The 72,089-nt window shown below is 37.9% G+C and overlaps 3 protein-coding genes and 1 long non-coding RNA gene across 14 annotated transcripts; 2 read left to right on the plus strand and 2 right to left on the minus strand.

Moving 5' to 3' along the window:
- Positions 1–13,081: 13,081 nt before the first annotated feature.
- On the minus strand, positions 13,082–19,281 carry LOC110865549. 11 transcript variants are annotated; one of them, XR_004861362.1, is made up of 13 exons: positions 19,112–19,281; positions 18,962–19,021; positions 18,626–18,677; positions 18,313–18,536; positions 17,986–18,089; positions 17,689–17,733; positions 17,477–17,547; positions 16,724–17,361; positions 15,818–16,617; positions 15,370–15,436; positions 14,798–15,112; positions 13,920–14,262; positions 13,082–13,414 (listed from the first exon to the last, which is right to left on the minus strand). It is a non-coding gene; the product is annotated as an uncharacterized LOC110865549 (long non-coding RNA). The 11 variants fall into 11 exon arrangements; XR_004861358.1 differs by having other exon boundaries at positions 13,920–15,112; positions 15,370–15,965; positions 16,519–16,617; XR_002550795.2 differs by having other exon boundaries at positions 13,920–14,059; positions 14,931–15,112; positions 15,370–16,617.
- Positions 19,282–23,251: 3,970 nt separating this feature from the next.
- On the plus strand, positions 23,252–25,733 carry LOC110865548 (laccase-4). Its single transcript, XM_022114829.2, has 6 exons — positions 23,252–23,398; positions 23,485–23,636; positions 23,746–23,990; positions 24,081–24,209; positions 24,329–25,249; positions 25,363–25,733. Exons 1-6 carry the CDS (start codon positions 23,291–23,293, stop codon positions 25,491–25,493), a joined length of 1,686 nt encoding a protein of 561 aa, XP_021970521.1. The 5' UTR covers positions 23,252–23,290; the 3' UTR covers positions 25,494–25,733.
- A 20,972-nt stretch (positions 25,734–46,705) lies between these two features.
- LOC110944806 lies at positions 46,706–47,633 on the plus strand. Its single transcript, XM_022186452.1, has 2 exons — positions 46,706–47,150; positions 47,227–47,633. Exons 1-2 carry the CDS (start codon positions 46,706–46,708, stop codon positions 47,631–47,633), a joined length of 852 nt encoding a protein of 283 aa, XP_022042144.1.
- A 2,715-nt stretch (positions 47,634–50,348) lies between these two features.
- On the minus strand, positions 50,349–58,059 carry LOC110865547 (ATP-dependent zinc metalloprotease FTSH 9, chloroplastic). Its single transcript, XM_022114828.2, has 13 exons — positions 56,995–58,059; positions 54,711–54,776; positions 54,483–54,617; positions 53,755–53,820; positions 53,418–53,603; positions 53,253–53,339; positions 53,062–53,175; positions 52,805–52,929; positions 52,594–52,702; positions 52,275–52,400; positions 51,803–52,123; positions 51,589–51,712; positions 50,349–50,758 (listed from the first exon to the last, which is right to left on the minus strand). Exons 1-13 carry the CDS (start codon positions 57,820–57,822, stop codon positions 50,610–50,612), a joined length of 2,436 nt encoding a protein of 811 aa, XP_021970520.1. The 5' UTR covers positions 57,823–58,059; the 3' UTR covers positions 50,349–50,609.
- Between the last annotated feature and the right edge of the window lie 14,030 nt (positions 58,060–72,089).

The following is a 72,089-nucleotide window of genomic DNA, read 5'->3' on the forward strand; positions in this document are numbered from 1 at the left end:
ATTGGTTGTTGATCTTAATCTTAACAACCTGGGTATAAATGTTCCAGTTCCAGATAATCCAGAAACAAGGATTCATAATACCCATCCTCAACAAAACATCATTGGAAATGTGCAAAGTGGCGTACAAACAAGAAACATGTTGCGAAACAACAACAATGCAGGCTTGTATGCAGCTATTCGAGAATCCGGGCAACAAAACGATTGGTCCTTCGCGTGTTATGTCTCACAAGAAGAACCAAGAACGTGGAAAGAAGCCTTGAAAGATAACGCTTGGGTTGAAGCAATGCAGGAAGAACTGCAACAATTCCAGAAGCTGGGTGTCTGGAAACTCGTAGAGAAACCTGCTGGATATAAGAAGATTGGTACCCGTTGGGTTTTCAAATGCAAAAAGGATGACCGCGGAGTTGTTATCCGAAACAAAGCTCGTTTAGTCGTTCAAGGTTTTCGTCAGATTGAAGGGATCGACTACAACGAAGTCTATGCACCAGTGGCACGTCTCGAAGCAATTCGAATCTTTCTAGCCTATGCATCCTTCAAAGGATTCAAGGTTTATCAGATGGACGTGAAAAGTGCATTTTTACACGGTGTGGTTGAAGAAGAGGTGTACGTCGAACAGCCTCCAGGTTTTGAAGATCCTATCCATCCCGATCGGGTTTGGTTGCTCAACAAAGCTCTTTATGGTCTTCATCAAGCACCACGAGCTTGGTATGCAACCTTATCTCACTATCTGCTGGAGAACGGTTTTCGTAGAGGTCTTATCGACTGTACTCTTTTCATCAAGGAACAAGATGGAGATCTTCTTCTGGTACAGGTATACGTTGATGACATTATTTTTGGTTCTACTAATGATGTCTTGTGTAGGGAATTCGAGCGCATTATACAGGATAAATTCGAGATGAGTGCTATGGGGGAAATGACCTTCTTCTTGGGCCTACAAGTACAACAAACGGAGTCTGGGATATTCATCCATCAGACTAAATATGTTGGTGACATCTTGAGCCGGTTCCAGATGTCTGATGCAACGCCCATTGGTACCCCATTGCCAACTAATCACGGAATTACTCCAGATTTGAAGGGAGAAGCTGTTAGTCCCTCAAACTATCGCGCTATGATCGGATCTCTTATGTACCTCACAGCATCAAGGCCAGACATCATGTACCCAACGTGCCTGCTTGCCAGATATCAAGTTAACCCGAAGGCCTCACATCTTGCTGCTGTTAAAAGGATTTTTCGTTATTTGAAGGCGTACCCTGACACCGGTCTGTGGTACCCTAGGGATAATAACTTTGAATTGGTAGCTTTCAGTGATTCTGATTTTGGCGGATGCAAAATCGACGGTAAATCCACAACGGCTGGATGTCAGTTCTTAGGAAATCGCCTAGTTACATGGCAGTGCAAGAAGCAGACGTGTGTAGCTACATCAACATGCGAAGCTGAATACATTGCTGCCTCAAGTTGTTGCTCCCAAGTTCTTTGGATTCAACAACAAATGCGGGACTACGGTTTTGAATTCCTAACTACTCCTATTTACGTTGATAATTCTGCTGCCTTAGATATCACTAGAAATCCTGTGCAACATTCAAAGACCAAACACATCGAAATCAAATATCACTTCATACGTGATTGCTTTGAGAAAAGGCTAATCGATGTTGTTAAGGTCCACACCGATGACCAACGTGCCGACTTATTTACCAAAGCATTTGACAAATCTAGATTTGACTTCTTAATTTTGGTAAACGGCATTAAGGTCAAGCAAGAGTAAAACCAACATCGGAAAATCATTTTTGTAAATATCCTTGTGTGTTTTAAATTTATCTTAGTTTATTGATTTTAGGGGGAGTAAATCCAAAAATCTGAAAATCCAAAAACATCGAAAAATTTCAAAAACACAAAAACAATAGAAAAACAAAAATGAGTTTCCTGGCGAGCAAAAGAGAAAATGATAGTACATCAGTGGTCTATTCAAGCCTCTTTAAACCTTAAATGAAAAACGGTAAGCAGCTCTATATAAGATGTATCGGTAGGCTCACAATCATTTTAAAGTGTGCAGGGTGATATAAATCTTAATCGACTGAAGACCAGGTGGGAACCATTCATTGGCATATGGTCTTAGTACCGAAATTTCGTTTGATAGATTGCCGAGGTTCTGAGATATTCGGTCTTTATGCTGCTTATCATCTGGGTATCATGGTTGTATCTTTTACCGAAAAATAACGGGGACGCAAGTCTAGATCTTCCATGATACTATACATACGTGTACATATTACATACTGCATTCGACCTCAATAAGTGATAAACAATCACATGTCCATATCAAATAAGTGATAAAAATATCACATTTATCCGGGTGTCAAGTTCGTCTCTCTGCTGTACGGAAGTACTGACCTGTTCACGGACTTGCACCTGTGCCCTCATGCATACGAAAATCAAGTTCCTCATCAATAAGTGATTATATCACATAGGGCTTGTTTTCAAATCAAAATAAGTGAGTATCTCACAATTTATACGGTCAAACAGATGATAATCGGTATACTCACCGGTAAGATGAACTCTCGTGCATACCTTGATACGGGAATGTGTCGTGATGTGGATGAACACCGGTCGGTAAGTATAAATCATACATTAACGTATCCTCTAAACATGATTACATCTGATAAGTTGAGCTTAAGTGGACAACAATACCGATAATTGTTATAGGATGTTTATCTTAATGTTAACTAACTGAACAACAAGAGTGTTTTGGCATGACCGTACACTGATATGATTCTCTTACCCTCGAAACTCGCAAAAAGAATGTTTGTATATATTTATTTATTTACTGCTTAACTTTTATTGTTTTTCTTTTAAACAGTTTCGTCGTTTGGTGCATATCAGCACGACATTAGCGGTGATGTCGTTTGATAACACTCAAAGGATTTTAAATTGTTGTCTTTTACTTTCAAAAATACCAAAAAAAAAAATTTTAGGAGTGTTTTAATATAAACTTTATAAAAGCCAAAAAGATTTTCTTTTTACTTTATTTTCGATCGTACGATGTTGGAGCTCAAGTCTTCGTTACCTGAAACCTGACTGAAAACCGAACTGACTAAAACTTCATAAACGGTCAAAAATTTGCAGATTTTGAAAGTTAGAATTTAAAATTGATAAATTTATTAAACTTTCAAACTGTCGGACGGTGTTTGATTGTGACATGGTCATTCGTGTGTCATTTGTTTATACTATATTCCAAGCAGTTGTTCTCATTATGCGTTTAGATTTCTTGCATGTGCAGATTCTAAAGGCTAGGAGAACATGGTCGATGACAAGCATTGGAATGAAAACACGACGAGAAGGCGCTCAAAAGATGAAGATGTTCGAGTTGCCGCTGGCCATCATCAACACCACAAGGATCTCACTTCATAAAGATAAAGTCTTTTCACGAGCATAACTCAAGGGGGAGCTTATGTTAAGGGGGAGTTTGTCAACACACTTCCTACATGATACGGGTAGTTTGTTGATACACTTTCTACTTTCGAGACGTGAAGACTTTGAAGATCCTCCGACATTGAAGACTTGTAAGGACGTCAGAGTTTTGGGAACTCGAAGACCAAAGACCGTCGAAGTCCAAGACGAGTCTACATTTATTGGAAGACAAAGACAAAGCTACAGCCAAGGGGGAGTTTGTTGGTGCACTTGTGTCTGTACTTTGTCTGTATTCGGTCTGATATAAACGATGTCCTGATTTGTGTTGTCAGTTGACCAAGTCAATCATCCTCCGGTTTGACTTGGACAACAGTTTAAAGATGTTCTGATCGAAGGATAGCCTCGAAGGATACACCTGATCCTTCGAGGTGATCGAAAGATATGGTTCGACCATGGTTCGACCATTAGACCTCGAAGGATGATCCTTCGAGGTCCATGCTGATCTTTCGTGTGAACTATGATCGATAGATGATCCTTCGGACCATCTATCAGATCCTTCGATCCAGACCTGCTGAGCTGGGTATATATATACCCATGCATGTGTTGAGTGTGAGGAAGTTCTGCCATTTGCACATCCGAGAGATAGAGAGCCTTGAGAGCATTCTGTCCAGAACTCACACTCACACACTTAGAGAGTTTATAGAGCATTTCTGTAAACATTGAGCTTGTAACCGAACCCTCATTGCATTAATACAAGTTGTGTTAATCGGTGAACTTGTGTGTTTGTTTCTCTACTTGCTACTAACTCGGTTTGCTTGCTAGCTTGGATTCCGCACTCGCTAGTAGGTTTGTATAACAAGGTTTAGGTTCGTAATCCTCCGCGAAACAGGGACCTACAGCATGTATTTTCCGCTGTGTCTTTTCATTTAAAGCGTGTTAGGGTGTAACAAGTTGGTATCAGAGCCCTGGTTTGAGGGAAATCAAGTATGAGGAGGTAAATACTTGAACTTAAACCTGTGTGCTCTTGTGATAAGGACTCGTACAATCCAAGACTCGATCAAGATCTAAGGGTAGAAGCCAAGGTAAGTATATGCTTAAGTATGCATTTGAGGATAACTAATAGTATGTTATGTGTAAGGTCAGCATGATTGCTGGGAAGGGATGATCTGTAAATGCAGTCTAGCGCCGGCACCAAGGTATGTAATATGACATATTGACCGAGGTACGTAGATTTAGCTTATGGGTGCAAGAAATGGTATATAATTAAGCAAGTGAAAGAAAATTTTAAATGAAATATAATAATGGTATGGTAAGGAAGTTTTAGAAGTGTACACGTGCCGAAACTTAATTCTGCGGACATAAGGTGGTGATTACACGAAGACACGAAACTAGTATGTGGATTGTGTACCCGGCCAGTACACAAGAAACATATGACGTTCGTGAGACCGTGATAGTTGTCACAGGTATGTCCGTTAGAATTAGGTAGCTGGTGGGCGTGTGGGTGAAATGAGTAATAAGACTCTCGGGAGATTGAGAGTACTATGTAACAATGAAAAGTGTGAATGATAAGAATGAAGAATGTTGAATCTGTAAGACGATACGGATCAATAATGTATGAATGCAATGCTTGAATCAGCTAGACGGACTCATAGAATGAAGGATGTGCATGCAATGCTTGAATCCGCAAGACGGATTCAAGGAATGAAATGTATGAATGCAATGCTTGAATCCGCAAGACGGATTCAAGAAATGAAATGTATGAATGCAAAATTTGGATCTGCGAGACGGATTCAAGGAATGAAGGATATGAATGCAACATTTGAATCTGCGAGACGGATTCAAACATAAAAGCAATTAAGTGTACGAATGATAAGTATGAATCCGCGAGACGGATTTAAGGACGAAAGAATGACCGTAAATGATATGCGAACTTAAAATTTGAGTTAAGAAAAAAAAATTTCGATTAAGCCACATATTAGATACGTTGTTAATTGACTCGTGTGAGTCGGAAGGAATGACGGGATACAACCCGAACGATAACTTAAGTATGGCCGGGAAGGGGAAGTTTTGCAAAAAGGTTAATGAAATAATTTTAAGAATAAAAGAATTAGGAGCATTTAAAACCCCAAATAAAATAAGTATGGAGAAAAAGTAATAATGACGAGTATCGATTGAAAGTGCTAATTTTGATGTTGGGCTTGTTGGCCATGTTCATTTGAACAACGCGTTGTTGAAAGAATGCGCATAGGCGGGTGCTCAACAAATCAATGGAAGCAATCAATGTAAGTATTACATGAACCCATGAAGAAACGGGCCGACTCGGGCCACAAACCGTTGGCATACACGACGAAGTCAAGGTTAGTAAGATGTTTAGCTTGTGATTATGAGTAAGTATTGATATAAATAAATGATTATAGTATGCCTATGATGATATGTTGACCTCTCGTATAAACATTAAGATAATTAGAAGTAACATTAGTAATGGGATGCTAAGGATGTCTCAAAGCAAATAAAATGAAAGATTGTACATGATGTATGAGTAGAATGAAATAAATTGATTTATTTCGATATATGAAGGTAATATGCTTAAATAGGAAGCTAGAGACAAGCCGTAAACTTAAAAATCAATACGAGTAAGGATTGTATACTTTTGGATTAAGTTCAATGAATGAAATGCAAGGGATGATATGTGCTAGAAACTAGCAATACGAAATGAAGGACACTAATAAGAGCTCTGGAATAGAGTCTTACATAAGTATTGTGAATGAACAACTTGAAAGGGGTAAGAGTAGAATTGGTTTGATTCGAATAAGGAAGGTATCGGGGACGAAACCTCATTTAAGGGGGGTAGATTTGTAACGCCCCAAAACTCGAATTATTAAAATTGTTAGTAAGACCCCATGTCTAATAAAATAGAATGTAATAACTAGGTTATTATACCTAGTCAAATGTTTAGCAAAACAAGCAAAGGTATAAACTTGAGGGACCAAAGATGAACAAGGGGAAAGTTATGTTTTAAATTAATAAAAACACACACAAACACACACATCTCGTGTGTGTTCTGGAACGATCAGAAGGGCTCCATAGGAGCCAAGCCCTAATTCTTCAAAAGCTTCAAATCAAGGGATGATTCAAGGCTCAAATTCGCAAATAAACATGGAATAATGATCACCGTCACAAGGGGATCGTAAGGTATGTCTTAGAAGTTAGATTGGTGATCTTTCACGAAGTGGGTTTTGATGTAAATCGCGAATTTGTATGAAATTGAGAATGGGTGTGTGTTAGAATCATCATATTGGACATGGGTTATGCATGATTTAGGTTAATTCGATGTTTTTGGATGAAACCCATCTGTTATGATGAAGATGATGACATGGGTGAATTATCCATGTCCAATTTTGCTTAATATTGATGTATTTTGATTTGCATGATGAGTTCTTGTTAGAGAAATTAAAAGAAATGTAATACTAGTATGTTTGATGTTTATGCATGAATGATTCGTGTTGATTAGGAAGTGGAATTTGATGAATTGTGTATGAGATTAGGAGATTATGCATGAACTAGTTGTACTTTATGTTTAGGAGGTAGTACATACGCCAAAGGCATGATGATATTATGAAGAACTTAAGTTTAGATCACTAGTAAGTGATTAATAATGTAGTAGTAGAGTGGGTTTTAGATAATGTGATGTAAATTGATGATTTACTTATGTTAATGATGTTTAGAATCAAACATGTGTTTAGTGATGATTTTGATTATGTTGATGCATGTGTTATGTATTAGGTTTTGATAGTAATATGATGTAGGTGATAATGTAATCTTGTTTGAATGAAAGGATTCATGAGGTGAATATGGGGAGAATATGCTTAAATTGCTTGTACAATGTGCTTAAATGTTAGTACGCATGCCAAGTATTTGACAAAATGACTAGGTGAAGTAGAAAGTGAAATTGTATGCAAGTTGTAAGTTTACATGTATAGAAAGCGATTGTGGTGAAAGTAGTAGTTACTAACTTGAAAAAAAAATGTGCTTTAGATGGAACTTGTATATGAATTCGGGTTGAAGGTATATGTTGGTCAAATTATGCATTAGGAGCTTGTACATTGTGTTCGAACGGGTAAGGTTTGCTATGTGGTCTACTAATCCCTTAATTACGGTCAAAAGTGAACATGTACTAAATATATATATAGCATATGACCTCACTAGCAAAGGATGATGTTACGATTATGTTAAGTTGATTCTTATAGGAAGAGGTTGTCAAATGTAGAATTATGAAAGTATAAGTATGTGAGAATTGATTATGTGTTATGTGTGGTAATGAATTTAGAACTCGAAGATATTGAACAATGTGGTTGACAAATCATGTCGTATGCGTGTTAGTGAAAGTCAATATAGATAAGAGTTGGAAAATGTGTGTTAATATGAATGAGCATGAATACTAACATTGTCATGCATGACGACATGAAAGAATAGGAAACACACAAGCGTGGACTAAGCATGGAAGGCTAACGGGTCAAGATAAGGCAAGGAAAGCGGTCACGAACACGGATGCACAAGGTAAGTGACTTCCGACTCACTTCTTAGTATGCATGTAGAATTTTCATGTTCATGATTGTGGGGATAATTATGTAAGGTTATGTAATGATGAAAGTATTAAGGTAAATTGATGGGTTTAAACGAGTCGAATAATTATGTATAAGTAAGGTAGCGGTAATGAAATTCGTAAAGATTACGGACCCGGGGCAAGGATTCTTAGTCTAAAATGCAGGGAAAGCTTTTACGGACAATTAGAAACAAGTTATGTTGAGATATGCATGAAAGGGTCAAAATTTGGTAAAAGGGAAGTAAGCCGAAGGCATAAGAGTCATAAATTTAGGTAGTCCAAATATTGGATTTTCACTCCATGTGATGGAGAATTAAATTACGGTCGCGTAGGAAAAAGAATCGGGTAAAACGGATCAAAAACGAGTAAGTTATGCAAGTTTTAGTATTAAAAGCAAAGGCTGAACTGGGCATCACCGTAGCTTACGGTGCCCACCGTAAGCTACGGTGGGTGCTGGACATTTAATTCTGCCGTAAGGCAGACTATTTCTACCGTAAGCTTTTGGGGCCACCGTAAGCTACGGTAGCCACCGTAGCTTACGGTGGAGGTCAGGTGTAAAAGTATTGTCTATGTAATTTCTTTGTTTTTCTTCGAATTCGAACCTCGTGAACCCATTCCAAGCCTCGTTAATTTTTTATAATGTTCCTTAACCCTACCAAATGGCTTGGTAAGTTACGGATGAGTATGAAACTCATTTTTAAGATCCGAAACATACCCGATAGATATTTTGTAAGCGTTTAAGATGTGCGAATAAGAACGGGGTATGTAAGCGAGTATCCGGGGTAATGAATTAAGTACCTGGGTATGTATGTATGTATGTATGTATGTATGTATGTATGTATGTATGTATGTATGTATGTATGTATGTATGTATGTATGTATGTATGTATGTATGTATGTATGTATGTATGTATGTATGTATGTATGTATGTATGTATGTATGTATGTATGTATGTATGTATGTATGTATGTATGTATGTATGTATGTATGTATGTATGTATGTATGTATGTATGTATGTATGTATGTATGTATGTATGTATGTAATGTATGTATGTATGTAATGTATGTATGTATGTATGTATGTATGTATGTATGTATGTATGTATGTATGTATGTATGTATGTATGTATGTAGTATGTAATGTATGTATGTATGTATGTATGTATGTATGTATGTATGTATGTATGTATGTATGTAATGTATGTATGTATGTATGTATGTATGTATGTATGTATGTATGTATGTATGTATGTATGTATGTATGTATGTATGTATGTATGTATGTATGTATGTATGTATGTATGTATGTATGTATGTATGTATGTATGTATGTATGTATGTATGTATGTATGTATGTATGTATGTATGTATGTATGTATGTATGTATGTATGTATGTATGTATGTATGTATGTATGTATGTATGTATGTATGTATGTATGTATGTATGTATGTATGTATGTATGTATGTATGTATGTATGTATGTATGTATGTATGTATGTATGTATGTATGTATGTATGTATGTATGTATGTATGTATGTATGTATGTATGTATGTATGTATGTATGTATGTATGTATGTATGTATGTATGTATGTATGTATGTATTTCACTAGTGAATGTATGCACGTGTAAAGTTATGTTTTGTTATGAGCAATGTTGTAGAAGGCGCTAGGCGCTAGTCGGGCGGTGAGGTACAGCCTAGGGATTAATCGGAATGGGATTTTTGTATGTATTTTTTCAAAATTATATATATATACCCAATAAGTATGTAGGTAGGTATATATGTAGGTAATGGTGTAGGTGCGTACGCGAGTAGATATGTATGGGCGTAAGTATTATGTATTTAAGTGTGGAGATGCATACGAGTGTAGGTGTGAACGTATATATATGTGGATGCCAGTATGCATGTATAACCGTATGCCAGTAGGTAATTAGTATGCTCATATGTTTTCAATACGATTGAGTATTGATGCTAATAATAGTGTACCTTGAGAATGAAGAATAATGCAGGTACAATATTGAAGTCTCACCGGGAAATGGATACTCAGACGGAAATGCCTAAGTGCAAAGGAATAACGGAATAGAAAGTAAAAGTGTATGAATCTTGCTACGTTCATAATGTGTACTAACGTTTGAATTTTGTATGGTAAGTGTAGGTTGTACGAGTCTCGGAGGATCACTGAGGTGTGGAGATCGAAGACCGAGTCACAAGTTAGATTGTACGGGAATGTTTGAATAACTAATTTAGTAAACATAGTTTATGTTTCTATTTCGTAAATGAGTTCAATTGATGTATTCATTGTAAATGTGTCACCTTAAAATGAACCTCAAGTAAGTTAAGACGTTCATTATGAAAGAAATTTTATGGCATGTATTTTCCGCTGCGTCTTTTCAGTTAAAGCGTGTTAGGGTGTAACAAAATTGGAACTAAGATTTTCACCAGGATTCAGACTACTCGTGGGTTGGACAGTCAACAACAAGGAGTTATCACGGTACTCAGAATTGGGATTCGGCATATTACCTGGGTTTGCGTCTGAGGATGTAGAACAGGGGAATCCATTCCCTGAATTAATCGCTGAGTTCCTTTTCCTTCTTTCGTCACATACAAGCCCTCAGATTGTTGGTTTCCTTTAGACATACGTTTCACCCAGGACCCAAGGACCGCGACGAAGTTGGAGCTGGCCAGTTCATGGTCCGATTTGTGCAGGGCAAAGGTATCTTCCCCCAAATTCAAGTTGAAATCCTCCATATTGAGGTTAACAACCATTCGATTGTTGGATTTCGATTGCTGATTGGATCCAATTTCAAGTGTATCATTGTTTTGCAAAGGGTTTGACGAGTTATCAGGGTTTTGAGTGCGACTGGAGGTTTCAAGATGAGGAGATTTAGCCGGGTTTGGGAGATGAGGGGAATCAGGAGGCTTAGATGGTGGGGTGAGCTCTATTTTCTTGTGGAACTGTAATTTGAAATGAATTAGGGTTAGGGTTTTGGGTGTTCTTGTTGAAGAAGATGAGATCATAATAGAGTCCTTTATATAAATTGATTATTTTAAGTAAGAAAATTAAAATGACTATTTTGCCCCTGAGGAAAAAGACAAAATAGCAGGATTTTATAAGACAAATTTGATCTGATTTCACTTTTGGACCAAAATGGCAATAAAACTGAAACCACAGGGACCCAGGTGCAAAAGGTTTAAATTTTAGACTAAAGTAGCAAAAATGACCAAACCTCAGGGACCAAAATGACAGTTTACTCAAAATAAAATATCAAACACTATTTTATAAAATTAAACCTTTTTACATGGAATATAAATTAATCTATCAACGTGACTAGAAAGATGCTTATGAATAAATTATATTATATTGATATGTTGTAATCATCACCAACTAGTTTTACGAACATAAGATCGCGTTACGACAGCTGTATAAAACAGTGAAAAAACGTAACGCCATCACAAATATATCCGTTAAAGGGGCCGTTGATAACTATATGAATGTACTTGAATTTATGTCTACTACGCACATCCATATCATAAACAATAAACTTGCATTTGGGGGTATTTTTTGAAGCACGCGACACATTCATTAATCAGATTTACAATGTTAGCACTTTTTATTCTTGAAATTTGGCATTGTCAATATGAAATTTTCAGAGAAATCTAGAAACAACTAAAAATGAATAGATAATCTAACTCCTATGTGTATGGTTCTTTCAGTCGGTAGGTGGTGAAATTCGATGACTTTTTTGTGGCATTTTCCGTTTGCAGATGGCATATGTAAAGAAGAGAAAAGTTGAGTGAAGATTTTATGGTATTTGATGTCGGCAGCAAGTAGTGGCAGATCTTGAACTTGTAATTTGGGGGGGGGGGGGGAGGGGGCTCAATATATATAATTTTCTAGAAATTTTCGGTAAAATTTACACTTCTAAGCGACCCCCACCATGTTATAAACAATAAACTTGCGTTTTGGGGTATTTGTCGAAGCAGGTGACACATTCATTAATCAGATTTACAATTTTCGGTACATGCACTAATCGGGGTCTCACTTGAAGCAACCTCTCTATTCCTACAAGATAGAGATAAGGCTGTCTACATCTTACCCTCCTCAGACCCTACCTTCGCTTTGCTATTGGTGTGATTTACTGAGTATGATGATGATGATGATTCTTGAAATCTGGCATTGTTAATATGAAATCCATTGTTTTACAAAATTAGAGAAATCTCGAAACAACTAAAAATGAATAGGTAGCTTAACTCCTGCGCATATGGTTCTTTCAGTCAATCGGTGGTGAAATCCAGTGACTTTTGTTCCATTTTCCGTTTGCTTAGGGCATGTGTAAATAAGAGAAAAGTTGAGTGAGGATTTTGTCGTATTCGATGTTGGCAACAACCAGTGACAGATCTTGAACTTTTAAGTAAAAGGGGAGGGGTTTAAAGAAACAAATAGGAAGGGGCGGGTGACTCGATACATATAATTTTTCAGAAATTTCAGTAAAATATACACATGAAGCCAAACCCCCCTTGACAACTAAGATCCCTCCCCCACCCCCACCCCTATAGTAACTAATAATAAAAAAGGAAAATAATTTGATTTAAAAGTTGCATATAAACCCTTGCACCCTATACTTGTTCACTTGTAAAGAATGTACAGTAAACATAGTTCGTTGCACCGACATTAGAAAATATGTGTGTATATAATACTAGTGCTAATACCCGTGAATTTCGCGGTATTGAGAAATGATATGTTTTCTATTGTTTGAAAAAAAAATTACGTTTATACTTAGGGGCTGTTTGGTAGCCTCTTAATCCATTCAGAGGTTGTCTCTTAATGAAATCATTTGTGGCCCTTATGTCTGAATGAATAAGAGGTAACCTTATGTCTGAGTGGATAAGAGGTAACATCTGAATGGTAAACCATCACATGTCACATTCTTCTACATTATCTTTGTTAAACTCTTAAATGATTTCATTAAAAGGTAACCTCTTAATGTCATTCAGATGCTACCAAACAACCTCTTAGTCTTGAAACATAAAGAGTAGATAACAAATTCGCCTTATGATGCTGCTAGAACAGTTAGGTTAGTTGACTTTTAGCTTATTGCATGTGTGCTCCGCAAATGACTTTTTATAATAATATGTACCTTAGTTCTATCACTTATATAGCAAGAAATCCAATCGGAACTCTTGATCACTAAATCCTTAGTTCTATACAAATCACCACGCTTCATGGCCCTTTTGAGAAATGTGTCATGTATACCATAAAGGTTCGTAAATATGTGGTATGTGGTCTTCATCTTTCAAACCACCAAACTGAGTTTTCTTTAAGAAGGGGAAGTGGTGGAGGTTGTGCAGTATTAGCCTCAACACAGCAGCCCATTGCAGGGAAAAGAATCCTCTTCATGGGTACCTAACACAAAGTAGCAGGGTAAAGCTAATGAATTCGGTTTTGGGTAAATCAAATAAATTCAGTTGAACATATTATGATATCACTTCACAAAAAAAAGAAGCGCTTTAATATTACATTGCAACCATGAATTGAGGGGGGTATTATACATTTACATATTAATGCACCAACTTTCCTTTTAATAGATAAATAACCAAGAATACATATAGAATGATACGGATGATTCATATAATAATCTAAACCTTTTAAAACGATTACTGTTTTGACCTGATATGTAATTGCTAATAGTGATTTTTGCTACAAACTACATTAAAGCCTAATTGTGTTATTTAGAAACTTATGAGATAGTATAAGTGTTAATTTTGATCAATCAATGTTAAACCTAAAACAGACTCATCCATGGTGTTTGCGATCAGAGTTCACATGTTAGTTACTTAAGGAAAAAACAAACAAATAGTGAATCGGGTCAACTAAATCTGACCCGTCCGAAAAAATATATAATTTTTACCTGAACTCGTGTTGACAGTTGACACGTTAGCCAACCCATCCGACTTGTATTGTTTGCACTCTTTCAAGTAGTATACTGTGGAAAAACAACATAGCATTCCTAGCTCTTTTTTTTCACATGACTCGGCTCGAGCACACTCTCTAGCCAGCAAGGCCAACAAACAATTAGTACCAGGTTACCATCAATTGAACTATAACTAAAAGGTCATATGGGGGCTGCTTGTGTCTGGTTGGTGGCTAACATGCAACAAAGGCCATGTTAATAACTACCCCTTGAATCTTTGATAGCAATTGCCTTTTGTTTCTCCCGTAATGTTACTGTTGCAACTTGATTTTCAAGTTAACTGGACCATTTTTGAACCTCACATTAATATATCCTTATAATGTCTATAAAACTAAATGACACAAAAATATAATCTAAAATAAAACAAATTAATCAAAGCGAAAAGCAGACACTTTTTTTTATCTCGACAAAATGGGAGAACCCCTCATAATCTAAAATAATTATTTTAATTTTAATATATTAATTTTTGGAAAAAAAAATTAATAATACAATAAAACTCGGGGTGAACGGGTCGTGCTCGAGGCACCAAGTGAATATTCGGGTCGTGTTCAGGTTCGTGTATATTTTTCAAGTTCGGTCTTTAAGGTCATTGACTGATTCCTTTGACATAATTTTGGTCCGCCTTAACACATCATAAAATGTTGAATATGGGATTGATAATCCATAGAAAAATGAAATCGATTCACACAGACCACTCCATGTCCCCTAAATCAATACAAAGCTTATAGAAAACAAAATCAGAATCACGATCACATAAAATTACTGTTGCAATGAAAAAACAAAGAAAAGACCAAAGATCAAAGAAGGAAATGTACGTTGCTAGACGAAACAATAAAAATCGCCATGAATGGAGGCCATGTCTCAACGTCGACGCGATGTCGCCAATTATACCGCACTTGAACCATTAGACTATAAATGCGGAATTTAACCGTCAAGAATTTAACTTACTTTTTGCTTGCCTATTCCAACCCAAATTCAATATTTTTCAGGCCATTTCAACTTAGATTATCAGCTTTGGGTCAAGATTGTTGGCATGGCTCTACTTGATACAAAGTGAACTTATTCATCTACTCACCAAATCCACTGCTAGAATGTCGGCCTGGGATGGATCCCCTAGATCTGAAACACCCCTACAAAAAAGAAAAGAATTTGATGTATTGAATCATGCTTGAAAACGATGCTAATAATTTAACAAAAAGGCGGGAAGCATTCAGACCTAATAATCAGCTGGTTTAACAAAACACGCCAACTATTTAATACAAAATTTAATTCTTTTTTTAACAAAATGTGTTTTGAGTCAACCCAAGCCGTCCTAAAAAAATGCTTAGCCAGCCCATTTTATCAACTAAAAATTATATAGATAGCAACCAAAGGTGTGGCGACTAACCCTTATGATAGGAACAAAGAGTCTTTTATCGGTACGTGCAGCCATGTTGATGTGCACTTCATGAAACCTATGAAATCAACCATATCATACATGATGTCGACTTACTTTGTAGTAATTTATATAATCTAACATGAATTGACTACAGGATGACAGCGGGTCAACAAACATATAGTCTCTCATACAACAACACCTAAATAATAATATTGGAACCCATTTTGACCCAAACAAAACTGATACTTCATTAATACAGCCCACTTCGACCTAACCCCATTTTGGCCAGAATGTGTTTCCACCCAAACATGTGAATCGTTACCTAGCCCTACCTGGCCCATTTCATTTGCCAAACAGAATCAAGATTCAAGATTCTACATACTACTCGGGTCAAAAAATCTAACGGGTTGTCATGGACAATTACTATGATTATAATACAAATTGTGTCAACCCGTACCAAAAATCACCCACTTAACCACTTTCTAAACCCCTTTTGACCAAATTACCAAACTGCTTTGCGGCGTATGTTCAACACCAATTTAAGAAAGCTTTATTACTTGATGACAGTACACGACATATGCAAGTCCAAAGAACACATTGTGTAGCTGCAACAACATATTCAAACATACGGTTAAACGGGTAAAATCAAAATATTTGTCCAATGATAATAACAATAATGTCAGTTATATATTAATGGGGAGGGGGGGTTCGTAGTTCTTTTCTCACCATGCACTCACTGACATCATCTCTTACGGAGATTACTAAGATATATATAAACAAAACGAACTTAAAAATACAACTCTTGCGAAGACTGAACTTACACGAACAGTTTTTTATGTTGCGGAGTAAAATAATTTAAACGATTACCCGTTTTGACCCATTACATAACCTGTCCATTTAGCCACTTGTGTTTAGGTTGAAACAAATAATTGTTGGATAAGTTTTAATTTTGACTTTGATCATTTTGACTTTCAACCAAGTAAAACAACTTTTACCCATTGTGACTCATTACCCAAACCATCCAATTTGCCTCTTGTGTTCAGGTTGAAACTGGCAATTATTAGATAAACTTTGACCTGAGATTGATTTTAACTTTGACATGGTTATTTTCAACCAAGGTTAATTAGAGAAAGTGTATAAAACCAGGAGCACACCAACCCTTTCATCGATCCACACTAATGAGATTAGTTGATTGTTAAGGACCCGAGCAACAACATCCTGTGGGAACATACCATTAGTTGCTTCAAGTTCTCCACCCTAAATATGACGCATACATACCAACATCAACCCAAATACGATAATAATAATCATATTAAAGTCAAATTACCATACTAACCGCTGAGAATCCCACTGAACATCATACCTCAGTTCACCTTTGCTGGAGGAGTGTCCTTCACACTTGTTGTCTCCACTGGTTGACCATTAAACATGATTTCGACTGTAAGTGTTTTCACCGCAAAGTCAATGCATTGGTCTGTCCAGTTATCATCTTCTGGAATGTTAAAAGTTAGATTGCCATCATCAGGTTGTTTTTCCAAATTTACCCATGTTTCCTGCTTCTCAGCGGGAACACCGCTTGTAGGGGCAGTCTCGTAATCTTTCCCTTTTTGCCTTTTTGAAGATCGAGATGGCGAATCAGTCGCGGGACTGCTATTCTTTGTCACCCTGTGGTTTATGTCAATAGCGGTTTTTGGATCAGGGGTGTGATTCTCTTCAGGAACTTCAGTCGCCACGTCATCTCCAGTAGTGGGTTTTTGTGCATTGTTTGTATATACATAATGTCAAGAAAAAACATTCAGGTCAACTAAAGTCAATATGACAGTTTGGTAATTCCATAACGATGCCTAAAAACTGCAAATCTTAAGGACTTACAGCTTCCTTTCCATCTTTATCCTTAACTTTTGGTCTAATACCACATGAGTTCACATCTCTGGTCTCTATATAACGCAGAGCATCAGCTTTGGACCGAAAGATGTATCCAGTCTCAGGGTCTGTATAGAACTGCATGACACACAACGATAAATTTGCAAAAATAGAAAAAAGTAGGTCACTAAAAAGTAAATACTGGGTTTTAAAATTCCCCACACATAAAAAATGAAAAAGAAAACGAAAGTACCAGATTATTTCTTTTGTGGGTTGCATATATCTTAGTTCTGGTTTCTTTAATCCATCCTTATGGCAACCCATCTGCAGCGGATGTCGTGATAACCGAGACATCGTTTCAAATGTCAGGTGCTCATATTAAACATTGGAAATAAAAAAACCAAGAGTAAAATTCCATTTTCGTCCCAAAGGTTTGGCTAAATTAAAACCTCAATAGAAGATCACCTGATTGGCATTAAGTTTCTGAATTAGAGATCAACCTGCTCATACCTAGAAATTAGAGGGGAAAATAGGAAATTCAGTAGTGAGTTCATACAGTTTGGTTCTGTAAAACACACACATGTATTTAGATTTCTAACAAAGTCTAACTATTGTTCCCACTTCATATACTTAAAAAACCTAACAGTTCATGTTCGATAAAAAGAAATTCAATAGGTGAGCTGTTGATTCCTTTTTGTTTCAACTGTTATAAATTTCTCAGTGTTCTCTTTTATAAAAGTTGTTTGTTTTTTAGATACTTACATTGCATCTCTAGTTGAAGCTGCTTCATCATCAAGAAGCACACCATGCTCGTCTTTATATATTCGCTGAGCTTCTTCTTCCACCCTTTGTAACGACTTGTCAACCTAAAAAGTTTATCAAGTAACAACTATGTTAGTATCCTGATTCACAAATAGTAAAACAAAACTCTAAAATGTGAATGAAGTAACCACTATAATTTACCCTAAGATAAGACGCCTAATTTACCCAGGGTTAATAACAAAATTAAGCTTCTTTAAAGAGTCTGACCCATTCAACTTATAACTTATTTTTCCACCAGTACATGCCATAATTTATTTTTTTATTAACCTCTCTTTCAGTTTGAGATCTTCAACAACAGCCAACTCCTCTTTCTCCACTTTTGACCTTTTCTTTGTGAACCCTTTTACTCTTGCCACACCATTCTTTAGAGTAACTTTCACTTTCTCGGCTTTTGCTCATTTTTAGCTGAATGTTACTGTGAACTTAAAAATTATAAACCCTAATATTATGTGGAAGAAAACGGTGCAGATCAATTGACCACGGTGGAGGAGCTGCAGAGGAATCAGCGATATGATAAGATTAGTAGTAGAAATGAGAGTTTAATTAGAAAGCTTGTATGAAATGGGTTATATATCGTAACTGGTCAACTCTAACAATGATCTAAAACCTCTGTTAGTCATGGCATCACAAATCTGTAAATAAAACAATTTAGTTAGTAATAAATCAATATGGTAATGTAAATTCAACTTTTAATACTCATGAAACATTAGATCAGTAAGCGCGAAAAACAATTTTAGGGTTTCCATGAAGATTGATTCAAGATCTCATATTCGAAACTTGAAATAAAAGAGGTCATAGAAGATAATCAAATCAAATGAATCACAATACAAAACCTAATATCAACGAAACCAAAGAGATTTGGCTCGCACACGACTAAACTTGATAAATCGAAACTAACTGAATAGTAAAGACTTACCAGAATTGATTGATACACATGATTCAGAGAAAGAGATGGTTATACCCATTCGATTTGCGACTTTATTAAGGACACAAATAAATCTTGATTAGAATAATGAATTAGGTCAGAAGCAACACTTGAAATATGAAAATAGAATGAAGAGCAAACCTTCAACCATTAATTTTAGGGTTTTCATATGAGAAATGGAGTGGGTAAGGATTAGCGTGTATAGAAAGATGGAGGCTGGATTGAATAAGGGAAGAAGAATAAGAATCAAAGAAGAGAAACCCTAGTTTCTTGTGTGTTTATATATACGCTGTAATAATTCGACCCGAAAGATTGTAAATGGATCCCGCGTGCGTTCATCATAGGGAAAATCAAGGATGCTAATTTTGGCGGGAAAATGAGAAATAGAACCTCTAGATTGTGGACATGTGTCCCCTAATTAAGGCTTTTATTAGGTTGTATAGATAATTGTGTATAGACCTGCACTAGGTATTGATATTACCAAATAGAATGTGAATTTTTGAAAAAAAAAAAAAAAAACATCCATGTTGTTTAACCATCACCAACGCAAAATTAATATCCTTGCAAATTATTTTGCCACATCACTCGAGTATTCATTTTCTTTCCTCTTTTCTTTCTTCAGTTAATACCTCACTATTTATAAACCTCATTCTCTATCAATAAATACATGCATTTAGCCAATGACTTTTTCTACTCTCTCCTTAAACTCATCATCCATGTCACTAATACACCTTAAATCCATTACATTCGGTTTGATCTTATCGTTGTAATCATATGATTCATATTATTTTAGACTATCATCTTTACGAATATTACTTTTGTTTTTATATTAGTATTAATTTCATTATATTATTATTTTTATTATTATTTAAAAAATTCAGATGCCACCTAAATCTATAGAGGTATATTAAGTACGCGTATTAATCATGTAGGCTTGGCGCCTTGGTGGATTGATTTGTTCAATTTGAATACGACCCATATTTTTATTCGTATAAAATATCAACCCAAACTCGCACACACTTAAATCTTGTAACCCAATCATGACTCGTTTAACCCGTATATCTAGGCGTGTCTAATGGGTTGGTGGATTATAATCAAGTTGTAAATGTGTTTAGCTAGTTGGTGGGATGTAAAAGTGGGTTAAATGGGTTAGAAGGTCGACATGTTCAATTAAGAAGGTCAAACATGTCAACCCAAACACGACCCGCTTAAATAAAACCAAACTCAACTCATTTATTAAGCGGGTTATATATGCCAATCCATAGCCTGCTTATTTTCTATTGAATCGCGTTAGAAATTACCACTTCTTGTTAAAACTATAGTTTAACATATTAGATAATCTTCGAGTTCAAGGCTTGGGTAGAGATGAAAAAGAAAATCCTAGCTTGATGTTGAACCGTTTCTCCGAGTAAAAATTTGAGTCATTCATGTCTTCAATTACCGAAATTATATGCGGACGTTCTAGTAATGTACTCATAACCCACACACAACACTCTTTCAACAATGTGGGGAGTCAGGAGTCTCCATTTGATTAAAAAAAATAAAGTCATGAGTCCTAGTGGGTAAAACGGACATTATCGAAAGATATTAGAGGATATTAGGTAGAGTGGCGGACCCCAGATTTTTTTTTTTTTTTTTTTTTTTTTTGAGGGAGTGGGGGAGGGAATCGGAGGGCTTAACCGAACGTTTAAGGGGGCGATCGGGATTTTTTGCCTAAAAGTTACACTGGGGTAGCCACCCCTAGGGTTGTTCAAATTGCTTGGCGCTTGACGCTCGTTCGAGCTCGCTCGAAAAATGCTCGGATTTTACTCGTTAGATTCAGCTCGATTGAAAAAACGTTCGGTTCAGATCGGTTCGGTTCGGTTTGTAAGCAAACCGAGCACGAGCAAAGGTCTGCTCAGTTCGGTTTGGCTCGGTTGGCTCGATTTATTTTTTAATATTTATATCATTTTTAATGAAGTGACTAGAGTCAATCATTAACAATGTTTGGTTCAAGATCCAAATGGAGATCACTAAGTAATTAAAATTAAAGTCCAATACTTAAATGTCAATTTGAGTAATTGAGTTAAAGTTTCAAATACTGAAATGTGAAGCGTCGATCAATACTCAAGTCTCTGCCCGCCATTCGATTCAGAAGTACAAGATCCTACTTAACCCCCCCCCCCCAATTGGCTATCATTATTTGGTTTCTCCATCGCCACTCACCAAGACGCCAACTAGCTAGGGTTTTGCTTCCATTAGTTCATTCAATTTGAAACTTCCGATAGAACAAGGTACGTTTCAATCCGTCAACTTATTATCTTCCTCCTCAGTTAATCTCCATAGAACTAGTTGGGTGTTTTTGTATTCCTTGTTATTTGTTAATTTTTTACTTGTATTCTATTTGGACGCAGCCTCAGGGACAGAAACTGCACTTTATTCTGATAACTAGTACCCCCATCGTCACTTTCCTTTTTTGTTCTGTGACACTCGATACTCGTTTGACGTTCGTTTGAAAAAATGCTTGGATCGAAAGACGCTCGCTCGACTTTGGCTCGGTTGAAAAAACACTCGGTTCGGTTCAGCTCGTGAACAGCCCTAACCACCCCCACTCTATAGTGTAGGTCCGCCACTTATTGGGTATAAAAGTCACTCGTATACTGTTTAGGATGGTGGGGCAAATCTTTATGAGTATGATGAGTCCTAAATAAACGTGGGATGATTTTTTCTGTTTAATTCTTTATTGGGCATAAGAGATGTTGAGTTATCAAGATTTTTAACCTCAAATATCATTTATCCTATTAGACGCTTTAGTTATGTATAAAATGAAAAATCCTCGACTAAACATATTTGGTAAGAGAAATTTTATGATGATTCACTTTACTTATGTATAAAATGAAAACTCCTCGACTGAACATATTTGGTAAGAGAAATTTTATGATGATTCACTCAAATATAAATAAAAAGAAAAGAAAAGAAAGAATATGGATAATATTTGTCTCCACTCACTTAATTTACAAGATTTTTTATTTTTATTTGTTAATTTGTAGTTTGATGATCGTTTTCATTCCAGAATCAAGATTATGGTTGCTGTTTGGTCAAGGGTAGCTTTGACTTTCGCTTCAATCAAACCTTGCAATTTGTTGGACCAATATCTATCTGTTCATCCAATCTCAGCAACTCTTAACCCCCTTTACCTTTTTTGACTTTTTCAGTTATAATATCAAACATACTATTTAAATACTTATTTTTAATTAAAACAAACTAGGAAAAACTATATTAGTAATTCAGATTTCAACTAGTAATTCGAACGCGCGCGTTCCAGTGTGGATACATTGCAAACACAGAATTGATTACTCGAACGGTTATATGATGCGTTATCGATATGAAAACACGCGTTTTGATGTATCCGATTTAACTCAATCGTATTGCGATTGGATCAAAACCTAAAGTAAAAAAACATAAAACGTGTATAAAGGGAAAACTGACACAGGTTGAAGTTTTACTCATAGTGCGTTGTCATGGGGCCGAAACTTAGAGTAATTATAATTAATATCGTCGAACGGAAACGTATTATATTTGACCAACTCGACACGTAAACCAACTCAAATCTATACGGGCCGTACATAAAAAGACAGACATTAAAAATAGTTTTAGGGGTAAATACGCAAATAGAATGTTTAAAACTTGAGGGTATACAGTGAATTGATAGTGAAAGGGGCAAAAGAAATTGGCATGTAGTGAAAATTTGAAGGGTGCCAATGGAAAATGCACCAACATGACATTTTAAGATAGATAAAATAAGTATAATTTAAGTTTTCACCAAAAAGAAATTGAAAATGAAAAAAAAAAAGAAAATTACAGCATAAAAGTTGACAACCAAAATTTGTTGATTTGGTTAATCGAAAGTTCATTTATAACCAATTAAAACTAGTGGTTCTATACGTTTTTTTTTTTTAACAAGTTGATTTATTTTACTTAGAGTAGAAACTTAAATAAAAAAATAAATAAAACATTTTAAGGTATTAGCAAACATATAAAAAAATATTATGGTGTTAGAATGTTCAAACTTAGTTGAAAGTTGATACATGACGACTTTATGTACATCCCAAGGAAGATCTTAAATTAATAACTAAAACTATGTCGAATTAGTTATTTATTTATTTTATCAAACAAAAGTTAATATCATTTTTATTATTGGTCTACCATCTCTCCTAAGTATCCACCAACCAGGCTAAAAACGACATTTGAGCAAATGCTCCCCTAACCTTTCCTTTATAAGGTTTGTAGTCCATTTGCCACACCACAAAAAAAAACACATAGCACTTGCATCTAATACAAATGGCAGCCTCGTGGTTTCGAGCGGTAGCGGTAGCGGTAATGGTGGTGTTGGTGGCCTGTGCTTTCCCGACAATAGTCGAGTGTCGTATTCGTAATTACAAATTTAATGTATGTGTTTCATATAACATATTAGTTTATCATGTTCAAGATATACTCATTATATATTCCATAACATGTTTTGATGATGCATGCAGGTGGTAATGACCAATACTACGAAACTATGTAAAAGTAAGCAAATCGTAACGGTTAATGGTCGTTTCCCGGGTCCCACAATAGTTGCTAGGGAGGATGACATCGTGACAGTCAAAGTGGTCAACCATGTTAAATATAATGTTAGCATTCACTGGTTAGTAATCATATGAGTCATTTGTATTCAAGTTTGAGATGAATTAACAAAACTCATGAGCTTTTTTTTAAGTTTAATAACATTCAATTGACGCGTATTTAATCGACAGGCATGGGGTACGACAACTACGAACCGGGTGGGCCGATGGTCCTGCATACATAACACAATGCCCAATCCAACCAGGAGGTATCTACGTGTACAATTTCACATTGACGGGTCAAAGAGGTACACTTTGGTGGCATGCACATGTCTTATGGTTAAGGGCCACGGTTCATGGTGCCATTGTCATCTTGCCAAAGCTTAGAGTTCCATATCCTTTCCCAAAACCCAATAAAGAAGTTGTGGTTGTCCTAGGTAATATTTAGCTTTTTTTTTGTTTGTCTTACTCATATAACGGGTTTTTATAATATTTATGTTACACTCAACAATGAAAAAAATTTGCAGGAGAATGGTGGAAGTCGGATACCGAAGCCGTAATAAATCAAGCACAAAAATTAGGGCAAGCCCCTAATGTTTCAGACGCTCATACCATCAATGGGAATCCCGGGCCTATCGCGAGTTGCTTAGCAAATGGTTAACATTTTACATCCCTTTTTATTTTTTTTTTCTTTCTTAGCATGAGTACTACATATAACTTTATATAATGTGATTCTTGAGTAATTAGTGACAAACCTGAACTTTTAAAAAATCAGGAGGGTTCAAGTTACACGTGGATCAAGGAAAGACGTACATGTTAAGAATAGTCAATGCTGCACTCAATGAAGAGCTTTTCTTTAGGATTGCAGACCATAAACTCAAAGTGGTGGAGGTTGACGCGCTTTATGTCAAACCATTCACAACTGACACCATTCTTATAGCACCTGGTCAAACCACAAATGCCATTGTAACCGCCACTCAAAAAGCCGGCAAGTACCTGGTGGCGGTCGCTCCGTTCATGGATGCGCCGATTGCCGTTGACAATTTTACCGCCACTGCCTCCCTCCATTACTCTGGTACTGTCACCTCTACCGTCACTAAACTTGTTGCTCCGCCACCTCAAAATTCAACTCCGGTGGCCAACACTTTCATAAACTCTCTTAGAAGCTTGAATTCCGCAACATATCCGGCTAAAGTTCCGTTGACAGTTGACCATTCATTGTTTTTCACAATTGGACTTGGAATCAATCCATGCAAAACATGTGTCAACGGTAGTAGGGTGGTAGCAGACATCAATAATATCACATTTGTCATGCCTACAACAGCCCTTTTACAAGCACATTACTTTAACATAAGCGGGGTTTTTACAGACGATTTTCCAAGTAAGCCATTAATGCCTTATAACTATACTGGCACACAACCAACAAATTTTGCCACAAACAAAGGTACAAAGCTCTACCGACTTCCATATAATTCCACGGTACAACTAGTTTTGCAAGACACTGGGATGATCGCCCCTGAAAGTCATCCGATTCATTTACACGGGTTCAACTTTTTTGTCGTGGGAAGAGGTATAGGGAACTTTAATCCAAACAAAGATCCGAAAAACTTTAATCTTGTTGATCCAGTTGAAAGAAATACTGTTGGTGTCCCAACGGGTGGGTGGACTGCTATCAGATTCAGAGCAGATAATCCAGGTATTGAATCTTGACCTTTTAGGTTCATCTAAATCTTGTGAGTTATATTTTACTTTTTTATACATTTATCATTGATGTAAAACTGATTATTATTATTATTTTAAATTTACTAGGAGTATGGTTTATGCACTGTCATCTTGAAGTACACACAACATGGGGACTCAAAATGGCTTTTGTTGTTGACAATGGAAAAGGGCCTAATGAATCTGTTATCCCACCTCCAAGTGATCTGCCCAAGTGTTGAGCCCGTCTTATAAACTCGGCCTTCTTTTAGGTAAATGGGCTGCTTAGAGAGGAATAAATCAAGTCCATATACTCTTGTTTCTTTGGTTATTAAAGCCCATTAATCTTTTTTTTTTTTTTTTGGTTTTTGAAATATATGTGTTGATTTGTTTGATTGTAATTATTTATAAATACGAGAGTAAATCTCAAGAGGGTCTGTCAATTACTAATCCATTCTTTAATAAATGCTGCACTTTTGTTACTTTATGATTTTATACATGATTTGTATCAAATTAAAATTATGGTTGATATCATAACTCTCCCACTAGAAGTTGTCTGAAATCAACCAAAAAGATTTTCTTTCCCTTGTGAAATTCTCACCGACGGTTGTGAAGGTAAATGGAGAGTTCAAAATCTTAGTTGAAATCAGAGAATGGTGAGAATAAGTTCATAAATTGAATATCTCCCTAAACATATATACTCTTACTTTTATACCGTACTGGTGGACCCATGATTGTTTTTCACTGAGTTGGTTTAAAAGTGAAGTCCGCTTAAATGATCATTTCAGATAACTTGACGATCGAATTTTCGGGTCGGGTCATGTAAACAACCATCACAGGGGCGGAGCTAGAAGTATCCCAGGAGTAGCCCGGGATACCCCTCAAATTTCATGACGAATGGCGAAGTATGATTTTTTTTCTTGGTTATGTGTAGGGCTGTAAACGAACTGAACGTTCAGCGAACAATTCGTGAACCGTTCGGCGGGAAGTTCGTTTATGTTCGTTCGTTTAATAAACGAACGAACATGAACAAGAAATTCCGTTCGATTAGTTAAATGAACGAACATGAACAAAGATCTTGTTCGTTCAATTGTGTTCGTGAACGTTCGGTAAGGTGTTCGTGAACATTCGTTCATTTGCGTTCGTTTACGTTCTTCGTGTTTTAATTAAAGATTTTTATACTTTCATATATTTTATCTATACTTTTTATACTATTAAACTTTTATTTATATCATTACCTTAACAATTAAACTAGGAAACCCTCTTTCACCTTGTTTATGCACTATTTCCCTTTCTTTTCTCATTATTTACATCGACGAATATGATCTACCTCCGTTCCACAATAAGGGATTCAAGTTCTAGTGATACTCTCTGGGCTATCCACCTTTATCCTTCATCGCGTTCGCCAAATTTATTTGTGTTCGCTTGTGTTCGTGAACCGTTCGTGAACACACTCATTTCCTTAATGAACGAACATGAACATAAAATCTCGTTCGGTAAGTGTTCATGAACCGTTCGTGAACACATTTATTTCTTTAACGAACGAACACGAACAAGGCCTCGTTCGTGTTCGTTCGGTTCGTTTACAGCCCTAGTTATATGTATAGGATGCTACTGAGCAAATAATAGGATACCCCTGAGCCAAGCATTCTAGCCAGAGAGAAGAAGAGATGAGTGTATAAACTGCAATTTTTTTCCGGACGGCGATGTCTCTGTAAATTATGAAGTGAAGAAGATGATGAATTAAAGAGAAATATTAATAATAAAATTTTAAGTAAACTTTTATTGAAAATGAAATGAGGAGAGGATCTGACACCTTGTAAAAACTTTAGTACTTTATTATTATTTATATTATTTATTATTATTAATAATTTGTGTTTGATTGGTTATTTAGTTTTAAATTGCATTGATATATTGTTTATAGAGAAACCACTATGTCCTAAAGGCTTTTTTAGGTGCTTAAATGTTGTATATTATTTTATTACATATATAGTTATTTAAGTTAGAACTTATTAATCTAAATATTCATCTATTATTTTTAAGAAATATAACTAAAGACACATCGTTAAAAATAAAAGAAAGAAATAAAAAACGGTTTCATTAAAGCCAATAAATATTAATATAAATACAGATGTTTGGAAGCTACACTGTGATTATGAGAATTTCGATATGGGTAGGTCTTAATCTAGCACAAGCTGGATAAAATTGAATTTTAGGTTAGCGTTTAGTGTCTAATATTAGTTGTTATCGTGTATTTGATTGTATGAGTTTACGGTAAAAAAAATTACATTGTATGAATATACCGTAAAAAAATTGGGATACCCCTGAATTTTTCTTCTAGATCCGCCACTGAACCATCACAAGTCATTACAACCACTAAAATGAAATGTTACAATGAGGCAATAACGATCACAAAAGGTAATACGCCGTTTAATAATCATTTAAAAGAAATAACTTCGAATCTAATTCACATATTTTTTTTGCTTTATCACTTTCTTTTTTGAAAGTTGATCCTTTTTAGGGGGGGGGGGGGGGGGGGGGGGGCATTCAAAAATCTTTTGATTTTATTCACTAATCGGTGATCTTTTAGTTTGCAAAACATTTCAACACCTATTAGAAACTTTATGAGGGGGGTTCCATATTTATTGGGTTTTCTCCTGAATTGGTGTATAGGCATTATAGCCTAGTGGAGATGGATATGATCGAGTGATTCTGCTGGTGGCACTATGATACTCCAATGGTCCGTCAGTAATGCTAATTTCTCGTTCAAAAAATAGATCATAGGTGATACTATCCATTTATAAATTGAAAAATCTTTCACAAAAACAAACCACATGTTAAAAAATAAAAATGACCCAATTTCAAGAAGAATCCGTGATATGCGACCATAAGATATGTTAGGAAGATCAATATAATATTATATAGACTTAGAAAAATCAGAAAATAATCTTGATTTTTTTAGCTTGTTGAAAAATCCATTTAAAGATGAGGGTTTGCACGTGGCATTATAGTCTAGTGGCTTAATATTCAAAAATAAAAACCTTTTGAATCTAGGTCTTTATTGTTTTAATTTTGTTACTATTTTCATCCAAAATCAAAATCTTGTCAGATTTTCCAATTAACATTCAGTTTTTTTTTTCTTCTCTTTCAATGAAGGGCAAAATCTTGACCTACTCAACTTAAATAAAAGGTTTTACTGTATTTATTTAAAAACTTTAGAGGAGGAGTGAATTCAGTAAAACAGGGTGCATTTAACAACATCCTTCTTGCAAACATACCAAATCTTGACCTACTACTTAAATTATACATGAATATGTTTTGGGAATTTCCCACCTTTACTCCCTCAAGTTTCTTTCTTTTTAGAGTAAAGTACAGTTTCAGTCCTTGGGTTTACACCCAATCGCATGTTCAGTCCCTATTTCAAAAAAAATCAACACTTCGGTCCATTGACGTTGTTAATTTGATTCAATTAAACCCCTTTATCAAAGGGGGTGTTTGGGATTCCTTTTTGATGAAAAGTCCTTTTGAGAAGGAACAAGTAAGAAATACTTACTTATTCACTTCTCCTTTTTTGAAGGCATAATCAACCATAAGGCATTTTCAGATGATTGTTTGGGATTCCTTTTAGCTCAAAAGTTCTTTCAGATGATTGTTTGGGATTCCTTTTTAACTTTTAAGCTCCAAAAAGTCATTTTCACCTCCAAAAGTCCTTTTGAGAAAGAATCCCAAACACCCCCAAACTTCTGTTAGTCAACAGTTTGGATTATGGTTAAAAGACCATACTAAGGGAACGAAACTGCGATACGAATAAGTCAAATCCCCTTTTAGTCCCCTCTACACACAACCACCACAATCACCGCCGCAGACCAATAAAGAAACATGTCTAAAATCAAAATAAACAAGAATATATGTCCGAGATTAAGACTGATTGTAAGCAAAATAGAGAGGGTTTTTAAATTCTTAAAACTGGTTGCCGGAAAAATCAACCTGTTGTAGAGTAGTGCAAACATTTCCACCTCTAAAAAAATTACTCACGTCTCCTGTGCATCTCGATAATTTTTGCATTCCCAGAAGAGAACTTGTTGGATCTGAGTTTGATTCTGATTGTATTTTGTGTTTGTAATTAAAGTGAGAATGAATGAGTGTGCAGCGGAATTAAGATGAAAACAAACTTTGCATACAAATACTTTGATCAAACATCTTTACACAATGAATCGGAAGATTGAATTTATTTCAATAACGATTACAATGATTGATGAATGAATGCAAACTCCCCCTCAGCCAGAGCTCAGTTGTTTGTTCGTGCAAAGAAGACGATTGTGCAAAAGAGCTAATAGAACAGTACAAAGTACTGATCTATTTATAGGCACTTGCAAACTACTGAGCATCTTAGCTGACGTCACTGTAACGCCCTGCTTTTTCATACTTTCCATAATTAGAAAGCTCGCCTTGTAATGCTATTTTTGGAAATCTTGTATTATTGTAGTCTTCTTTTCGTTGTAAAATCCGAGACTTGGATCATAAATAAAATTCGTATTTCTTTAAATTCACCATCTACATATTCATACATGTTCATACGTTCGAATTCATTGTACATCGAATCCTTATTTGTAATTCATACTTATACGATACTTATTCACGATGCATGTCCATACTTATCCTTAAATTGTTGATACCTAAAAACCCCTAATAATATGCTTATTTATACAATGATTAATCATCTAAAATGTGACATATACTTGTCACTTACAAACATGTTACATACTTGTACATTACACTTTTTACCTAGTTAAATCATGTTTTATTTCATATTTCACCTTGTTACAAGTTAGGGGAAACATTGTTGCATATTATTACACAACTTAATTAACAAAATTACTCATTATAATGTTTTAAAAAGATAAAAAAATAAAGAAATATGGCAGCCCCAATTCAGCAAATTCAGCCCCATATAGTTGGGTTTTGTGGGCTAGTTTCAAGGTGTAACCCCTTCTAAACACTTACAAAGACCAACCCATTGAAACCCTAATCCTTCCCCCTATAAATACCACTTATAACCAGCCTCTCTACCACTTTTGCAACACTAAAAACTCTCAAAAGTTCCTCCAAACCGTAGCTGAAAGCAAGGGTTCGAGCAGATTGACACCCCTTCACGAAAATGAGCATAACTCACTCAATTCTTATCCGATTCACTTGATTCTTTTTCCTACTTGCTTGGATAATCATGGGGTTCGATTCCTAGACTTCTCCTTGGAGAAATCAGACCTGGAAATGCCCCGAAATAGTCCATAAACTTTCTGTTTGATTTTTATGTTCTTCAAAACTTGTTTAAACCTATGCAACTTGTGTCTAACACATCTCATGCCTATGTCCTAATGCTTACAACTTATCCCATGGTTGGTTAAGCTTAAAAACAAGGTTGAGACATTTGAAATCAGAGGATTAAACCTCATAAACTTGGTGTTTTGTCTAGGGTTTCAACCCACAAATGTCAAACATAGTCTTTGATACATGAGTGATTATGGAACAACTTGGGTTGTCCAAACATACAATCCTCACATGATTTGATGATTTCTATTAGTTAGTTTACTTTACATACATGTAATGACCTTAGTTTATGACCCTCCTTGGTTGTTTTTACATCAAGTGTAGTGGTGAACATCAAAGGGGTACCTAAATGGAAGCCTTGTCTTCCTACCCCATCCATGACACCCATGACTCAACTTGAGGTACCTAAATGAAGATGTAATCTTCTACCTCTTACTTGAATACTTGAACATTTGGACTTAATAATATGTGTATATTATACAACCTAAATACTATCTATGTACAATCGAATCTTTGATGTTGAAATCATATTCATTTGTCAAAGTAGTAGGTTATCATCTAAGGACCTAAACCTTGTTATGATTCTTATGGGTGTTCAACTCATGAAATCATTATAACCCTTGTGGTTACCAAGTGTCATACAAGTGTTATGTGTGAAGATGAATATTTTGATATAATATTTTCATGTCACTTTCATTTCGAATCTCGACTCTAAACATGCTTGAACTTAAACCTTTACGCATTCCACCTTCCAACCTCGTCAACTTTGTCACATTGGATAGTCGGAAAACATATGTAAACTTTGTGAGTATACTCGTATTTCCCCTTTTTACTTTTATCACTTTTGGGGTGTAACATGTTTATCTATCAACAAACTTACACATGAACATTTTGCTTAAACACATGAACATTCCTATAACATGCTTGTATACGTGATGGCTTGATGCTTTAAACTTGGATTTATCTTATGTGTTGAATTTATCATTAACTTCGTACGAGCCAAACCGTGACATATGTAGCGCTATAGGATTAACGACCCGCCCCTTTATCTTGGTAATGTCATGAGCATATTGCGTTTTCTTGGTTTGATATGTTAGACACATACCATGTTTAAATGTTTATCTTGAATCACATGCTTGCTATGAGGAATTGTTCACAACTTATCTTTTGCTATGTATGTATCAAACTTGTATACTCGCCTTTGCTTTTGCATTGAATTGTATTTTAAACATGTTACAGGTTGATGATGATGATGCTATGAAAAGAAGTAGCGTTGATGCCTAGATACACATTTAGACGTTTAGGTTTAATGTGTTGTATCAGTTTTGCTTGTGTTGTCATGTACTTCTTTTGAACTTGTTGTATTTGAATTTCTTGTAATGTTGACAATTTACTTTATGAAATGAAATCGGATTATTAAAATATTGTCACAAATAGCGTTATGATGTCTCTAGCAATCTTCACACTTCGTCTCATCCCGATGTTTCCGCCATTGGTTGGGGTGTGACAGTCACCATGAAAGTGACATCTAACCTCCTAACAAACTCTAACCTCTGATCTATACAAACACTGCTGTGTTAACTACTGCCATTACATTATAAAACAAAACAGACTATTGATCAGCTGCTGCAACCTTCTACTGCTGTGAACCCAGCAGCACTTGTCCGGATCAGCAGAGCTTGACTCAAAGCAGTAGATTGAATCATCAGGGCTTTAGTCTTTCATCAGGCCTTTATTTGAGCAGCAGTTGTAGGTCAGCATTTAGCAAGATCAGCAGATAGGAGGTCAGCAGTTGTTGAAATCACTTCCAAGGGGAGAGATTTGTATGTAAACATCTGCTTATTTAGGATCCACTGCTCTGATCCAGTTTTGGCTTTAATTATCTGTTCCTCTGATAGGGTTCAATCCCAACAATCTCCCCATGGAACAGATAATGCCAAAACTCTTCATTATTGTGGACATTTATTGCCTCATCAACAGCTCCCTTATCTGTCCTTTAAATTGTAATTCAAAGTCAAGGGCATCTGTGTCTTCATCATCCCTGCTAAGTGGAAGATCAAGGAGATCCTGCAAATCTTCAAGACTCAGGCCAAGAGCTTGTTCCCTTGATATTTTCTCCACTTCTCCACCAGACCTGAGCAAAGTCAATACGCAGGTCTGTTTGTCAGTTTCCCACTTTTGTATTTTTGAGCCTGGTGGGTTTCTTGGGAGATGTTTATTTGCAGAGGTATTTGGTGAGGCTGGCCTATTCATAACTGGCTGACCAGTATTTGCAGTTTGACACAAACCAAGAGTTTCTATGATCATTTTCTTTATGCCTTCTTTCACAAGGTCATCTCCTTTTATCAACTCTTGGATGGTTTCAGCTCCCAACTGTTTGTGAGACCTTCTTTTATAGATGGCAGCACCAGTTGGAGCAGTGGTTCTCCTGATTTGTAGCTTTGATGGTCTTTTTGAAACCTCAGCTTCAGGATAGTCAGGCTTTTGAGGAACTTTTGGATCTTTCTTTCTCAATTCCTCCAACCTTTTGTAGGTGATCCTGACCACATCTTCTTTCCATCTAGCAATTTGTCTTTTGTTTCCATATTCAGCAGCAACCAGTTCTTCTCTCATTCTTTTCAGTTCTACCTGTTTGTCAGGTACATTCTTTCTAAACTTTGCCCAGTCAGGAGGAGTGTGAGTGACTTTCCTTTTTATCATGTCTTGAATTCTTGCTGCTTCATTCTCAAGCTCGGGAACAGTCCACTCTTTGTACATGTATCTCTCTCCTTTGTACTTCTTGTGAGCCATGATGCTTTCAATGTAGTCTTTCTTCAAAGTTTCAGCTGCTCTTTCTGAAATTTGTTGACTGGCATTTTTTGCAAATCGTTCTAGGGAGCTGACTTGTGTGAGCAGATATTGATAGTATCTAGAAATTTCTTTGTCAGATTTCTCTTGTGTGTTTCTCTTTGAGATATCCTCTGCTTGCTTGGCCTTGATCTTCAAATATTCATCAACATTTTTAGGCCAGGGATATCCTTTTATTGATGGCAACCTACTTTTGGCAGGGTCATCCTCATAGTAAAAAGATTTTATTTCTTCTCTAACAGCTTCTAGTTCAAGAGGAAATTGAACACCTACAGGAGGTAAGGGCTTGTGCATTTGAACTGAAGAGAGAGTAACTGGTTTTGGTATTGTGACAAGAGCTAAAGATTTTGAAGATGGTGAAGTGTCATCATCTTTAAGAATTAGCCTTCTCCTCTTTGGTTGAGGAGGGACTGATGATGTTTTGAATGGAACAGTGGTGGTGAATGTAGTGGCAGTGATTTGTGATTGACAAACAGTTGTTGAAACAACTGGTGTTCCAACTACTGTTGTCTTTACAACAGATGTTATAACAACTGTTGTCTTCTGCCTTTTGGCAGGAGTGATTTTGTTTTTGGTGGTGATGGTGGTAAGGCAGTGGATGTAGTGTGTGTTGAAGTGGGAGCAGATGTTGAAGCCACTGAAGTACCAACAGTAGTGGGTACAGCAGGAGTTACAACAGCTGTTTTAGGTGGTGGTTTTGGGACAGACTTTGAACGTCTGGTTGGAATGGATTTGGGTAGCCTTACTCTTCTTGTAGGCTTTTCTTTTCATCAACAAGATTTTCATCATCTTTTGACCCTGAAGTACCCTGATCCGGATAATCCACCCTGGCTTTCCTTTTGGCCTCTCTATCCCTTTTTACACTTGCAACTGCTTCTGCCAGTGCATTTGTGGTCACATCAATTTTCTTGCTTCCATCTGGCAGAGGGATCTGTTTGGTCATGTTTGCATTTTCTGGTGCAATGTAGAGACCATCCTCTATTCCCTTCTTTTTCCACTCCTGAATTTTCTCCCCCTTTTTGGCATTATCTGGGGGAAGTTGATCAATGAAGAGAACTAGTGGAGGAGCAGTGCCAGTAGTGTGCAGGATCTGAGTTTTGAGTGCCTTGAGATCAACCTGAGTGTTCTTGAACCTTGACTCCATTTCATTTCTCAGCTGTTGAACATGTTTTTCATGTTACTGATCTGCGAGTTGTGCTTGATGATGGAGAAAAGGTTGAAATAGATTCCAGAGCTCATTTGTAGCAAGTGCCTGTTGTGGAGCAGGTGCTTGAGGTGGAACAGCAGTGGATTGTATCTTTTGAGTTCTCAACACCTGCTGCAGCATGGTTTTAAGGTCTGCAACAGATGTATCCAACTTTTCAATTCGGTCCGTCAAATCCTGATATTTTAAATCATCACCCAATTTAATGGGATCATCTGATTTCCCACTAACAGTGGTTTTATCAGTGGTAGAGGTAGGGAGTTTACTCCAAACATTAACCACTGATGCCCCTTTTTCTTGGTACTGGGGTCTTCTTCCTTCAACACTTGACAACCTTTTGATGTTGCCAGTAGGATAAATAAATCCACTGGTGGTTGGCAGAGGTGCTATAAAAGGAATTGCCTCCAAGGAAGACTTATTGATGTAACCACTGTCCAACTGTAAACCAGTGGGTTCAACAGTTGTAGTGGCTGCTTCACTTGGATTACCACCAAGAGTTACTTGTAACTCAAGGGGTGTAACCTCCTCAGGTTGTGTTGGTGGGTTAGCAAGGAATGATACATCAGGCTCAGTCAGTGGTTGAGGTATATTCTCATTAACAGGTGATTGAGAAGGACTGAGTAATGCCTGGTTCAAATCGATTGCATCTAACAAAAGTTGTGTTTTTGGTGGAATTGTGGATGTGAAGTTGGGTGTAGAAAGAGGATTTGCCCCGGCCATTGGGCTGTGGATGATGGAAACGAGAGTTTCCAGAGCATCATAATGTGGTGGCCCTTTGTGTACAACCTGTTCTTTTGTGAAGAAGCAGGAGGAGTTTTGGTTATGGGTTGAGATATTTGTACCAACTGCTGTGAGGAAGTAGCAGCAGTGGTTTCTTGTGACATTTGTGTTGTCACAGGCAGTAGCTCTGGTATCTCATCCTCCAGAGTTGCCGTTTTGATTTGTTTGAGGGGTTTTGGATTTTTCTTATTGTTTGGCTTTTTGGGATTTGTAGGTGTGGGTTTCAAAACAGTTGGGCTGCTGCTTTGATCACCTAGAGTAGTGGGCTCAGCAGCAGATACCTGAGGAGCAGTGGTAGCTGCTAAATTCTGCTCAGGCACCTCTACTTGTGTTTTGCAAGGTGCTAACATTCTTGAAAAAGTTTCAGATGTTAGGCTGTTTATTTGAGTAATCTCACCTTGATTTATTGCAGCTAAATCATCCTTACTGAATTTCTTTTCAAAATAGTAACTTAAAAACCTTGGAAACAGTAAGAATGATTTTGTTTCAACATTATTAACCAAATCTTTAAAGATTTCCCGAGAATAGTTAAAATTTTCTTCTTGAAGAATTGCATATCCCAGATTTTGAATCTTTAAAGGGATTTCATTGAAAGAAGTGGTTTTGTTTGAAACACATAGTAGGAGGGTATGAACTAAAAATCTGGTTGCAGAAGGAAAATAACCTTTTTGCAAGGTAAGTTTCTTCATCATTGTGGCTTCATACCCTCTTTCAATGAAGTCAGTTTGTAACTCGTTTTTAGTGAAAGAAGTTTTACCTTTCTGATCATCGAGTTGAAAGACCTCTGAAATGGATTGTGGCGTGATTTGGACAGTTTTACCCTTTATGGAAGAGTGTATGGTGGTTGCAATGTCTCCTTGTTTTTCAAGGGTTGCATTCTTCCAGAACTCCCTTTGGGTCTCCAAATAAATTGGTGCATTGACGGTGAACAAAGTTTTGTACTTTGATTTTGTCATGATGTTAATGATGGAATCGAAAACATCGGTGGTTCCTGGTTTTGTGAGAAGACCCAGGAGATTGTGAGATGATTTATATGGTATTTCAGTGGAGATTGCCTTTTGAGAGGCTGTTTTCGATGATGATTTGGTTGTGGGTTTTGCAGATGACTTCGATTTTGTCATTTTTGAAGAGAATGATCGAAGAAATTTGTGAAAGGTGAGATGAAAAACTGCTTTGAGAAGAGAATTTTTGAAGAATTCAATTCGACAGTAAAACCCTGTTTTAGTGGTGAGTGGGGGATTTTATAAGGAAGAAAGTGAATGCTGACGTGGCAGCCGTTACAAAAGGTCTGACCACTATGTACTGCCCACGTGACAACCCCTGGTGAAAATGAAGGACAGTACTTTGATGAAAGTGAGAGATGAAGGCAGTGGTAAGGAAGCAGTGGATGATTTTCACTATCAGTGGATAGCATATCAGTGGATAAGACACTGCTTTTGAACAACAGAGGTTATCAAAGGAATGAGAGAACAGGGGTTGACTTTCAGCAGTGGACAGACTTTTGAAGTAGAGCAGACTTTTGAACAATCAGTGGTTATGGCAGACTTTTAAGGATTTTAATGAAAATTTCATTTTTAGCTATTTTTAAGGATGAATTTTTGATTTTCTGAAAACATTTTGTTGCTTTTATTCATAGAAAAACAAGATGTTGCTTGTTATTCCATGTTCAGCATCCCAATCCTAGAGACCAAGCTTTCAAAAGTGGCTGTATCAAGTGCTTTTGTGAGCACATCTGCCAGCTGGTCTTTAGTTGGGACATGATGCAGAGAAATCAAACCTTTTTCATAGCAATCCCTCACAAAGTGATGTCTGATGTCGATGTGTTTGGTGGTAGAGTGGGAAACTGGATTTTTGATGATATTTTCTGCTGCCTGGCTGTCCAACATGTGTGGTGTTTTTAAGGCAGTGATACCAAAATCCAGTAACTGATTTTGAAGCCACAAGAGTTGGGCTGTACAGCTTGCAGCAGCAATGTATTCAGCCTCAGCAGTGGATGTTGAAACTGCTGCTTGCCTTTTGCTTTGCCAAGAAACTAAGCAATCACCTAGAAGCTGGCACCCTCCTGAAGTGGACTTCCTTGTGGTGTGACATCCAGCAAAGTCACTGTCTGAAAAACCTGAAAGCTTGATATTCCCATTAGCTGGATACCAGATACCAAGTGTGGGAGCACCTTTTATGTATCTGAAGATCCTTTTTACAGCAATGAGATTTGATTTTCTGGGAGCTGATTGACTTCTTGCATAGACACATGTTGCAAACATGATGTCTGGTCTAGATGCAGTTAGGTACAATAAAGACCCAATCATGCTTCTATAGAGTGTTTGGTCAATCAGCTCATCCTTTTCATCAGACATGACCAGCTTATTTGTTGCCATGGGTGTGCTGCATGGTTTACAATCATTCATATCAAATTTGGTCAAAAGTTCTTTAGCATATTTGCTTTGATGAAATGAAAGTTCCATTTTGCATTTGCTGTACTTGGAGACCAAGAAAGCATTGCAGCTCACCCATTGCACTCATTTCAAACTCAGCTGTCATGAGTTCTCTAAACTCTTCACACATTTTGTTACATGTGCTTCCAAAAATAATGTCATCCACATAAATTTGGACAATCATTAAATCCTTCCCTCTCCATTTAAGAAACAGTGTTTTATCAATGGTACCTCTTTTGAAACCATTTGAGAGTAGGAAGTTGGAAAGAGTTTCATACCAGGCCCTTGGTGCTTGTTTCAGGCCATACAAGGCTTTGTTTAGCCTGTAGACATGATCAGGATAAAATGGATCCTCAAAACCTGGAGGTTGACATACATACACCTCTTCTTGAATTGTACCATAGAGGAAAGCACTTTTGATATCCATTTGAAACACCTTCATGTTGTGGTTGACAGCAAAGGCCAGGAACAGTCTAATGGCTTCCAATCTTGCAACAGGGGCGAATGTCTCATCATAATCAATCCCCTCTTCCTGTCTGTAACCTTGAACCACAAGCCTGGCTTTATTCTTGACAACAATGCCCCCTTTCATCAGTTTTGTTCTTGAAGACCCACTTTGTGCCAATGGGACTGACCTCTTCTGGCAGTGGTACAAGCTCCCATACTTGTTGTCTTTTAAACTGTTGGAGCTCCTCTTGCATGGCTTCTACCCAGCTGTTGTCTTTCAGTGCCTCTTGGTACTTGACTGGCTGATGGAGTGATAGAAAACCAGCAAAAAGACAAATGTTTTGGGTTTGGCTCCTTATGAGCACCCCTTCATTGATGTTGCCAATGATTTGATCAGGTGGATGAGATCTCAAGAAGATTAAATCTCCTTGGTATGGTATGATGGCATTTGTTGGTGAAGGCTGCAAATGTGTATCATCTGAGCTAACCACTGTTGGTGACTTCGATGACCCAGCAGTGGCTTCAAAAGGTGGTGGAATAGGAGGTAATGAGGTGGACAACTGCTGACTTTTATCCATTGTTTGAGGACTTTTGTCAGCAGTGTTTGAGGATGTGGAAGCAGTGGTGGATGGGCTACTTTGGTCAACAACTGTTGAGGTAGCAGTGGTTGAGCTTTGACAACTGTTTTGAACAGCTGGTGCTTTTCCCTTTGTGGCAGACCTTTGAGGGATGATGATTTCATACCCATAGTCTGGTGTTGTATCCTCTGATGGACCTGCACTGTTAGTCTTGACAACAGTATTTTCAAAAGTAAATTTTTCAAGATCGAACAGATCTGCAGGATTTGCTGGGATTTTCATTGATGAAAGTTCATTGAACTTTACATTCAAAGTCTCCTCCACTGCCTTGGTCCGTGTATTGAACACTTTGTATGCCTTGGCAGTGGTTGAGTATCCCAGATGATAACCACAATCAATTTTGGCTGCAAATTTTGAAATGGAATCTTTTAAGTTCAAAATAAAGCATGGGCAGCCAAACACCTTGAAATATGAGATCAGTGGTTTGATTTTATACAGAATTTCATAAGCAGTCTTTTTGTGCCTGGGGTTTATTAAAACTCTGTTCTGGGCATAGCAAGCAGTGTTTACGGCCTCTGCCCAGAAAGTTAATGGCAAACCTGAATCTGCAAGCATAGTTCTGGCAGCCTCAATCAAAGTTTTGTTCTTTCTTTCAACAACCCCATTTTGCTCTGGTGTTCTAGGGATGCTGTACTGCCTTACAATCCCTTTCTTCACACAGAAGGCATCCAACTCCTTATTTTTAAATTCTGTGCCATTGTCACTCCTGAAGCTTTTCACTGGAATGTCAAATTACTTTTCAACCTGTGTCACAAAGTCTTGCAAAATGCCTGCAGTCTCATATTTGGAATGTAAAAAGAAAGTCCATGTAAACCTAGAAAAGTCATCAACAATAACCAAACAATATCTTTTCTTCTTGAGGCTCATGACTTGAACTGGGCCAAACAAATCCATGTGTAGCATTTGCAAACACTGGGTTGTTTTGGACTCTTCAATGGACTTGTAAGAACTTTTATGCTGTTTTCCTTTTAAACAGGAAATGCAATGTTCAGGACATGAAAACAATTTTTGTGGTAGGCCTCTCACCAAACCATTTTTTGAAATTTCACTGATTGTCTTAAGATTTGTGTGCCCCAGCCTTCTGTGCCAAAGTTCTGTCTCTTTGTTAGAGGCAGCTGAGAACAGACAGGCATCAGCTCTGGGACACTCTTTTGACATATCAACAACATAAACGTTGCCACTTCTTTGAGCAACAAGTTTAGTTTGACCAGTTTTGATTATTGCTTCAATCTTTTTGACCATTTCTGGTCCAACAATCCTACAACAATCTTTTGTGAAGAATGACCCAAACCCTTTGTCACTCATTTGTGATACACTCAGAAGGTTGAATTTTAGATTGTCTATTAGATTGACATTTTCAAATTTTACATTTCCAGATTGCACTGTACCAGACCCTAGAACTTTCCCTTTACTATTATTCCCAAAGGATATATCACCCCCACCATGGATTTTAAAGTCTTTGAGGAGGTCTTTATATCCTATCATGTGCCTGGAGCCTCCACTATCTACATACCAAAGACTATCAAAGCATGCAGAAGCTCCCTGCACATGAAGTAAAAGGATTAGTTCATTAAGGGCTCCAAAGCCAACAGGGCTTTGGATGGGGATTCAGCAGTGTCTGGTATGGATGCAGAGTGATGGACAGTGGTTAGATCAGGGGTTTGGACAGTTTTAGTACTGTTTTCTTGCTAACCACTGTTGAGGATCACCTGCTGATAACCAAAATGATGCCTATTCACTTTAGTTTTAGTGGGCCTTTTGTAGGCCTCATAAACGTGTGGAATCCTTTGGTAAGACTGTTTTTCCTTGCCTTTTCTGAACTGATTGGCAGGGGGTGCATCAGTAACCTGAACATCTCTTTTGACAGATGTTTGGTTCAGCTGTTTTGTGACAGCCGTTTGAACTGGTACAAACAGTGGTTGTTTCTTGGTGAATTTGACAGATGATGATGATGATGGACTCAAGGATGTTTTAGCAAGGTACTCATTCTTTTTCACATCAAAATTTTTGAGATACACACATGCTTGAGTTTTGTGGTTTGTTTTACCACAAACAATGCAATTTTCAGCTGGAACTATGACACTTGTTCTGTTTATATCATAAGCTTTTAAGTGGAAACAGTCTTTTGTTAGATGATTCCTTTTCTCACAGAATTCACAAAACAAGTTATCAATTTTTTCTTTCTTCTTTCTCTTTTCAGACTCCTTTGCAGCAGAGGTTTTAACCACTGCTGGGATGTCTTTGAGAGGTATGACTTTAGCTTTTGGAGCTTTAACACCATCAGTTGATGTAAAGTCCATTGGCTTGAAAGTTTCAAGAATATCACACTCATCAGACCATTTTGGTTTAAACTGATGATTTTCAAGCTCCTCAAAAGTAGAGGATCCCATTGGTCTGTCAAGTGTGATTTTGTTACCAAGTTTGTCAGTGATTTTCACTTCTTGGCCATTCTTGTTTGTGGGGGTGAACTCAGTGGTTACATCAGTGGTTGGAACAGATTTTTCAAAAGCAGTGTTTTCATCATCATGTTTTCTATAACCAACCCCAAATTTCACATTGCTTTTTATCTGTTTTTCAAGCATAACCTCATACCCTTTGCATGATTCCACCCATCTCTCACATGTGATCTGGGTGGACTCTAACTCCTTTTTGCAAACTTGATATTTTTCTACCAAAGTTTGGAGTTGGGTTTTGGTTATGCTCAGCTCTTCTTTCATGCTGCTAATCTCTTTGTGTTTTTCAGCCAATTTGTTTTTAAGTTCTTTTAGAGATCTTTCAAATTTGACTTCATCAGATAAGATTTTATCCCGAAGGTTTTCATTCACCTCTTTGATGTTAGCAAAAGCAATAATGCAATTGTCAGAACACAGTTTTTCAAGAACTTGAGGTGATACCTTGGCAGCAGCCATCATTGCACAATCACATTGAGGATTTTCTTCATCTTCAGCTCCTTCTTCTTTCTCATCTGCTTTTTCTTCTTTCTTTTCTTCCTTGTTCTCTTCGGACCATGGGTCTGTCAGTGGTTCAATCAGGGTATCTGAACTTTCTTCCAACAGTAGTTCACCAGCCACAGCAGTAACCACTGCTTCAGTCACCTCATCCACTGTTTCAATACTCAGTTGTTCCTCCTCAGTTTCAACCCCCTCCTGTATTGACTCTAATGCCATCAAACAAAATTCATTATTAGAAGAAACATTGGAAGCATAGAGTGCAAAATTTTCATCACTGAGGTCTTCAGGCATACTGCTCCAGTCAACAAACCCTTGAGTGAAAAAACTTTGTTGATCTGGTTGTACTGCTGCTGGAGCAGTGGTTTGAGGTGCAGGCTGCACTTGTGCCTGAGGGATAGGGGTTTGAACATATTGGATCTGTGGAACAGTGGTTTGGACATAGTGCACTGGCACAGGGGCAGCAGCATAGTGAGCAGTGTTTACTTGAGCTGCTGGGGCATATTGGGCATAGTGCACAGTGCCTTGATTTTGAGGTCTAGGATTTGAGCTAGGATGAGTGATTATGGGACCAGTAGTTTGACTCCTACACTCCCTAGCGAAGTGTCCCAACCTATTACACTTGTAGCACTTGATTTTCGATTTATCCAACCCAACCCTTAGATTCCCATGCAAACCTGGGAACTTTCGCCCTGTTCTTTTATAAAATTTGCTAGTTCTAACACTTAGCAAGGCCAGTTGGTGCAGGATGTCCATTTCCTCTAAGTCAGTGGGATCAAAATGCTGTAGATCATTGAGTTCAAAGCTTAGGTTGTCTGACATCTGGTTTTCGTTTGCAGTGAATGCATAACTTATAGAGTGAGGATCAGGGTTGTTAAAATTTGCACCAGCAGTTATGTCAATGAAGTGATCATAACCCTGATCCTTAGCACTACTCCCAGATTCTTCTTGACCCAAAAGAGTAGTGTTACCGAATGTATAATTATCAACGGTTTTTCCTGACTCTTGTAACTTCCTTTTCTGGTTCAACTCCCTTTCGTAGGTCAGGAGTCGACCGTGGAGTTGGGTCAAGGTCAGATCCTTGAACTCAGGTGAGTTTCGGGTGACAAAAGCTATGGTGTCCCATTTTTCTGGCAGTGACCTGAGGAACCTGCTATTTTGAGTTGAGTTTGTAAAAGTGGTTTTAACAAGCCTCAGTTCACTGATGAGACAGCTGAAACGCTCAAATTGTTGCGTCAGTGATTCACCTTTAACATGACAAAATGTTTCATACTGTTGGTTCAGGATTTCCCTATTGTTTTCTATGACTTCTTCGGTTCCCCCAAACTGTTCCTTAAGCGCGTCCCATAACTCTTTGGCACTGTTACAGTGTAACAGTCCAGCATATATTTCATTGGGCAGCGCTGAAGCTATGATGCTAAACGCTTTAGCATCTAGTTCGATCTTTTGAAAGTCAGTTTCGGTATAATTTTCAACTGGTTTTGGAACGAACTTTTTAGTATCTTCAGCGCTTGGCACTGTAGGAACATGGGGACCAAAGACGACAGACCTCCAACAACCTGTGCTTTGTTGAGCGAGGATGTGACCCATCCTCCTCTGCCAGATGTTGTACTCATTTCTTTTTAGCATAGATGGTTTAAAAAGAGAGCCGATGTTGTTTTTATCATCCTGAGATTGTGACGTCATTCTTGTTTTTTTACAGACACTGAGAAATCAACTTTAATGGTGATTAATCCTTGCTCTGTTTTTCAACAAACGAACAAACGATCAGTATCAACTGTTATGAGCTGAACTATTTACGTCAAAATGATTGTTAAATCAAATTTGACTGTCCAGGCTCTGATACCAATTGTTGGATCTGAGTTTGATTCTGATTGTATTTTGTGTTTGTAATTAAAGTGAGAATGAATGAGTGTGCAGCGGAATTAAGATGAAAACAAACTTTGCATACAATCAAACGAGAGTAATACTTTGATCAAACATCTTTACACAATGAATCGGAAGATTGAATTTATTTCAATAACGATTACAATGATTGATGAATGAATGCAAACTCCCCCTCAGCCAGAGCTCAGTTGTTTGTTCGTGCAAAGAAGACGATTGTGCAAAAGAGCTAATAGAACAATACAAAGTACTGATCTATTTATAGGCACTTGCAAACTACTGAGTATCTTAGCTGACGTCACCATGAAAGTGACATCTAACCTCCTAACAAACTCTAACCTCTGATCTATACAAACACTGTTGTGTTAACTACTGCTATTACATTATAAAACAAAACAGACTATTGATCAGCTGCTGCAACCTTCTACTGCTGTGAACCCAGCAGCACTTGTCCGGATCAGCAGAGCTTGACTCAAAGCAGTAGATTGAATCATCAGGGCTTTAGTCTTTCATCAGGTCTTTATTTGAGCAGCAGTTGTAGGTCAGCATTTAGCAAGATCAGCAGATAGGAGGTCAGCAGTTGTTGAAATCACTTCCAAGGGGAGAGATTTGTATGTAAACATCTGCTTATTTAGGATCCACTGCTCTGATCCAGTTTTGGCTTTAATTATCTGTTCCTCTGATAGGGTTCAATCCCAATAGAACTCCAAGGAACCCACTGATAGAAGTAACTCCTAAGTGTTCTAGAACACAAACGAGAAACAAATTCAGCAGATTAATTTTTGAATTTTGGCATATGATAATAGTTGACTAAAAGTCAACTACATAAGCTTCGGTACAAAAACCAGACCTTGATTCTTTCGATTGCCCATTTGTTTAAGTTCTTCTCCTCTCAAATATTTGCTTATAAAAGGTCAAATTTCCCAAATGTGTTCCACCTTTATAATGTACATCTATACATATATATGAGAACCAATAAAAATTATTTTAAAAATGAGAACAACTGTTTTAGCCGTCAGGTGCTTGATAAAGATCCTTTTACACGATGACATTTTCTTATTTAACATGAAAACATGTTGGATTTACACATGAACACACTTATTTAACATGAAAACATGTCCGATCACCGCAACAGCAACTGGTAACGACGGAGCAACGACAATGTGTACAACAAGGGCAAGCCACTGGGATGGAAGAAAAAGTACATCAGATGGTAAACTTCCTGTGAGTCGGTTCAATCTAAGGCTAAAAACTTGTAACGATTCGAGTTTTGCAAGAGTGTTAGCCGGAAAAATCAACTGGTTGCCGGAAATGGAGAAGATGGGGGGACTGAATTGTTTAGGGCATGTTTGGCTAAGCTTTTCTCGTTCTCCTTCTCAGAAGAACTTTTCACAATCAAGAAGTCACAAATTATGACTTCTCCTTTTCTACTTTTTGAAGACAAAAAAAGCTTCAAAAGGACTTATTTTCATAATGTTTGGCTAAGCTTTTCTCCTTCTCTTGACTTCTAGATAATGTTTGGATCTCCTTCTCAAAAGTCATTTTAGCTCTAAAAGGAGCTTCAAAAAGCTTAGCCAAACATGCCCTTAATTTGGGGCTTTCAGATGGATGGTATGTGCTATATTGGGTTCGAAAATACGAAATGACGATATTGCCATTCATTTTTAAGTAAAAAGACAACAATACCCTGGTCAACTAACTGTTAACTAACGGTTGTTTGGAGCAGTGGTTTAATTGAATCAAATTGACAACGTCAGGGACGACTGAAGTGTTGATTTTTTTGAAATAGGGACTGAACCTGCGAACAAGTATAAACCACATGGACTGAAACTGTACTTTACTTTTCTTTTTATATTATAACAAGCAGAAATTGTCCATATGTTGCTGCGGGATATGCCCAAAAGATTATCAACCATAAAACAAATGCCAATATCGGTTTTAAATAATAACGATTACCGTTGTTATTTGAAAATTAAACACTAACTTATGTAGTATGCACAATAACTTATTTATAGTACAGACTCATAGTATTACGGGTAATTTAAATTTAAAAAAAAAATTAAAAAAAAAACACTATGAATAGTAATTTACGTGAGTAAGTTGACTTTTAATAAATGTTACATACATAACACCAACAAACTTGGGTTTTATCAAGTTTAACTTTTTAATCTTTATAATGGCACACGGGGCACTCTCGTTATTTACCGTGATACAATTGTATCACGCGTTGAACCCACCCCCACAACAAAAGTTCAACGCGTTATAGTATAACGCAATTCGATTTCGTGATATTTTCAACGCGTGATGGTTTTTTTTTTTTTTTTTTTTTTTTTGTGAGTGTAATTGTTGGTTGGGGGGAAATTATTGGGTGTGGTGGTGAGTGATGACCACCCCCACTAAAAAAGGTTGTAAGTGATGGAAAAATGGTTGCTGACATAGCGGAACATAATTGGATATTGTGAGTGATGGAGAAATGGTCACTAATGACCACCCCCCTTCCCTAATGACATAAAACTTTAAAGATTATCTCAACATGTACATAACGAAATCTCTCCTTATTAAAATAATAACATTCCTCTTGAATATTGAAAAATAATGACTTTACATTTAGGCCGGAGGGTGTGGGGACGCCACCCCCGCCAGCTAGACATCTATAGCGCTCCCAGGCGCTATCACACCACAACCCAGGCGCCATGGAGGGGTGCCATTGAAGGCTCGCCAAGATGATAACAGGCTTTATTCGCGTTGATCGAGGATGAATGGTCAAAATGACCGTTTGACAACGGTCAATTATAAAAAAAAAAAAAAATCTCTTTTTTCATTCTATTTATATATATAAACCTATCCTAAACTAAATAACTAACCAATCACAACCAAAACACACACCAATCACAACCAAAACACACACCAATCACAACTAAAACACCTACCAATCACAACTAAAAAATGTCTTCTTCGAGCACCTCATCCGATGGTGTTCTTGACGATATTGTTATCGCCATGACGCAGGAGGCGATAAATTATTTGCGAGAAGAAGCCGAATCCTCTGCTTCGCGTACCAGACAACCGCCTCTTGAACGGAATCGGTTAGGTGCTCATGAACGTCTAGTGCAAGATTATTTTTGTGAAACTTTGTACGATGATGTTCAGTTTAAGCGTAGGTTTCTTATGAGCCGACGATTATTCGTTAAAATTTCCAATGATCTTGCGGGCGAATCCTCTTTTTTCACGCAAAGGGTAAGTGCAAGTCGCAAAGTTGGTTTCTCTGGACTACAAAAGTGTACAGCAGCAATTAGGCAACTAGCGTACGGCAGAGCGAGTGATGCGTGGGATGAATATTTAAGGATGTCGTCAAGAATGTGTCGTGAGTCTCTTGAAAACTTTTGTGAAGGTAATTTTTATTAACAATAGCCTTTATTATTTTTATTTACATCGTTATTATTTTTTAATTAACAATAGTTTATTAGGTGTAATCTCTCTGTACGGGAGACGATATTTGAGGATGCCAACCGCAGCCGACGTTCCACTTCTATACGAGGCCCATCAGCGCATACACGGGTTTCCTGGAATGTTGGATAGTCTTGATTGCACGCACTGGGAATGGGCGGCATGTCCAACCGCTTGGAAAGGGCAACATCATCGTGGTGACCACGATGGTCCTACCCTAATATTACAAGCGGTCGCTTCTCAAGATTTATGGATTTGGCATGTGTACTTTGGCGTGGCTGGTGCGAACAATGACATTGAAGTTTTAATGTCCTCGAATCTATTCGACGATGTCATAGACGGGGTTGCACCAGATACTTCATTCTATGCAAACGACGTGCAGTATAAGTATGGCTACTATCTCACAGACGGTATTTATCCCGAGTGAGCGACGTTGGTAAAAACTCTTTCGTGTCCAGATGACGAAAAAAGATTGTATTTCAAGAAAAAACAAGACTCAACAAGAAAAGATATCGAGCGGGCTTTCAGTGTGTTAAAGAAAAGATGGTCTATCATCGCCTAGCCGTCGAGGATACTTGAAAAAAGTAAAATGAGAAACGTCATGTATACGTGTATCATTTGCAGGGTGGGAGTTGGCTACAAAGTCCATTTTTCCTACAAAGTGTAAAAAGTCATAAAACACCATAATGTCAACCATAAAACACACTCAAAACCCACAAATAATAAAGTGAAGATTACTAAAACGCCATATTTGTGGGTTTTGTGTTGTGCTTTGGATGATAAGGCTTTGATTATTGAATGACTAATATTAGTGTGTTTTATATTGATCATCATGTTGTGTTTTATATTCATAGTTCTACGATGATGTGTTTGATGTTTTTATGGACTTTTAGGGTTTGGATATTGTGTTTTAGTACTCTTCACACTGTTATTTGTGGGTTTTGAGTGTGTTTTATGGCTGAAATTGTGGTGTTTTATGACTTTGTACACTTTGTAGGAAAAATGGACTTTGTAGCCGAACCTCACCCTAACCTCATTTTGCATAACATGATATTGGAGGACTCGGGTAGAGCGTTTTGTGGAGAAAGCTATGATGAAAGTAACCAACCGATGAACCCAATACTAACATACGCCGAGAAAGAAGATATCCGAGCGAAGATACGGGCTAGAGGCACACACCATAACCTTCGAGCCGATCTAACAGAGCACCTATGGTTTTATCGTGAACAAGGAGGAGTCGACACAGACGACGAGTTATAAATTACTTTGTAGTGGTTTTTTAATGACTTTGTAGTGTTTTTTTTTTTTAATGAAATTATGTAGTGTTTTTATTTTTTTTAATGAAATTATGTTTTTTTTATTATTTTCTAATATTAAAATTGCCATTTAATTTAAAAAATTAAATATTTAAATAAATAAATAATTAGATAATCATGACGGGGGCTCCATCCACACCCAGCAAATTAAAGGGGGCATGATAAAGCCCCAGGGGTGACATGGTGCTGACATGAAGCTTAGGTGGACTGATAAAGCCCCATGAAGGTTCTAACCACACCCTCTAGCCTTACAAGAGAGGTTTGTTAAAGGTGGCTCACAACATCTAAAAGACAGGCATGCCGCATTATACCAACCCTAGCACACATCATCAGTTCTTTAGTTCCCAAGATGTTGAATGACGTATATCAGTTGAATATGATTTGCTATGGATGCACAAAAAAACCAAATACGGAACCCAACCCGGATATTAATAAACTGGGTATGGCATACCCGGTTCCATAACCAACCCTACCTGTCGGGTATACATCAGTTCCATGCCCTATGATTTAAAACCGGTTCCAGCCCAACTATAACCGACCCGAACCGTTCAAAAACTGAAAGAAACCGGCAACCACTTCCTCTCTAAAACCCGGTTCCATACATGATCCAGGTATTGGCATACCCGGTTTTTGACCTTATTGACTATACCCATAACTGGTTATGACCCAGCACCCGATTTGTGCACCATTATAGTTTACCATTATGAATGTTAACTGACATTTGACAGTTTCCTAAGTTTCTTATATGATCACATTTGCCTTTGTTTAGTTCCAAATAATTTTGAAAAAAAAAAAATCTTACTATATAATAAAAGAAACCACTTTCAGGACACTTGTCATTATATTAGACCATCTCTTATAGATAATTATTATTTTAGTTTAATCTCTTCTAATTAATTATATAGATAACCCTCCTACTAAATATTATTTAGTTTAATATCTTATAGTATAGATAACCCTCCTACTAAATATTATTAGTTTAATATCTTATAGATAATTATTATTTAGTTTAATCTTCTTATCATTTATAATATTATTTATTTGAATTTATTATATTTGAACGTTTTGTTTAGTTTGGTATCAAATAGATTTTACGAAAGTTAAAATAAAATTAACTAATATTATTTATCATTTATACATTTACGGAGTTTTAAATAAAGGGTTAACAAATTTATTGAGACTTTGTTAACAAATTTTGCAACAACAGAATAGTGTATTTTTATTACGAAAACCAAAGTTTGTATTAATATATTAAATATTTTTATTTTCACTATACAAAATTACATTTACTCAACCCATGTAATACATGAGGTTTTTTAAGATACAACTTTTTATTATTTGATATATAAAATTAGATTTGTTCAATTCGTACAATACACAGGGTTTTTTAAGGATATATATTTTTTATTATTTAGTACAGAATATTACATTTATTCAAACCGTATAATGTGCATATTTTTTAAGATGTAATTTTTTTAACCCGTGTAATACATGAGGTTTTTTAAATATGTATTATTTTATTATTTGGTAAACAATACACATGGTTTAAAAGATATAACTTTTTTATTTGGTATATAAAATTACATTTAGTCAACCCGTACAATATGGTTTTTATAGATATAATTTTTTATTATTTAATATATAAAATTATATTTATTCAATACATACAATAAATGAGGTTTTTAAAGATATATTGTTTAATTATTTAGTATATAAAATTTATTTATTCAACACCGTGTAATACACGGGGTTATAACGTAGTATATTAATATGGTATACATTTACAACTAATAAAGCACAAACCAAAGTAATTTTGTAAACACATCTCAAGAACTTTGGTCAGCTGAAAGTTATTAATTTTACTGTTAAAAAGTCACAGAAAATTACAACTTGTGCCGTATACGTACACCGACAGCCTTATCAACATCCCGAACTAGTTGGGATTGGCTAAAAATCGACACCAAAGAAAAATATAAAAATCCAAGAATCTGCAACTAAAGAACATGAGGTGGCTGTATATGTTATATATCTAATTACCTGATGGTTTTAATATACACAAGTTGCAGATAGATAGATGATTGGTGGTGTTATAGTAGCTGCTGCTTTAGTTCAGGTGTTGCAGATTGTAAAGGGAGAAAGCTCCCCTCTGTGCCTTTAACAAAATCAGCAAGTTCGGCAGGTGCGACTACCAACTTCAACCATTCTTGTAACTCTTCTCCTTCAACTTTCTCCTTTTCTACAAAATTAAAAAAAAAATTAACGTAATATAGCTTGAAAACAAATTGCTTAACCGGGCCCAAAGGGGTCGGAAGTGTATCTTCAATGTGAATTTATAAAATTATACTATTACTCAAGAATATATATTTATGGAGCCACATTTGAGACATTAGCGGATACATGAACTATAAAAGAATTTGAATCGTGATGTTTAGGGTCAGCACCCAGTCTGACTCGTTTCGACCTGTTACCCATGTTGCCACCCCCAACAAGTACTATGCAATTAAAGTAGATAGGGCTGCAAACGAACCGAATGAACACGAACAACTTGTTCGTTTGTTAAGAAATATTTGTGTTTACGAACTGTTCATTAACACTTGCCGAACGAGGTTTTATGTTCGTGTTTGTTTGTTAATGAAATGAACGTGTTCGTTTGTTAATTTTAGGCAACGAACAAAAACAAACGTTGACGAAACTAACATTCATGAATACAAATGGAAACAAACGAACACAAACAAACGTTCATGAGCAGAATATATATATTACACTGACATTAAATATTTAATTTGTCAGAATTTTGAAGTATTTAAATAAAACTAAAAACACTAATGAACTATGGAACATAAACAAACACGTTACTTAACGTTCACGAACATAAATGAACGAACATGACCTTTGTTCATATTAGTTCATTTAAATAAACGAATAAAATTTCTTCGTGTTCGTTTATTTAATAAACGAACAAACACAATCGAACTTCCCGCAGAACGGTTCACAAATTGTTCGCTGAACGTTTGGTTCGTTTGCAGCCCTAAAAGTAGATACAAACTGGAAGAAAGGAAGCATTACCTTCAAGATAGGCACCGAGGCCCTCCAAAACAGTGGGATTAGCACGCATGACAGAAAGCGCTACATCTAGTGCGGATTGAAGCATCAACTTAACTTCCCCTTGAACAAGATCCACCAGATGCCCCTGTATCACATCATAAGCAAAAAGTTCTACGTCAAACTCGGTTTCAAAATAAAGTAATACAAAAGTCACAATTTAGAGAGGAAAAGAAACCTGGTCCTTTCCAAAACCTGATCCTCCGGAATCATCCATGCCACCATTTGAAAGTGTTGCCATTGAGATGGGGCCAATGGTGCGATTGAGACCGTATTCAGCAATAGCTTTGTATGCCATGTCTGTGGCTCGACGTATGTCGTCAAGTGCACCTGTAGACACACGACCGGAGTAGATAATTTCTTCAGCAGCACGTCCTCCAAGAAGAGTAACCAAACGTCCCCGTAATTCATCCACAAAAAGCAAATATCTATCCTCGGTGGTTGGAGGAGTGTAAGTAAATCCCAACGCCCCTCCTGACCTAGGCAGTATGCTTAGCTTCTGATTAAAAAAAAAAACTAACGTCAATTATCAAGGTATGTTATGTATCTTGCAGCTGCAACATTTCTAACATCATACACAATCATATAGGTTGCATGATTGTTAACTCGATTACACTTATGAAAAAAACTGTATGCTCAAGATGTCTTACCTCGACTCTTGGTTGTCCTGCAAGAAGTTTGGAAACCGCGGTGCCTACTACTGCATGTCCAGCTTCGTGACGAGCAACCACTGCTTTCTCACTACCTTGTAACTTAGCTGTTTTCTTTTCAATACCCTGTTAATTATTAAAAAAAAGTGCATAAAAGATGTAAGAGAATGTTCTGGCATAAAAGAGCATTCAACAAATAATATCATGCATATATAATATTTTTGACACTGGTAAATCTAGCAACCAAAAGCATGCAGTGTGCATATATTAGTAACACTGTGTAGACTGTAGTGTAGAAAGATCGATAGAAGAAACTTACAGCAATTGAGCGTTCCACTGCATGGATGAAATCAATTTTCTCCACAACGACTTTATTTTGTCTCCCAGCCAACAAAGCTGCTTCATTTACCAAATTTGCAAGGTCCGCCCTGTATGCATAATAAAAGAAAAGGCATCAAGTGTTGGCAAAGAAAAAGAAACTGAATGGTGAAGATGGGTTTCACAAAACAAACTGTTTTTAGTTTGGTTACCCGGTGAAACCAGTGGTCATGGAAGCAATACTAGCAAGATCAACATCATCTCCCAAAGGAAGCTCTTTCTTAGAAACATGAACATTCAATATAGCTTGTCTTCCAACTCTATCGGGTGTTTCTACCTAAAAACCAAATTAACCATTTTTCACACAGAATGAAAGCATCCGAAGATAACTGAGCTGCAACTTTGGAGAATCAGTAAAAATAAACTATTAGAAAGATAAATACCAAAAGGGATAAGTAAGAAGACAGACCATAACCACACGATCAAATCTCCCCGGTCGACGAAGTGCTGGATCCAATACATCAGCACGGTTAGTTGCTCCAAGAACGATTACAGCTGAATTACTGTCAAAACCATCCATCTCCTGCAAAATAATATAAAACACATGCAATATGAGAGTGAAACCAATGAACGTAAAAGAAGTAACTTTTAACATAATACCGTGAGCAGCTGATTCAAAGTTTGTTCTCGTTCATCGTTGCTGACAATGCGAAACCTACCATCACGGCTCTTCGCTACAGCATCAATCTGGAAAGAAGAAGATAAAGTAAGTGTATAAAACAAGCATTGTATATATGTATATATTCACAAGGTTAAAATTCCAACCTCGTCTATAAATATGATTGATGGTGCCTCCTTCTTTGCCCTTGCAAAGAGGTCTCGAACACGTGATGCACCCATGCCTACGTAAAGTTCTACAAACTCACTTGCGGAACAACTAATGAATGGTACTTCAGCTTCCCCCGCTACAGCCTTTGCCAATAGCGTCTTACCTGTCCCAGGAAGCCCAACCTGTAAGATACCCAAATCCATTCACATATTAAGCTATCATTGAAGTACAGTATAACAAAAACTGTATTCATGATTTTAGTGCACAATATATAAGCATCAAGCACAATATACTATTTCTCAACATGGGAATATATAAGCAATCTAAACTCACCAAGAGCACACCACGAGGAGGGCGAGCACCAAGCCGTACATATCGGTCAGGATTTCTGAGAAATTCCTAATTAAGTTGATAGTCATACAACAAAAATAGAAAATTAGAAAAAAAAACCTTGGAAAACAGAAAGCCACATGTAGGGCTGCAAACGGACCAAACGTTCAGCGATCAGTTCGTGAACCGTTCAGCGGGAAGTTCGTCTATGTTCGTTCGTTTAATAAATGAATGAACACAAACAAGAAATTTTGTTCGTTTAGTTAAATGAGCGAACATGAACAGATGCCGCGTTCGTTATTTTTGTTCGTCAACGTTCGGTAACGTGTTTGTTTATGTTCAATAGTTCGTTAGTGTTTTTAATTTACATATTTTTATTAAATACTTCAAAATTCTGACAAATAAAATATTTAATAAGTATCAGTGTATTATATATTCTATTCATGAATTCTTGTTTGTGTTCGTTTGTTTTCATTTGTGTTCATGAACATTGCTTGTGTTTGTGTTCATGAACGTTGTTTACCTAAAATTAACGCACACGAAAACATTCATTTCCTTAACGAACGAACACGAACAGAAAATCTTTTTTGGTAAGTGTTCATGAACAGTTCGTGAACACATATATTTTCTTAACAAACGAACACGAACAATTTTTGTTCGTGTTCGTTTGGTTCGTTTGCAGCCCTAGCCACATGAGTTGTAATGTCTAAAACCAGAGGCCATGAACTTACTACAATTTCTTCAAGTTCCTCCTTGGCCTCATCAACACCAGCAACATCGGAAAATGTGATGATTTCCCCTTGTTCTGAAACTTTTGACCCACCGGGACCACCTGACTTGCGGTTTCTTAGCTGACCAGGGGTATTCTGTTAAGAGTGCAAACAATCAACCACTCCACACTGTAAAGAAAATTTTGTAGCATGTTAAGCATGATATGAGTGTCTAAAGGCTTCTCGTACCTGAGAAAAGCTTAGAGGGAAACGGTGAAGTAGCCCTGCTAATACAGCAACATAAAACAAAGCTATCTGTGAAACGGAAGTAAAACCTCTAAAATTAGATACAACAGACATCTGAACACTGACCAAAATATACATCAAGTGCAAGCCAAGAATGCAACTTAATGAAATAAACTTAATAATGAGAAACTCGCAACAGAGGGTGGCCCTATTGCAAAAGAAATAATGCAAGCGAGAGATACAACCAGCGATTTCAATCTTTCATGTAGCATAACTAAATAACCTGCTTACTATGGTTTGGTACTATGCGTACTTTAAAATAGAAGAAAAAAAATAAATGAGTGGTTATGTTACAAGAATTAAGGAATGCCAAGTGTTCCCACAACTGATCATCTCTGTTTCTTGCATAGCATTGTTATACTTATACAAAAAGTGTTGACTCGCAAAAAATACTTAGGCTCAGTGTTTAAGCTAAGTGACGACTACCAGTATACAGCATCCGCATATGTTCATGCATAATGAGTATGATTAGTTTGTTAGACAACAGAACAGACTGTATTTATGTCTATAATGTCAATTACCCTACAGGATATCAACTCAGTTTACATATTTAGATTTATTCCCCTAAAGGAAAAGAATACCCTAAGATTTCATAAGACCTGAGAAAATTAACCCTTATCTTGTTGACTGCCAACAATATTATGAGTTCATTAGATTCTTCGGTTACACCAAGTGATGAGCTAGCGGTGAAGGTTCCCGGGTTAATGTCACCAATAATCCAATGAGAATACTTTTTAATAAAATATATATACTCACCAGCACAGGTTTTTTCCTAGTTTTATTGATACTATTTGACTATTTGTTGACTACAAGACCATATTTAATAGCTGACAAAATAATCTATAGCATCCACGATTGATTTAGTAAGTATCGGTATTTAAAGTGATCAGAATAATCAAGACAAAACTTTGGATAAACTTCAAAAACAGTTCAAGATGATTAGCAAGATTACAGTAGATCTTTCAACGTTCAGCTATGTAGGTAGATAAAGTAGTGGCCTAGAAAAGATTCACAAAGGTATTCTAGATGGTAGCAAGATTAAAGAAACAATTGTAACGAAAACCAACAAACGTTGATCCTATACCTTATCACCTGAATAACAAAAGTTAAACTATGAACTACTGAACTTTAAAAATGGGCCGATTACCTGTTTGTTAAAATAAGAAAGCAGAAGCTATAGGTAAAGCCCAGGAAGAGATGTAAGTAGGTGAACAGGATGCAAAAAAAGTAGTCCAACATGATAAAAAAGCAAGACAAAGAACACAATCAAGATGACAACCAAATATTTCTAATAAAAGATCAGAATAGAGAAGAATTAAGGGGTTATTCAGTCGATTGAAATAGAATTAGACGACCCTTCATAAATGTTTGCCTGTGAAGTAAGACTATCAAAGTTGAAAAAAAATTGAGAAGGATAAAAGTAGTTAAACCCTTAGCCTAACAATATTCCTATAGGAGTGTGGTAAACTGTTCCAAAGCTACACCGCTACATTATCCGACGTGGTATTATTATTAAGGAAAACAAGATAAAATCACTAAAAGTACAATCATCAAAGTGACACACCCTATAGAAAACGAGATATTAACAAGCGTATGTCTAGCAATAAAGTTTATGAGTCATGCAATCCCTATAGTAGGTTACTGAATATTGGTAAAAGTTAAGGTTCTACGTGCAAGATAGATATCTTGGTTACTAATAGAATGATCCAAGGGACGTAAAAATTATTTCTAATATCCACATATGACTCTTATTGTGAGTACTTATAAGGCCAGATGGCCAATAGAAGGCTATTGTGAACAACTCGTGAAACTCGAAACACGGTGAAAACAGAGAAAGTGTGGTGATTGCTCTATAGTATCAATGTCTTTGATGTTAACAATACTAAGGCGTATTTATAGTACCTGAAACCCTAATTAGAACCCTTAGAACACCAATCACACTTTAAAAAAAGAGAGGTCCATTAACAACTACACAATTCTGTAATGAATGCATAAGTAACATAAAACTGGAAACTGCAAGTACAATGGCGTTCTTTTCTTTTTCTTTCCCAGGTTCTTTTTGCTTCCCAACAACATTGCAGCACATAAAAACTTCATCAAAAGTTTCCACATACCAAATCAGTATGAAGTTTAGCAATTCACATTAGCGAATTGTCACAAGATTTACCTATAAACATATCATCATTCATCATTATCTACCTAAAATCAACTCGACAGAATAACTTACCAACGCAGAGTTCAAGAATCCACCAGACCTCTTATCAGGAGACCCAAACTCCACATCATTCTCCAACATCTTCTCATAAGGAGTCTTAATATCATTCGGCCGCGTCGTCGTATACACAATCCTCCTAGTCGGTGCCACACTCCTCAACAATTCTGAATCCTGCATCTTATTACTCAATTCGCTTTCCACCGCACCCTGTTCTTGCTTCAACTTAAACATAATATGCACACCATCCACCTCCACCTTCTGCACCTGATTACTCCCAACCTTACTCAAAAACTCACTATACGGCACACTAACAAACGTCGTGGGCACCCGCGGCTCCGACCCTGGCAACGAAACACCCGGCCTAAGCAACCGCATAACAAACATAACAATCCCTAACTGCAACAACAACACACCGATCTCTTGCGCCTGAATTATCGGCTGCCACCGCCACTTTCCGCCCCCTTTCCCCCACCCCCACCCCCTCTTCCCCTTCTTCTCCCCCTTGTCATTCTTTTTACTCACTTTATCACTCTCACTTTCACTCTTTTTACCTGATGATGATTCCGTATCATGCTCACATGAACTATTATTTACACCCAATCTTGACCTTAGTCTATTACTATGATTCGTCTTCAGAAACCCTAACCCTCCGCCCCATGAGTTTAACATGTACAGATTGGTAGATTGACGAAGCGGTAACGATGATTTGGTAAGAAATTGATGCGATTTTTCTTGTAAAGTACGATATCTGTTGCGATGAGTGTGTATGTATGAGTGGTTGGAACAGTTGATATGAATTTGAGCGTGAATGATTGGTCTTAGGGTTTCGAGAGCTGCCATGGTATGGTATGTACGGATGGGTGGTCTAGGGCTTGGTAGTTGAAAATTAGGGGAATAGATTGAAGAAAATTGGGATTGGGATATTATTAGTAAACATGAAGAAGAAGAAGGTGGTATGGGAAGGGATCAGGATTACAATGAATCTGGAGGTTGATGAAGATTAAAGATTTGTGGACCACTCTTTGTTATTCTTTCATGTTTTGTTTTGGCTTCTTCATAAACACACAAATTATGATGAACATACGTATTTTCGTAGGTGTGTTGCCTCATGGATCATGAGCCTCGTCGAGCCTTGTGTTTGGCTCGTTTGCGAATCGAGTCGAAGTCGGCTTGTTTACAGATGAGCCAAAAACCCATGAACGTTTTTTGAGCAAACGACGAGCGTTTTGGATAGCTCTACGGTCTAGTGTGTCATCCGGTTTAACAAACATTGGGTCTCAAGTGTTTATGCAAAAAAAGGAAGCAGTCTTAGAATAATATTTTTCATCAATGATAATGTTGTGGCAAAAAAAAAAAAAAACGAGAGGACATTTGCTCGTGTTTGGCTCGTTTCTAAATTGAACCGAGCCTCGACTCGATTACAATCGAGCAGTTTGGACAGCTCTATCTGTAAGGGTCGATTCTACATATTGATATTGTTAACGTTAATTGAAGAGGAACAACCTGAATTTACCTGCTAAACCTCATTTGACCGGCAAACTAAGGTTAAGTCAAACCAATTTTTGTTACTTCTACATGGTGAGAAAAAAGGTACATGACAAAACAAATGTTTATTTTCTCTCAGAATTTGCCTGTAGAATTGAATATGTTAATATCAAAACAATTACACCCTCGTTCAGGATCTACAAAAGATAGCGACTGTTACATCAGTCCTGATTCTCACTGTATAAAGACTCCATCGTAAGGTAATACATTCATTCATTTTCTCATACTCTTACTTGCATTTACATATTACGTTTGTTTGATCTCAAAGAGTTGATATTGATTCTTAAGCTAGAGGGTGTCACAAGAAGAAGCCTCTTCTATGACAATATTGATGGTGTCTGTTTTGTAGTATTTCATCCGTTATGATAGGATTTGATTAGAAGATATTTTGTGACAGTTCTTACTCGTATAAGTATACTTGACTGGTATTTCCTTCTTCATTGCGTTAGCATCTATATTCTTGATATTGTCATACGAAATGGAGTCTTAATGTGAGAATGTGAAAATAATCTGTTAGTTGAGGGTCGCAACCATTACTAATGGAGGAGTGAGTACATGCATATGCCATATTATAGATTTGTTGTATATTTCCCTTTGAATATAAACCATTTTAGGATGTTTAAACTTATCTCACAAAGATGGTGTTTAGGTTCGTATTTGAAGCTTAACTTATCTTACAAAAATTCTACTAACAATCATCCGGTAAAATGTACCGGGTGACAATATGTTTGTATATATTTAGAAATTGTCCTTAACAATTAACAGAAAACTTGTGAACTTCTTTGTTGTTCAACAAACTTATGTCAAACGTTGATGACGGGGTAGCCCAAGACAATATAAAATGACTAAAATGCCTGAGTGTTCAAAGGGTTAAAGGGTTCGAAGGTCAAACAGTCGTAGAGGTGAAGTAAAGTAGTGTGAAAACAGTAGCCAGTCACATCCAGGGATTGCTTCACCAACCACAGCCGCAAAAGCAACGCAGGTCAGCAGAGCACATGCTATTATCCAGGGGTCAAAAGGCTTCAACCCCCGAAAGGGCAAGCCCCTCGCTGCAAGCTAGGTCACTAGTCAAATGAATGCCTCTTTGGGATATGTCTTCTCCTATATAATTGACACTTCATTTACTGAGTTGGGACATTCCGACCAGACCTGTTTCCTAAAAACTCTGGTCATTCACATCGTGTACTTGCTTCATGCAAGTTGCTCCCTTTCACATCCAACTCACACGTATTCTATTTGTTTCTTCATCCGTATCTGAACACACTTCAGAGAAGGATCCTCAGCAAACAACAAAAATAAACTAGTGAACCTCCTTCCACGTCTTGCAAACGTGGGGGGACCCCACGACCTGCGTTAGGCAAGGTTAAACCCTTTAACCCTTTTGCCTAACCATCCCCGCTACTACATTTGGTCTATTATTTGTTGCTTCAACAAGTTGGCGCCCACCGTGGGGCTACGCCGCTATTTCTCCTCAAAAAGACCTAGTAGTGTAGCTCTTTTCTCTTGAAATCACCATGTCTGAAAGTGGATCCCCGGGTGAAGTAAATCAGGTTCCAAACACTTCAACCCCGGGTAACAGCCAAGCTCATGTGGTTATACCAACCACTTTCTCAACTCCGGGGAGTACACCCGAGTTTCTTACCTTTAACACTCCAACTCCTTCCAGATCCGGAGTTCCTTCCCCTAATGTTGGCGTCACTGACACTCCAACGCGTGTTGAACTTACCCCCGAGGGAGTTGCCAACAATTTCCTTGAGTTGAGGTCTCTCCTCAACCAGTATGTGAACAAAGAGAAGGATAAGGGAATAAGGATTCGTCTAGACTACGATGAGCCTGAACCAACGCTGTCTCCTGGACCTCCCATTCCACCTTTTACAACCAGGAATGAGGCTGGCCCCAGTAATCCTCCAAATCCTGTTCCATATTTGTCTACAATGGCAAACCCCACAGCACATCCTCTCTTTTCATCTCAGCCAGTTATGAGTGGTGCTCCTCTGGGACACGAGCTGACCCTAGATCAGCTCCTACAGTCCCCAGCAACAAGCTTTCCAGCTTCTACAACAACTTCATGGGAACAAGCCCTGTCCGTGCTTCCATTGGCACGAAGTGCAGTTATGAGCACTCCCCTTGGAGTTAGCTGCCAAGTTGCACCTGGAAGCCTCCAAGGCTTCAACCCTATGTCCCAGATGATGACCCAGATGATGGCCAGCTTCCCGTGGCAACACTTCATCAATCAAGTGCTAGCCACTCAGGGGAACAACAATGGTAATAACAACATGGGTACAAGGGTTGAAGAAGATTTGGCCAAGCCTTATAAACCAAGCAACCTTTCATGCTTTTCACAACAGATAGCCGATTATGACTTCCAAACGAAAATCAAGATGTCGGCCCACATTAGAACATATGATGGGACAGAAGACCCTGAAGACCATCTTCAGATCTTCACCGGTGCAGCGAGAATCGAGAAATGGTCGAACGCTGAATGTTGCTTAATGTTCATGCAAACCCTTGTGGGGTCAGCAAGAATCTGGTTCAATGACTTACCTGCTCGAAGCGTTTGAAGCTTCGATGATCTTAGCAAGGGGTTCTTAGCCAATTTCTCCCAACAAAGGCGATATGTCAAAGATGCTACAGTAATCTTCCAGATCAAGCAAAGAGATGACGTAAGCCTTCGAGAATTCATATAGAGATACAAGAAGGAAGGTCTAACTTACGTGGGGGCAGATGAAAAAATGAGGGTAGCCGATTTCATGAACGTTATCACCTCGAAATATCTCACAAGAGATTTCAACAAATCCCTGCCCAAGACCTTGGAAGAAGCTCTCGAAAGGGCAGAAGCTCATATTCAGGGAGAGGAGGCAGTTGATATTAAAGAACAAAGGAAAAGAGGTTCTAGTTGGCGAAGTAATAGCCCAGCCAGAAAAAGAGGGAACTATAACTCCTATGACAGACGACAGAAGGGTTCATACCATCGAAGGTCTGAAGGTCGGAACCCTCCAACAAGGGAGAAAGGCATGAGCTTCACACCCCTCACAAAGACTCCTCAAGAAATCCTTGCAACAGAATAAGTCAAGCAGAACTTTAGGCCTCCTAGGCCTCTCCCCAAAAGCAGGAAAAATGAGAACTCCACACAGTATTGTGAGTTCCATGAAGAAAAGGGTCACCACACCAATGATTGCTTCCAGCTCAAGAAAAGAATTGAAGAGGCTGTTAAGTCCGGAGAACTCGCTCATTTGGTAAAAGGGGTTCGGGACAAAATGGCTAAAGGAAAGGGTAAGGAAGTCAACATGGTAGACTCTGATGAAAAGGTTCCTCATAAAAGACAACGGTTGGAAGCTTGGGAGCTTCAGTGTGTTTGCTTTCCCCCAACAGAGAAAGACCCTCTTTCAAGCCCTCTTGTTGTAGAAGCTACTGTGGGAACGTTGAAAACATATAGGGCATACATAGACACTGGGGCGGCCACTGAAATCATGTTCGAGAAGTTCTTCAACCGTTTGAGCAATGAAGAACGTTCAAGGCTTCAACCCTCTGGAACCTCCATAAAAGGTATTGCTGATATCCCCCTCAAGCCTTTAGGGCAACTGACACTCAATGTTCGTTTTAACGAAGGTCAGAAGGAAAGAGTCCAACCATTCACCTTTGTGGTTATCAACATACCTTCAAACTATGATGTGATCATAGGAAGACCAGGACAGTGTGCCTTCTACATGGTCGTGTCTGTTGGACATGGCACAGTAAAATTTCCAACTAAGAGGGGGATAGAAACCCTTCAACCCTCTCAAGAGGCCTACCTGGTTGAAGGTGAAAGTCCCAGAAGTGAAGAAAACAAGCAAAGGCTAATCATAAATCCTAAGTACCCTGAGCAAAGAATAAGGGTCAATCCAAGCCTTTCACAGGAAACTCTCTCTTATCTGGAAAAGTTGTTAACACATTACAGCGATGTCTTCGCTTGGTGTCCAGAAGATATGACAGGGATCCCCCGAAACATTGCTGAACATGAGTTAAGAATACCACCCGATGTTAAGCCCGTGGTCCAAAAGAAAAGAAGCTTAGCACCCGAGAGAAGCCTGGCTGCTTGCCAAGAGGTTGAAAAGCTCGTATCGGCCGACATTCTCCGAGAAGTCAAGTACCAATCATGTGTTGCAAACCCGGTTATGGTCAAGAAACCGGACAACTCTTGGAGGATGTGCATAGACTTCAAGGATCTCAACAAGGCTTGTCCTAAGGACTGCTATCCACTACCGGAAATCGATCTCAAGGTTGACTCGCTCACTGGTTACCCATTCAAATGCTTTCTTGATGCTTACAAAGGGTATCACCAAATACTCATGAAAGAAGAAGACGAAGAGAAAACGGCGTTCCACACCGATAAAGAGATCTTCTGCTACAAGAAGATGCCCTTTGGACTCAAGAACGCGGGAGCAACCTACCAACGTCTAGTAGACAAAGCCTTTGCAAACCAAATTGGTAAAAACATGGAGGCATACGTCGATGACTTGGTGATCAAAAGCAAGACGGAGTATCAAATGCTTGACGACATCCAAGAAACTTTCAAGAATCTCAGAAAGGTTAACATGAAACTTAACCCGGAAAAATGTTCATTTGGAATTGAAGAAGGAATATTCCTGGGTCACATTGTCGGGAAGTAAAGCATCAAGGCTAACCCAAACAAAGTAAAAGCTGTCCTCGAAGCCAAACCACCAAAAACCAAAAAGGAGGTGGAAAGCTTAAACGGGAAGCTTGCAGCCTTGAAGCGTTTCACCTCCAAGTTGGCTGAAAGGTCTCTACCCTTCTACAAAACACTCAAAAATTGTAACACCTCGAATTTTTGTGTCCAATAATGTGTTAACACGTGTCATTTGATTACACGTGGCATTGATATTAAATAAAGGACTAATATTGACAAACCTTGAAAGTATATAAATTCGAGGGTTATAAATGTCGAACAAGGGTAAATATGCTGTATAGTAACCCTAAATAATGCTTGTACCTTCAAACGAATAAATCATAGATCGTACGGAAGCAAAATGCGGAAGAAAGTGAGAGATTACAAACCACAGGGTTAACTGTGTCAACATGTTTAATTATACCTCTGAGTGACCCTTTAAACGTTCCCGAGGCTTTGTAACAGTTTAATACACTCACTAGAATGCAATATATAAATTTCGCGAAGTTCCGTTTTAAAACGAGAAAGTTACGATCGAATTCGTATGAGAAGGGTTAAAAGCGTCAACAATATAATTTAAGGCCTTCCGGATAATAAATAAATTTAACCGAGGGCTTAACAATGCGGGTAAATAACGCGAGGTCCTTAACTCTAATTAATCAAGGGCCATATCGCAAAGTTACCCCTTCAAACCCGAAAGGTCAGGTAATTAATTACCAAGATTTTATAATCATTACTAAAAGATTTAAAAAGATTTATTTTAACCCCTTACGGACCGTAAAGGGTATGCCTTACGGACCGTAAGGAGGGGGAATGATTGCTGATGATCCGCCTATGGCTTACGGACCGCAAGGCCGAAGCCATACGGTCCGTAAGCGACGCCCAGCGACAGATTGTTGGCTGTTGGCTGATTTAAACGGCCAAACACGGAGTAATGGGTTTCTCAGAAGTATGGATGCCCCCTACTCGACCCATAACTCTATAGGACACATGCCATCCATCCATGATCAGTTGTAGAGTGGTGTGTGATGATCTTGGACCTTGCCTTTGACTATAAATAGGCACATTGTGTTCATAACTTTCATCACAACTCAAAACACTTCTCTGGTCACTTCTAAGAGCTCTCAAGCTTTCTTCTTTGTTCTCTAAGCAAGTCTCAACTTCTGTAAGTCCATTAGATCCTTTGTAGTTTTATTTATACTTAGTAAATAGCTAAAAACCAAACCGTCGTAAATACGGTTTGACTTCAAAATAAATCCGTAATGGCTCAGGCTTATGACGGATCAAAAGTAGTTATGAGTTGGTATTTATGTGGGTAATAAACCTCTAAAAGGTTTCCCTCTGATCACCACTCTAACTAGCTCAAATGTCGAGTCAAACGAATGCTTAAAAAGTCAACAGAAAGCTATTTTTGCGATTCTTACATAATCTGTAATGTATATGCTATGGAACCTGTTTAGACACTCATAAAACATGATATTAAGTATATAAACTTGATTGCGCTCGTTTGAATCGACCATTTGCTATATTGACCCGGTTCGGAGCCGAATGTCGTGAAAGTTTGACTTTTGCTTTGACTTCAGTTCTGACCCGTTTTAGTGAGGTATAGATATGCCTTAGGACTCTCTTAGGACCAGGTTACATGATGGTATAACCCTCTGTGACCGGTTCATAATTTGTCCGAGTCTTTTACGCATTTCCGTTAATCGCCTAAAAGTTGACCGTAACGGCCTTTTTAAAATAAAACGGGCATTTCGGACACGTGAACGGACCATAACCTTGCTTACTAAATTATAAGCATGTCCTTAAAGTTTCACGTCAATCCGAGGTCTAGAATGAGAGTTATGCTAAATAGCGCATTTATAAGAAACTTTCGTAATAAACGGCGCAATTAGCATAACGCCTATCTAGACCAAGATTTCGTCACCAAAACTTTTACCACTGTAGGAAAATAATATTTTTAGAATTTTAAAGATTTTTAATAAATTTTACCTTGCCCATAACCTGCGGTTATGGCTACGGTTCGGTAAATACCGAATATGCCATTTTCGGCCAAAACATGAGTTCTACAAGGTTTTTTGACCCGATTCCAGTTGCTACTGATTTTAAATAATAAATAAAGTATTTTAGACTTTATAAACTGTTCGGGAAACTCAGATTTCCTGTAGAACTCGAAAAGCTCTTTAAAAGTCTTTAAAATGACCGAAAAACCCCTACGGGGCGATATATTAACTAAAACTCGTTACGGGCATCACGGAAGGTATCCTACTGATACCACAACCTCTTTAAGGCATATTGACTTAGGAAATAAGCGTAAGACTCTCATGGTTAACCGTTTCGCCTATTGCGCGCACGGTTCGGCTTATGAAACTAGTTTTCATAAAATAGCCGATACGGGTCAAATTATATTATTTGGACCCCAAAATCCAGAGTGTGAACCTTAAACCCATCTAAAACAAGTCTCTGAACTTGTTGGGTCAGAATCACACTCCATTCTCGGTTTTCGCCTTTTCGCGCGATTAAACCGTATTCACATATCGGAACCAACCGGTCTAGGCTACGGCCAATATAAAGACTCGTTAGGATTCTAATAGGTTAATTAAAACCTTCGTTCCAGAATAGGAGCCCCAGTAAAAGCTATCGGTGACTTAATCAAATTAAGGATAATACTTGCAAAGGTAAATACTTTAACTTATTTTCCCTTATACGGGCTTGGGATACGGTATATTAATATCGCTTGATTGAGCATCATATCTTCCACCGCTTAGGTGGTTAATTGAATAATGTGATCGGCTCATTTAAACAGTCTTGTTACTTAAAAGCCTTTGGGGGGTTAATGACCGTTGTCCCGGATATCCTTGGCATCATTTTACGAAATGGCCACGACCTCGACATCCCGGTGTAGGCGTACACCCGGTATATTATGTCGACATTATTATTAAAAGACGTAGCCGTTGGTTTTTACACTACGGTTTTACGCAATGTGGTGTGTCTATTAATCTTTAACCCGGACAGGATCCGGGCTACTGAACGCATAAAAGGACATGTAATTCGTTCACAAGATTTTAATAATTTTCCCAAGTTATAAAAGAGTTTGTGCCTCGTGCATTCAAATCAATTTTAATAAACATTTTCAAATGTGTCAGTTGAACGTATTTACCAGTGTAAACTGACGTATTTTCCCCAAAAGATTAAGTGCAGGTACTACACGCAATTTGGCTGGTAATAGCTTCCTAGCATCACGAATAGTCTCGCAAGCTTGATGCTGTATCTGATTGAACAATATTTTATTATTATTTTTGATCCCCTGTGGAAACAATTCGACTTCTGTAATACACTTGATATTACATTCAAAAGGTTGAATTATATTTATCTTTATGCTTCCGCTGTGCATTCATATAATTGTGTGGTTTGACTATATTGTTGCCAACTACGTCACGGTAATCCCCCACCGGGCCCACCGGTGATACACGTGGAAATCGGGGTGTGACAGGTTGGTATCAGAGCCAACATTGAGTGAATTAAACACGTTAGGCATTGTGTTTAATCTCAGTGACACAATTGCACATACTTGAGTCTAGACAAGAACTTAGGACAAATTCGAATTGTTATTCCAATTCTGTTTTCTTTTTCTTTTATTATTGGTATTTAAAGTTTTATAAAGCAGGAAATATGCCGCCATTGATATTCCGAGGAAGAGGAAGGGGAAGAAGAGGCAGAGGAGAGATCATTACTCATCACGATCACGAAGCCGGGCCTTCAGGTACGCGAGCTCCTTCAACCACAAGGAGTGAAGAGCCGCAAAGGCGAAGAGACCTGTATGAACCTGCGAGACATTCCACCTCGCATAGCTCGACGCCGTCGTACCGGCACTCATTCGGGCCAAATTCCGAGAATGATCCCAACAACCCGCAACCCTCCTTCATACCGCTACAACGTTCGGTATCGCACCGAAATTATGACGACCCTACTCCATACTTCATAGGTCAGTTTAATCCAGCTGACTACATACAGGAACCTTCAGGCTTTGTTCCATTAGGGCCACAAGATTACTTCTCCGAAGATCATATGGACGAAGATACGGATCCGACAGAACCTGCTCGTGGTACGCCCACGCATCCGATAGAAGTCTCTGATGGGTCATCCTTCCATGGCACACCCTATCAGGGACCAGATAGTTTCCAAGCGTTGTTCGACCGACATGAGTGGTACTACACACCACCTCAACAGACATCACAACAACCGCGACATCCACAGGATCCCTCTGAGGATTCACGCTTCGTGGCAGTTACGCCACCACCTCCGCCACCGGCGCAACCAGTAATGCCTGATCCGCCAAGGCGTAGGAGGACAAATGCTCGTATGTCCACACGAGGAGGAGGGGGTATCCACTTCAGCACCCCTCGACACTCTAATAGTAGCCACTATCCGCCACTACAAGAAGAAGGACCTTCAAGTCCTATACATGAGGCGAACTCCACACCAGCTGCACCAAATTCGCCACCATTTGGGTATGACCAACCCATACCTGCTTACACAGGTCCAACGGCTTACAACCCGTTCGAACCGTCACAAGCGCATTACAACTACAATTATGAGCGCGACCCATATGTGGTGTCGGCTAGATATAATGCACGCTATCCTGACGGAGCTCATGGGAACATGGGAGCACCGGACTACTCAGCTCATGGGTATCCAATACCTCCCAGACCTCCAGCTCCGCAACAAGCGCCACAACCACGTTTCTCTCCTCCTGAGCAGGAAGAGATACTCCAACGATTGGATCGTGTGGAGAGAGAGTTCGAGGAAGAGAAAAAGAGCCACCGAGGATTTCTCAAGGGCTTGGCGAACCTACTAAAGGGCAAAAAGAAGAAGCGTGACCACTAGCCCTTAATAGTTGTACTAATGTAATTTCTACTTTGAAATAAGTCCCTGCGAGGACATTTATCGTATTGCAGTCCCTACGTGGACTTATCTTTTAGTCCTTGTATGGACACTTATCTTGTATCAGTCCATGCGTGGACTTGTCACTTATTTTAAAACCTCTAAGTAGGTATGTACTTGTTTAAAGTCCCGTTTAGGGCAATATGTGATAGTATTTGAGATTTTGGAATGTATGATATGAGTTTTGTTTAATATATATGAAATAAATCAAAACCATTCCTTTTAAATTGATCTGCCAATATAAAGAATCTTAGAGTGAAACCTAGCCAGGTGTCTTTTAAGATCCGGCCAAGATGGTATGACCTGGTTAAAAGATTCAAATTCCCTGTTAACCTCTACAAGCATGTTGACAATCATGGCAGATGTGATTCGTTAAAATCACACACGTCATTCTTATACAATAATCCTTTAAGGGGTTTCAAAGACCCAACTGAATGAATTATAAATCATGGGTTAAATCACCAATAAAGGTGATCAAATTATTAAAACATCCATTTGTGATGTAGTGCCTACGGGCCAACCTTATTAAAACATCCATTTGTGATGTAGTGCCTACGGGCCAACCTTATTAAAACATCCGTTTGTGATGTAGTGCCTACGGGCCAACCTTATTAAAACATTCATTTGTGATATAGTGCCTACGGGCCAACCATATTAAAACATCCACTAGTGATGTAATGCCTATGGGCCGTAATAATTATCTTATAAACGACAAAAGACAGCGGTGGTCTATGACTCCCTGTCAGAAAGAGATAAAAGAACTACGGTTCAAATCTCTATGCCTTTGATTCTCTGAAATCTCGGCTAATATTATAAAACATCCTCGTGATTAGGCTTTACGCCGCCAATATTATTATTATAGCTAAAATATTCAAATCCTAAGATTAAGTGAGTAATAAGTTAACCAAATATGGTCTCTGTTATCATGGTTAACGAATTGTCATAAAAGATAATTCCATAATAAGCTCCTGAATAAAATTTTGTTATCTTCTGTAACAGATTCAAGTTACAATGGCGGATCCCAACGGAGAGAATAGCCATACAAATGAAGATGACTACGACAATGCGCAAGTGCATCTGACAGGCGCACAGTTAAAGGCTCTGATTGACAACGCTGTTCAGGCAGCTCTGGATCATCAATATACTGAGTCCCAAGGCAGAACCGTATCAAAACCACCCTCCAAACCAAAGTCACAATCCAAACCACTCTCCAAACCCAAGAAAGATGACGATAATCACTCGTCCGCTGAGAATAGTATTCGTCGTGATCGAGAATATACTGATGCATCCGGTGCCAAGGGTTGCACCTACAAGTACTTCGTGTCTTGTAAACCCCGGGAATTCACAGGGGAAAAGGGTGCTGTTGATTGTATCACCTGGCTGGATGAGATGGACACTATTGTGGACATCAGTGGGTGTGCGGAGAAGGATGTGGTGAAGTTTGTGTCACAATCATTTAAGGGCGAGGCCCTAGCATGGTGGAGAGAGTTGGTACAAGCATCGGGTAAGTCTGCTCTATACAAGATGACATGGGAGGAATTTATTGCTCTCATCAAGGAAAACTATTGTCCTCAGCATGAGGTAGAAAAGATCGAGTCTGATTTTGTGTCACTGGTGATGACAAACCTGGACTGCCAGGCCTATTTGATGAGCTTCAATACGATGTCTCGCCTGGTCCCGTACCTTGTGACACCAGAGTCCAGGAGAATCGCCCGTTTCATTGGGGGCTTAGAGCCTGCTATAAAGGCGAGTGTAAAGGCCTCTCGGCCGACGACCTTCAGGTCAGTGACTGACCTCTCCTTGTCTCTCACTTTAGACGCTGTCCGTCTGAGGACGCTAAGGAGCAAGGAGGCGGAAAAGAGGAAACGTGAGGACGACACCTCACGTAGGTCAGGAAAGAAACACCGTGGAAACGGTGAGGGCAAGAGAGGGACTGAAGCAAAGAAAGATGGCCAAGCTGGGAAAGGCCCAAATGCAAAATCTGCCAGAAACCCCACTCTGGGAAATGTAGGTTTGGGTCAAATTCACAGTCCCAGCCAAAGTCTTTTGCCTGTGGACTATGCAAGTCCAAGGACCATAAGACAGTGGATTGCAAGAAAATCAAGGATGCAACATGCTATGGTTGCAACGAAAAGGGGCATATCAAGAGTAACTGTCCCAAGAATGCCAGGAAACCAGAAGAGAACAAGAAGACAAATGCGAGAGTCTTCCGTATGGATGCAAAGGAGGCTGTGCTGAACGACAATGTACTTACAGGTACTTTTCTCGTAAATAATATATTTTCAAGAGTACTTTTCGATTCAGGCGCTGATAAATCCTTTGTAGACCAAAAAGTTTGCAAACTGCTGAATATGCCTATCAAAACCCTAGATATGAAATACGAGGTAGAATTAGCAGACGGCACGATAGAAACCGTCTCCACTGTTCTAGAGGGATGTGAAATGTCCATTAAGAACCACTCTTTTCCTCTATCTCTACTTCCCTTCAAACTAGCGGGTTTCGACATTGTTCTAGGCATGGACTGGTTATCCCGTAATCAGGCCCAAATCATTTGCAACAAAAGGCATATTGTGCTAAAGACTCCGAGTGGTGAATCGCTTACCATTCGGGGAGACACGCAGTATGGATTACCCGAGGACGTATCTATGCTCAAAGCTTCTAGATGTTTGAAGAGAGGCTGTGTCATTTACATGGCTCAAGTGATAATTGAAGAGCCCAAGCCAAAGATAGAGGATCTTCCCGTTATTTCTGAATATTCCGAGGTTTTCCCCGAAGAACTACCTGGTTTACCACCAGATAGACAAGTGGAATTCAGAATAGATATCATACCTGGAGCAGCTCCTATAGCTAGAGCGCCTTACAGGCTTGCTCCGACGGAAATGAAGGAATTAAGGACCCAGTTGGATGAACTGTTGGCAAAAGGTTTTATCAGACCTAGTTCGTCTCCCTGGGGAGCACCTGTCCTATTTGTAAAGAAAAAGGACGGATCGATGCGGTTGTGCATCGATTATCGTGAGCTAAACAAAGTTACCATAAAGAATAGATATCCTTTACCAAGGATCGACGATCTGTTCGATCAGCTGCAAGGAGCAAGCTATTTCTCGAAGATCGACTTGAGGTCGGGCTATCATCAGCTAAAGGTTAGAGATGAAGATGTGCATAAGACAGCATTTAGGACTCGCTACGGTCATTACGAGTTCCTAGTGATGCCTTTTGGGCTCACAAATGCACCGGCTGCGTTCATGGATCTCATGAATCGCGTCTGCAAGCCGTATTTGGACAAATTTGTCATAGTCTTCATCGACGACATCCTTATATATTCCAAAAACCAAGCTGACCACGAGAAGCACCTCCGTTGCATTCTCGAATTACTACAACGTGAGAAACTCTACGCCAAATTCTCGAAATGTGAGTTCTAGCTACGAGAGGTTCAGTTTTTGGGTCACGTTGTAAGTGAGCGTGGTATCCAGGTGGATCCCGCTAAGGTAGAGGCAGTCATGAACTGGCAAGAGCCGAAGACTCCTACCGAAATTCGTAGTTTCCTGGGGTTAGTAGGATACTACAGGAGATTTATTGAGAATTTTTCGAGGATTGCTGCGCCCTTGACTTCCCTAACCAAGAAGAAAGAAAAATTCATTTGGGGCCCAAAGCAGCAAGAATCTTTCGAAATCCTGAAGCAAAAGCTAAGCAACGCACCTGTGTTGACCTTACCTGAGGGTACAGAAGAATTCGTAGTTTACTGCGATGCATCACACACAGGCATGGGGTGTGTGCTTATGCAGAAGGGCAAGGTTATTGCCTATGCTTCACGACAATTAAAGGTGCACGAAAAGAATTACACCACCCATGACTTGGAGTTGGGTGCCGTTGTATTTGCACTGAAATTGTGGAGGCATTACCTCTATGGCATTAAATTTGTGATTTATTCTGATCACAAAAGCCTTCAACATCT

Source organism: Helianthus annuus, chromosome 6 (genome assembly GCF_002127325.2).
Source record: "Helianthus annuus cultivar XRQ/B chromosome 6, HanXRQr2.0-SUNRISE, whole genome shotgun sequence".
In the NCBI taxonomy this organism is placed as follows: domain Eukaryota; kingdom Viridiplantae; phylum Streptophyta; class Magnoliopsida; order Asterales; family Asteraceae; genus Helianthus; species Helianthus annuus.

Excerpts from the sequence above, each read along its gene's own strand:
- LOC110944806 (XM_022186452.1), top strand. The coding sequence starts at position 46,706 with ATGTCTTCTTCGAGCACCTCATCCGATGGTGTTCTTGACGATATTGTT. Across the intron at positions 47,151-47,226 it reads TCTTGAAAACTTTTGTGAAG|GTGTAATCTCTCTGTACGGG; the intron begins GTAATTTTTATT and ends ATAGTTTATTAG.
- LOC110865548 (XM_022114829.2), top strand. The coding sequence starts at position 23,291 with ATGGCAGCCTCGTGGTTTCGAGCGGTAGCGGTAGCGGTAATGGTGGTG. Across the intron at positions 23,399-23,484 it reads TTCGTAATTACAAATTTAAT|GTGGTAATGACCAATACTAC; the intron begins GTATGTGTTTCA and ends TGATGCATGCAG. Across the intron at positions 23,637-23,745 it reads TATAATGTTAGCATTCACTG|GCATGGGGTACGACAACTAC; the intron begins GTTAGTAATCAT and ends TTTAATCGACAG.
- LOC110865547 (XM_022114828.2), bottom strand. The coding sequence starts at position 57,822 with ATGGCAGCTCTCGAAACCCTAAGACCAATCATTCACGCTCAAATTCAT. Across the intron at positions 53,340-53,417 it reads CAATCATATTTATAGACGAG|ATTGATGCTGTAGCGAAGAG; the intron begins GTTGGAATTTTA and ends TCTTCTTTCCAG. Across the intron at positions 53,176-53,252 it reads CTTTGAATCAGCTGCTCACG|GAGATGGATGGTTTTGACAG; the intron begins GTATTATGTTAA and ends ATTATTTTGCAG.